Source organism: Bactrocera neohumeralis, chromosome 2, assembly GCF_024586455.1.
Source record: "Bactrocera neohumeralis isolate Rockhampton chromosome 2, APGP_CSIRO_Bneo_wtdbg2-racon-allhic-juicebox.fasta_v2, whole genome shotgun sequence".
Taxonomy (NCBI): domain Eukaryota; kingdom Metazoa; phylum Arthropoda; class Insecta; order Diptera; family Tephritidae; genus Bactrocera; species Bactrocera neohumeralis.
Window position 1 is genome coordinate 90,699,374 of NC_065919.1, and position 72,089 is coordinate 90,771,462.

Sequence of the window (72,089 nt, forward strand, 5' to 3'; positions counted from 1 at the left end):
ACTCTGATATTCTAACTTATTTTTTCCAAAATTCAGAATAGAAGATTATTGATCGTTTTAATGAGTCGTTAGAGCTTTCGAAGTAACTCCATATAAATGCCATCAGAGACGCCCCACCATCGTCACATAAATTATAATGAAAAGAGCTGCAATTGAAGTGTGGAACACAGAGTTAAGTTTTCCAATCTTTACACAAACTATCCTCACCAAGGCATAACCCTCTATTACCAAACTTTCAATCAAGCATCTTAATGCTGAGGGCCAAATGAGGGAGTTCGCTCGAAATTACTGCTCGCCTCGTTGTCTTCTCCATTTTCCTTCCAATAATAACTGAGCTAACAGCAGATCTCCGGTGACGGGAAGCGGCTTATTCACACAAGTGACAGCATCAACAAGCCATGCAAAATCAACAAGAGCGCCCACCGCCTAAATAGAAAAGAAATTACAGCTCATTAGAAAAATGAAAATGCAAATAAAACTTGACAGGGAGACATAACATGTTTATATAAAAAATAAATGGGGTGACATGGGGGGTTGGGCGCTTGATCGCAATGTCGGAGCCACCCCCAATGCCAACAAGACAATTGAGCGAAGTCGAGTGACGAGAATTTAGCGACGGAGCAGCACTTGAGCACGACGTCAGGTGTGACATTGAGCCCCACTCCTCGTACACACATAAGTGCTGCTTACGGTATTATGTGTGCGTGTCATTGTTTTGCACTGTGTGCGGAAGCAGGGATAATGCGGCTGAAGCGCTTGTTGCAGCATGCAAGGTGAACAGAACACCTCTCCTCCGCCCAACAGAAGAGCCCGGGCAGCAGCTCGACGCCGCAGCGCCTCATCATGCAGCGTTTAAATAGCAATAAATCTTGCATACAACGCTGTCAAGCTAATTCTTCCCGTTTTCTTATTTTGCACGCCGCCATCCTTCCACAGGAACCACCACCACGCCGCCTTTTTACACACGCCTTTGTTGCAATCGTCAATGTTGCCTGTCATTGGAAGCAGTTTGTCGGGGCCATAACAGCTTTACGACATTCCGACTTGCTGCCCGCTGCTTCACGTCTTATTTCCATGCATTGCCATTGTTATTGCCTTTGTTGATGTGTTTGCTGCGAATGTTGTTGGCTCGGGTAGCAGCCGCTGGCGAGAGTCATTTTTAATGTAAAGCAGAGGCTAACGACTTTGTGGCAACATATTTGCATCGCTAATTTGGCGTAAGTCATGCTACGACAGCATATTGTGCGGATACAAGATTAAACGCCGGCAATGTAAATATATTTAAACATAAACATGTCCGTGCTTGATTGTATGTTATGCTCACAAAGGACACTCACCGTGATAAGGAATATTTTAAAGAATTTATAGAAGTCCAATAATTTCATGGCTGCCAGATATAAGTATGTATACATATCGCTATGTGTAACGAACCCCATTCTTAGCAGGTCGAATATCTGCCACTTGTTTCCGATGAAGTTCGATTCCCGCTAGTTAATTTATTTCATTTTTTTACTCGCTTGCTACGGATCTAAACCAAAATGGCCTTTTGTATATTCAGTGAGTGTCCTTATTGGTCTCATTGCTCGTTTTCCGGAAGGAATTCAGATGAATTGCCTCAACTGCTTATACGACAGTATTTAACTATCGCAGTTATCGTCGTTGACCGAAGTAAGAAGATAGCCCACATGAGGGAAATTTCCTGCAAACTTCCGAACACAACTGAATGATTTATACCTCAAATACCGAGAGCCTTAGAGAGACAAGTAGATTTCCCAAATGTGAGGCATAGACTAATATTTAGATTTCGGGATTTGGTAGACTTCATCTATACGTAATTTTGTTTTTTCTGCTTTTATGGCGAAAATCGCTTCATTCAAAAATCCGAAGTCGCTAGATAACAGGCGCAGTCTGCTTTTTCACCGATGGTTGGAAGCTTTCTCTGTCAATCTTAGCTTCACTAACTGTGCTCTGGTCAAGGAGTGTCTGCCCTCAATAGAAACACCACCAGCTACTTCAGCATAAGACGCGTTTGGATGCATGTTCACAGTAGAATCACTGGCACTGTCGTTTCTTTTTTTCGCTATTTGTCACCAATTCGAGATACTACGTGCAGCCATGTTTTTCTCCATCTGGTCTCTCCAACGGAGTGGACGTTTTCCTCTTCTCTGATTTCATTGACTATTTGTTTGATGGCAGGATATATTCGTCTAATCCTCGTGCCAACCAGACCCATACTCTTTGCTTGTTTATCCAGTCTGGAAAAAGCAGAACTAACGGCGCAGTTGGTATGACCAATAATATCGATGTCATCGGCGTAAGCCAGCAGTTGTAAACTCTTGCAGAAGATTGTACCTTCTCTATTTAGCTCTGCGGCTCGTATTATTTTTTCTAACAACAAGTTGAAGAAGACACAAAATAGGGAGTATCCTTGTCTGAAATCTCGTTTGGTATCGAACGACTCGGAAAGGTCTTTCCAGATCCTGATGGAGCTTTTGGTCTTGTTCAACTTCAGCTACACAGACGTATTAGCTTTGCGGGGATACCAAGTTCAGACATAGCAGCATAGAGGCAGAGCTGGTGTGTGACGATCTTTTCCAAGATTTGGCGCACGGCGAAAACCTGTTCGATTATAGATTTTCCAGGTCTAAAGCCATACTGATAAGGTCCAGTCTGTTTGTTGACGATGGGATTTAGTCTTCCAGACTTTCAAGGTAATTGGCGCAGATTGTGGCATTCTAAAACTTCATCTTCAAAACAATGTAATTAGTACTCCTTTCAATAATAAACTTAAAATTGTGCTCTTTTCCATTTTTGCTCAAACCTCGAGAGATATTCATTTTTAATGCTTCACTTGCATGTCAGCCTATGGTGCCGTATGTATGTATATGTGTGAAATACATACATATGTGTTAGTGCGTCCAAAATGCACCTCAACTCATTTGTGGTAAGTGAGAAGGACCAGACCGTGCATGGTGGGTTATAATCTCCATCCAATTCTGGCACAATGTCAGCAGACAATACCGAAAATGAAGAATCACAAAGAACAAAGGACATTATCAATATTCGGTGCTACAAGTACAACCAATCATTCCTTCTTGCAAAAATATACATATGTATACACATATTTTGTCTCCAGATAAAATGCACACCACAAGTGTTAATACATGTCCGTCCACAAGCAAACGCACACACTATTGTGACATTCGTGCGCGGAAGAGTGTATCTGCTGATGAAGATTGCAGCCGAAGCTAGCACATAATAACCCAGTGATCAGTAGCAAAAACGACTTTGCGGTAATATGCTTTCCCAAGCTTCAAGTTTTCACTCGTTGTACCCAATATATACATACTTCTTTATGTAGACAGATATATGTGTATACACTTAAGCATCTCCCACTGATTCTGACCTTCTCCCCTCATTGAATGTGAGCCATCAAACAGACTATCAACCATCAAGCTATCAACTGAAGGGAATGACCACTATTAGCGGCCAGAAACGAAAGTTGGAGTCCGAGTGAATTGGCTTCATTCGCTGCAAAAAGTGCTCTTACATTCTTTAGAAAAGATGTCGTTGCACACAAACACACGCACACATTGACTTATATACACACAAAAATGATGTGTAATGGCTGCAGCGAAACAGCATGACTGGTCAATGGCTTCTACATCATAATCACCCCCATTGGAGAATAAGCTTTTATCATCTGCTGCGCTATCAGGCCATTCTGTGACCACATTGGAGTTGGCTCTTTCACTTTATAGTATTTTGCGGCAAAATTGCTTTGACAGTCTTCGGGGTGTTAAGTGTTTCTACTATATTTAATGATGCCTGAAAAAATTTCGCAGTCTTACTTATTTTTTCCGTTGGCTGAGGTTTTGTCTTTTTTCTCACAGCATCCTTAAAGAATAATTACGAAAAGTCTTGTGGTGCATTTTAGAAAGGAATGATGTGATGTGACGTTTTCCCTCTGATGTAAAATGTTTATCAGTTTAAATTAATAAGAATTGGTCTGTCTTTTCTTTTGGAAAGCATAGCGCTACAGTAATCTAAACACATACTGGAACAAATGTACAGATAAAAAATTAGTTTTTAGACATCGATATTCCCTACCCATAAATTCAATATTTTTTCAACATTTTCATAGTTTCAAAAAATTAAATTCTATCAGCAGAAAAGTATCAAAATAGACCGTTTGTGAACAAAAAAGTATCAAATCACAAAATTTAGAAAAAAAAGTATTAAAAAAGATACAATTGTATCAAAACGGCAACGCTGTTAGTGACTAATGTATTCATTTATTTTTACATATTCATACATCGTCGGCAGAAAGATTGCTTTGAAAACAACAAATTACAATTTTTCAAATGACTATGTAGAATTAAATTCTATTATTTAAAAATTCAATTACTTTGGGGGGGGGGGGTTTAACACCCCCCCCCCTGCGTTCGCCCCTGAACGGAGGTCAAGAGAAATACGTTAACAAATATTGTATGGACTCTTTTCCGTAAGGTTATCACCATTTGAGTTTCCAGCGACCAAAAGTTTTCTGTTCTGATCATTCAAGGTAAGTGAGGAGGCATCGTTTGAGCACAATAATTGCATTAAGCCCTGCCATAGAGACGGAAGTGTTAATGATGTGTTCACTAGTTGGGATTATCAAAGCAAGGACCATTCCCAGTGAGTATAAAGTCAATAGCAGATCTTAATATGACGTCATCCATTCAACTCTCACAACAGCCGGTCCTACGTTACCTCAGTTCACCCAGATTTCATCCGGCCAAGGTCTGTTACTTCGACAACCTAACCCTGATTGGATCGATAAGTAATTACGCCATCCATGAATAAATATTTATTGTTTTGAATAGAATGCTTAGTATATAATTGCGATGCATTTGAGTGTGGTTTCATTTATGACGTTACGAATCTCAATCCTATCTTTATCGTTCTGGTTTATCGTTTGGGTCTTTAAAAATCGAATTCGATACGGAAGGAATCTTCGAACGAAATTTTTCATGCTATCATTGATACCGTCGATAACCTGTTTTACCATAAGTAAACTGTTTTATCAACTTCGATACGGATACATCAGTATTGGCACTAGTTTCAATTGCTTGGCCAGGCGTTAAATACATATAATGTTAAATTTTGTATTTGGGGCTGAGAAGCAATTGCATCAATCGGTCTCTTATAGCTGGTACTTTTAGCAGTGATCTTATCCGAAATATCCTCTGAGGTACTGGAGAAAATCCAGAATTTCGAATGACTTCTAATTTTAAAGATGTACAAGGTGTGTTCCAAAGTAAACAGGACTTTTTGAATCTAGCGCCACCTGGTGGCCCCATCTATATGACTGGTGCGTTAGAATCTGTTATCTTTATCGATTGTCCAGTGAGAATTTTATGACATTTCATCGATTAGAAGTGTAGTTATTGCGTTTTAAGTGTCAGTATGTTTGTGTTATCGGTGCGAAAATGAACTTCGAACAAAGCGCCAACATTAAATTTTGTTTTAAAATTGGTAAAACTTTTACCGAAACGTTTCAATTGATGAAATAAGTCTATGGCGCTGATTGCCTATCCCGTAGCACAAGGCACGAGTGGTTTCAACATTTTCAAAGTGGTCGTGAGGACATATACATAAGTATAACGGTCAACTTGTGGACCAATCAAAATCCGTGATCACCCGAAATTCCATCGAAACTGTGGGTGAATTCATCGAAAATCAGCCGAAATTATCATTAAAATTGATGGAAATGGAATTGAACATCTCCAAAGCATCGATTTATGGCATTTTGACTCAACATTTGGGCTTACGAAAAGTGTGTGAACGGTTTGTTCCGCACAAATTGACTGCCGATCAAAAATCCAACATTCGAAGGACGATTATTTGACCAAAAATCACATTTTAACCATTAACTACTCCCCACATTCACCTTATATGGCACTGTGCGACTTCTTCCTTTCGGAAAAATGCATTTGCCAATGAAAGGAAAGCGTTATGCAGACATAGAGGCTATTCAAAAGGCTTGCACCGGCATACTGGCGGCCATTCCGCCCAACGAGCTAAAACACTCGTTCGACATGCTTTTGGACCGTGTAAAAAGTTGTATTGAAGCAGGAGACTATTTTGAATAAAATAAATTGATTTTGCCGAAAAAAACCAATTGTTCAGTTTCTTTGAAGTCCTGTTTACTTTGGAAAGGACCTTGTATGTATGTATAATCCTGTAGGACCCATCCCCTGCTCCAGAAATATGATTTGAATTGCAAACTTTATTTTTCGTAACTTTTTCCAACTTGATGAAAATCCCATTATTTTGTCTCTAGCTTCTAAAATATGTATTTTAAACATAATTTAGGTTATCAGCAATAAATACATAAACACTTAAATACATATATTCACCGCTTGTTGCCGATACAGGAACTTAAAGCCAATAAATTTACTGTTGTTTTCGAGTTTTTAGCCTCGGCATAGGAAATGTCGCTATTGCCTCTGTGGCCTGTCTAAACTTAATTGCGCAATAATAAAACAACACCAAATGGATTTCACACCAATTTTTAATGTATTTATTTTCTGTTATTTTTCTTCAAACTATATGTATTGTTTTAAATCATTTTAAATTCACTTAAGCCTCATTTGATTATGAGAACTTGTTCATTATTTTTTCCTGCATATATTTTTTTACATTTTCTTGTAAATGTCAATTGAAGTCTGGACGCACAGATTATAAAAATGTGCTGTTGTTGTTATTGTATTAAAGAGATACTGATAGTTTGCGCCAGTCGCATTGTTGGGCGCATGGATAGATGAAGCTAACTTAGGACTACACATACAATAGACGCTATGTATGACGATATTTAGGCTACATTTGGAGTGCAAATACGCGTTTTATACAGGGCAAAATTAGTATAAATATAAATAAGTTTTTTTGATCACAAATTCCTTTTGCAAAAGCACATACTCAATTAATTGATGGGCAAACAGAAAATATCAATGGAAAATTGAAGAGCATTTACTTTTGATTTCAAATAATTTAAGCTTGTTTGTTATTTAGAGAAATGCAGATTTAGATTTGTAAAACATATAAAACGTAAACTGACTTAAATCTCACTATTTATTATTGGCTAGGTTTAGCGTAATTTGTGTTCAAACCAGAAACTCCAACACAGCAAGCACTTTCACGTGATTGTAGAATTGGCTTTTGGTTTAACGTTAATTGTTATATTTAAGTAAAACTGCATTTAAATGAGAAATTAATATTAATAACTTATAACCTAGCATTATTTGTAAATTTAATCAAAACGCGTATGCTGTCTGCCGCCGCCACTACTACTGCTGGCTGCGTTGCGGTTACCGTAACTGTTTTCGCCGCTGTTGCCATTGTTATTGCTGTAACCGTTGCTGCGACCGCCGGCAAATCCTCCGCCGCTGTTGCCGCCATAACCGCCACCGTAGCCGCGGCCACCGCCATTACCGCCGCCTCCGATAGCACCCTTTCGGAAGGTGCCATTGAAGCGAGAGTTGCCGCCACCACCACCATAACGGGAACGGCCGCCATCAAATCCACGGTTATTACGTGCCATACCTTCTAGCGCAGGATTAATTTCCTTTAAAGAGAATATACACGGTCACATTAGAAAGATGTAATTAGGTGTAATTTCGGAGGATTAGTAGAATTATAGTATTTTGGTTTTTATCTGAATCTAACTAAAAATAATGTTTACCTGATTAGCCTCTCGTAAAACATCAACCAGCGCTCTCGACTGTTTGGCATTATTTTTGGTGAAGAATGCATATGAAGTGCCTTTTGTGTTGGAACGTCCTGTACGTCCGATTCTATGAATATAATCCTCTGACGATTGCGGGTAATCGAAGTTAATCACATATTTGATACCGTCCACATCTATAGTACACATTAGTGAAGTGTATTTGTGGTGGAATGCAAAAAATCGAAAGTTAGTCAAATGTTGTTTGAAACAAAAGTTAAATAGCAGTAGATAATAACAAATAGAGGTCGGGTACACCAAAGGATTTTCGACATTTGCAAAGTAGAGCACTGTTTTTCATTCAATTTAAATTCACTTTTAAAGGATTATTTTTTTTTGCTGTTATATATTACAATGTTATTTTTTTACTTTTCATCAATTATGATCATTTAAATAAATTAAACTAAAAAATACAGTGGACTTAAAATGTACTTTACCTTCAAATAGTCGATTTATATTCACACTCTTCTCTCGTCCCGTTCAGCGAAACGAGTGGAAGAGCATGTGGTAAAACTTTAAATATAGTTAGGGCATTTTCCCTCTAATCTGTCTCCCTTTTTCTCTCAATCAACATTAAATGGACACAGGATGGACGAACGATGCAGCTCGATTCCGCACGAGTTTCGAGTTAAATGCGTCTCGAGTGGAGTTCAGCGCACATCCAACTATTTGGTGGTAGAGTTTGTGCGCCGCTCGCCGACGTCGTGCATCCATCACCCAATGTTCAGGTAAAACCACTACCGCAGGCATGTTGACAAAGAGTAGTTTTCTTCATTTAACTATGACGGCCAGTAAATGTCCGTCGTTTTCTCCAAATAACTGTGTTTACTTTCACACTTCACCATTATATTATTATATGCATATCCTCCAAATTTTATACAAACAAATCCACGTTGCAAATGTGTCCTTTGTCGGCGGTATTGCGAAGTGTTTGTGGCACTTTCTAAACTACGTTTTGCCTTTCACGAACTTTCGGGATTTCATGGAATGTGAATGTGTTGTTCAAGAATCCGTAGACGACGACGACGCTTTTTTCTGGACGTGCAGCAAATGATGAACTGGTGTTCTGTGATGTCCATGGTTGGGTTAGAACAACAGCAACAGCTTCTCAACATTTGTTTATTGTCCAAAAGAAGGTCGCCACCAGCTCGTTTGATACAACCTTTCCTTTTATCGAATGAGTAAGGCAAAACATTTTCGATGCCGTGCCACGTTACAACAACCGATCTTTTTACCGCGAATACGCGTTGAACAGGATCAAAGATTGACAGCAAAAATGATATCGGATCACTTTAAATATAATTATAAAATTTAATCGTAAATGTTTTTATTTTCTTTTCCCTTTAATTACGCGCAATGACCCTGTTCCTTGCGAATGGAATTAATTTTTACAAATTCGATACGATTCAGCCAAAGAACACATGCGATAATTATAGCGATTGTAGGATGGACATGCATTTAGTTGTATGAAGTTTCTCTTAATTGCCTGCGTGTGATTTAACGCGATTCCTTATAACGTATCAGCCAAGGAAATTCACATAAAGTACTAACGAAACAATTTATTGAATTTACATAATCTGCCCTTTCGATTGGCGTTTGTTTAATACTGTGAAAATTCCTATATTTATTTTCCATTTTCGAAATTGGTACTGTTTAGTTTCGAAAAATACTATCACTTTGAATAAAAGATAGCAGAGGCCACATTTGATGCATGATGATAGGGATATTGTGTACCGCAGAACTCTTTATGCACATTGCCGAATTAGGAGGAAACCCATGTTTTATTTTTTCTTGTAAGGCAATTTTTATACAAAACACAAAATGAATAAAAAATTACACGACGACGCGACATACATTTCGCGTATTAGTGACGAATGTTTCCGCCTTTTATTTTTTTGTAGTCTGGAGTATTTGTGTATACGCTAAGTTGCACTGAAACGCTTTTTCGCACAGGTTGTACGTGTTATATAAGCGTGTCCATCTGCTGTTGCGTATTATATCTCTCCTCAAATGTGCAATGACGATGCGTGCAAACGTGTGGCAGCAGGTGGTTCGACGACATCCCTCTTTTGCATCGGAATGTGTAGACAAAGTGCTGCCGCCACAGTCGCACATTTCATTCAGCTTTTTTGGAAATGCTCCGTTCAAAGAGCTTTTCGGCGGATACTTTTGCGAAAAAATTCAAGAGTTCACTTATCAACGCAATCCTAGTGAATTGCGTCATTTCAAAAGATGATCATTTTATCCCCACCATACTACAATAATCGGCCTCTGTAAACGAAAAGAATTAGGAGAATAGATTTGGGGGAAAAAAAGGGAAAAAATTCCAAATTGATTAATATGTCTTTTATCAGAGTTATGATGACTTATTTGTCGCTAAAGCTAAAGTGAATTTTGGACAACTGGTTCGAGTAAATTTAGGATCTATCGTTCAAGCATTTCCAGATGCCTAGGGGCATTAGATGTAATGGAGTAGCTACTTACAATTGTTATTACTGGAATACGTGATTGCAAATGTTCAGATCATTTTTTATTCTTGTCAAAACAATTTAAAATATTTTGCAATCACGATTCTCAAGTAAATTTTGTAAATGTAAATAATAATAATAAAATAAATATGAAAATGATTTCCAAATAAAATGATATTGATAGCGAGTGCAACTGGTAAAACTTACCCAAACCACGCGCAGCGACATCAGTTGCTACCAGAATGTTCGACTTTCCAGATCGGAATTCACGTAAGACGTAATCACGTTCCGACTGTGACTTGTCACCGTGAATGGCGCCGCAGCGCACACCGAAGCTACGAATGAAGCGAACTAAGTTGTCTACGCGACGTTTGGTCTCCACAAAGATTATGATCTTGCCTGGGTTTTCGCTGGTATCATAAATTTCCGAAAGCAAAGACTTTAATCTGAAAATTAAAGAAATAATGATGTTCATTAGTAATTAATGAAAGTTAATTAATATATAATCAAACATTTTAAAAATTTCTGTAAATTGATCTCACGACATGCATTATATTCTAGTTGCCGCACTTACTTGTCTTCCTTGTCATGTTCTTCACAAACGTCAACGACTTGGCGGATATTGTGATTTGCCGATAATTCCAGAGAACCAATGTTTATTTGAATGTAGTTGCCGAGAAAATCTTCAGCCAACTGCTTAACTTCTTTAGGCCAAGTGGCAGACCACATAAGTGTCTGGCGATCAGGGCGAATCTGTGACAGAATCTTGCGTATTTGGGGCTCAAAACCCATATCTAACATACGATCAGCCTCATCCAATACCAAATATGTACAACGCTTCAAGTTGGTGGCATTCATTGCAAGAAAATCAATTAAACGACCTGGGGTGGCAATGACGATTTCACAGCCACGCTGCAAGTCGCGCATTTGACCTCCTTTTGGAGCCCCACCAAAAACGCATGTGTTTCGAACGTACGATGCAGAGCCAAATTCAGTGGCAACTTGTTGAATCTGTTGAGCCAATTCTCGTGTAGGCGCCAAGACCAAAGCTATGGGTCCATCTCCCCGCTCTAATGGTTTCTGGTTGTTAATATGTACGATCGCTGGTAAGATGTACCCTAGGGTTTTGCCGGATCCAGTTTGTGCAATACCGACAAAATTGGAACCACTCATAGCAATTGGCCAACCTTGTGCCTGTATAGCTGTTGGCGCCTTATAACCCTGACGACGTACTTCCTTCATTACATAGTCAGGAAAATAAGCTTCGCTGAAGTCTTGAATTGGGTTAGGGGCATTTCCACGGATAGTAATTTCATGTTCGTCCCTATAACGTTGTACTTCATATGGGGAACGGTTCGCAACAATGGGGTGTTCCTCATAAAAATTCTTCTTGAATGGTGTGAGATTTGAGAAGTCGACATTTCCGAGGGTAAGATCTTGGGTACCCCCACGATTGCCTCCTCCATATCCACCACCGAAACCACTTCCGCCACCATAGCCTCCGCTACCTCCACGTCCGCCACCACCACCTCCACGATTCTTGTCAACACGACCGTTCCGCACACCGTGGAAATCACCTCCACCACCGCCAGCGCCTCCATTGCGCATGCCACCACCTCCCTGTCTGGCATGACGATCATCTCCACCACGTGCACCACGACCGCCAAAGTTCCTATCATGAGGTGCCCTAAAATAAATAGTATACTTGAAAAAATCGACTATATATTTTCATAACTTTAATGCCAATATAACGGGTGATATAATTCACTGGTCGGAGAAGCTACTGCCAGCAACCTTTTACGTTTGTTCTGTGTTTTCGAATGATTCATTTCAGAAGTTTACAAATCACAATTGTAAATATTACTTCGACGTAACAATTAATTTTGAAATTTTTAACCTCTCTCACGAAAGCGAATTATAAAAATGTGAATCAACATGGAAAAATTTTGCTTTTTGGAATGTCAATTATTGAGTGTACGTTAAGCGCTAAAACTACTCAATTAAATCCAACATCCGAAATTTCACTGATTCTAATATTTGAAAAATCTACCGTTTTATAGTAAAATTCTTGAAGACTATTTTACCGTTTCGTGACCAATAATTGTTTGGTAATATAACACTAAATGTGCAATCAAACAGCAATCTTGAACAATCGCGGCTAATCAATAAGAATGGTAATTTGATTGCAATGTTCTTTTTGTCGTAAATTATATTATATCCGTACCTACCACTAAACAATAAATTACAACTGCTCGCTGCTAATCTGCACGCAAGCCAAATATGGAAATAAAGCATGTTACTACACTTTTTACTGCTTACCGAAATTACAATTTATTTACTTTAACTGAGAATGATGAAAACGCAAACAGAAAACTGAAAGTCTTAAAACATTGGGTAGCAACAGCACAAACTTCAAAAAGAGGAAAAGAGAAAAAAAAAGAAAGGTGGGTAATTACCAAAATAAGTTGAAGCTTCGTATGAAGTTAGAAAATATAGATACATATAAACGAAGCAGAATATGCGCAGTTGTAATGAAAAAATCCGCAAATATTTGTATTTACAAATTTTAGCATTTTTTCCCTTTTTACTGCAACTACAGCAATACACATAAATCTTTTTGTGCACTAATTTATTTCGATAAACCATCGCAAAACTTTTTTCTCAAATAGGTGCCTCCTTTCACCTTTCGTACTTCAACACGACGGTTCTCTACAGCTACTTATATATACACACACACACGCTATGCTATTGAATTTATGTATACGCCATTATAGAGAAATGAGAAACTAAAAATCAAAATGGACGACGTGCTAACAGGAAAGCCTCGACCACGAATTGACCACATGATACATTAACACTTATCTAAATGTATTAAAAAATATTTGAAAATTTACTCACATTTCGTCTGGATCTATATACAAAGATGAATTTGTAAACGAGTGTTTGTTGCTGGATTTTAACGAAAACTTTTGCTTTTCTGCAGGCGACGCTTCCCCTTCTACTAAATTTTCGCTCGACTTGTGAAAATACCTGTAGAAGCCACCGGAGTTAGTTATTCCACTTGAATTTGTTAAGAATGTTTTCTTAATCTGCTTATACTCCGCGAATACGTCCTTTCTGCTGCCTGCCGTTAGATCTTGATGATGAAAAGCAAAGCTCACTGGTTTTCTGTTGGTTAGAAAAAGAAAATGGCGACTTGCTATAGTACTCGTGGCAATTGTATGATTCTTGGCCGCTGGTAAAATCAATGAATTTTTTACACACGTCACGGCGGCAATTTGTGACGGTGCTCGGCTTTCACACGAGTTTTTCGCCAAACTTTGAACCAATATTTTAAACATTTTAACTGCACTAAATTTTTTTTCACAAGCACATTTATTGGTTACAAAGCAGCAACACCCGTGGAATTGCACAGATTATAAAATGCGTTCTTACCTAACCTCGTCCAAAAGTGGAATGACGCATTGCGCGATGGTAGCGGAAAATTTTACCGAAGCATTCCACAGGGTTGTAATTTATTCCATAACAGGGTTGCTCATTCTTTCTATTGTGAATGAGCAAGAATACTGAACAAAAAGCAGAACTCTCAAAGATTTAAATACTAATATTTTTATGAAATAGTCAATTTTCAAATGTTTTTTTTAAAGAGTTATTTGTTCTTTCACTAAAATCAAACAAATCTTGCCCTGTCCTGAAAAACTTCGCAATATATGTATGTATTGTTAAATATTCACAATTTGGTCGTTTCCACTGAATGCATAAGGGCCGATTCACATACAACTTTCCTCGCTATGTTAGGGAATTTATACTTTGCAACAAAACGAAGAAAGCAAAGGATGTATGATAGAACGATCGTATTGCTCTGCGTGCTACTCATTTATAAAAGATGAGTGTTTAGCTGGGCAAAGCGTAAAAAGATGATAGGTGTCCAACATTTTGTCTCGTTCTGCAATGCGTGCTCTACCGAAGAAGAATCCGTTAGATCAACTCTCAATTATATTATAACCGTCTTGTATGACAAAAGTTTAATGGAATACCAAAATCGATTAGAGAGGGAAAAATCTTGTAAAATGTGCCGAACCTTACGTACGCCTCTTTATTTGCATACTTATACGTCGTTGTAGTAGAAGTACTCGCGCCGGAAAACCGTAACAACTCAGAATGTCATGGTTACTGAAAGTCGAATAATGAACGGGACATCTCTTACCTCCAACCATACCTACCCATTCCGAGAATGATTATTTCATGATAGCAAATGACCACACAAGAACATTGCCAACCCCAAAAGTCATGTATTTGGTTAGTTAACTGGTGACCTAACCAATAGGACGATTGTTTGGAAGGACCCTACTCGAAAAACTAATGGTAAAAAAAATGTATTACTCATTAAAAATATTTTAAAATAAATAATAACAAAAAGAAGAAAAAAGTATACGTGATGGAAAATATTTAATGTTCCTGAAATCTTAAAAATTACTGAACCATTAAAAACTTAAACTTTTTTCGGTTAGTATATTTGTAAATCAATATGATTTAATACTTTCGATAAATGTCTGGGAGAAACAGAATGATAACTATTCAGATATTATCCGGATAAATACTATAATAATAACTATTGGAGAGTATTTTCATAGACCCAATAAATTGCAGAAACTTCTGTACATTCTCGCATGTCTGCCGTTCAAGCAGCCATACAAATCGTTGATCTTCAGACAATCTGTTTTACTGATGGTCTTCCGCTGTCCTATACGAACTCCGGGCTGCAGTGGTGTCATGGTGGGTTTCTCTCCCTTCTTTTTGCTAAAGTAGAATTCGCCGTAATGCATTACAGAATTATAATCATAATCAAATGCGTGTTTGCCCTTCTTTTTTGAAATTAACTTGAAATTTTTACGATATTTAGGCACAATATTTTCCCAATGGATTTTTACAAAATTATCTCGATCCGCTCTCGACTGCTCGTGATAAATTCCGATCGCATGCATGAGCTCGTGCATGATGCGGCCTTCGCTGCTGAAGCAATGCGCGCTAGTCTCGTCAGGTTGTTGTAGGGATACGACTTGTTCTCCACCACGTTTTCCTACATACGACCAGCACCCTGCCGGCGCGTCATCTACTGGCGGCGTAATAAGTACGTAGTCCTCTTCCTCCCCATCGTATGGTACGAAATTAATACAAGTCAAAGCATTGAACGTTTGTAAGGCACGTTCTATAGACATTCGTTCGTTGTTCGTATATAAATGGCTGATCTCGACGGGGATGGTAGCGTTCGGCCACAGACGTTTTGGATGCTTCATGGGGTTAACACCTAGTCTAAGCGATATGTAAGTGTACGGGTCTATAGCAATATCACCTTGAAAGAGGCGTGGTATTGTTTCCGGATCATCCATTCCTGTCTCACTTTCATCCCAATCTTCTATATTGGAACCCAAGGGATCTGAAATATATGCAAATTAAAATGTGTATATTTTCGTTAGATTTTATACGACTTTAAGAATATTTCAGTTAAATTTTCTAATCATTTTGTATGTAATTAATATGACTGTGAACGGTTTGTTTGTTATGACTTTTTGAATCGTATAAAATATAGGCAGCGAAGAATTGTTCGCGAATAAATATTCGTTCGTTGTAAGAGATCGCGCGAACGGAAATAGCAAAAACATGCCAACACACGATTCGCCGCGAACAGGAGGACAATTCACAATGACACTACTGTTTCCTGCTTGGTTACTTTTTTCCAGGAAATATTTATTTGTGACAGTATATACAATATGTATAAAATGTGTAGATATTTTATTAAATTTTGTCGTAAGTTCATAAGTTTATGGCATAGGTGTTTTTTATTTGAAATTGCCATGATTCTCGACATAGTCTTATGCGCAAATTCTCTTTTGGTAAATGTTACAGAGATCATAAAACATATTTCAAAATTGGAGTTAGTTAATAAACGCTCGCTTATTCATTTCTATTCCTACATAAAGAATAGTGCTAAAAAGCAAAGTCAGCGATATTTAGTGACTTTCGTCAATTTATTACAACTTGGCTGATTTCGGTTATTTATGTTCTTTATTTGCAGTCCCTCATTTACATATTTTCCAACACTAAAATACATATATAGTTTCAAAATAATAATGTTAATATTAAAAGGAGAAAAATAAATTAAAGGTAAATGTTCATAATAGCGGCTTTTCTGAACAAATTGTTTAATTTTGTTGGAAAATATCTTAAAATGAGTTAGGCTGTTCACGGTAAGGTGGTTATCGGGTTATGTGATTATTAGATTAAAAATAACCTCTATGCTCCATGAACATCCTATGTATGGTTATTTGCTTACTTTTACACAAAAAGCTGTTCACTGTTTACAATTTTAGTTCAATGAAATTCCTACTTATATAATGCCTAAACAAGGTTTAAAAAGCAAATTCGCTCATCTCCTATTTTTTGATGCTTTGTGATGCTTTTTATTTCGGTTTTAATTTGCTGATTGTAAACAAAAAACAGCTGTTAATAGCAGATTTTCCAATAAGAAAATCTAAATGGAAATGTCATTCGCTTAGTTTTATTTATTTTTTGTGCTGCCATTTAGTAAAATTCCAACGACTTTTTAACACCGGAAATAAGCAAACAACCACATAATCTGTAATCAAGGGCCTAGGTTGGTCAAAGTTGGTTATTTTGTCATACCGCATTTTGTTGTTGTTTACTTAAACACATAACCCGATAACCACCTTATCGTGAACAGCCTAAGTGTTTCTAAATGTACTTAAACCGTCGACTGGTCGGCAGAAATTAAAAAAAAATACGATAGCGGTGCTTCGAAATTCGTTTTTGGCATCAGGGCAGGAGATGAATGGTGGATTTACCCGTATATGCCGAAAGGTTGGGAAAAATGTAAAAAAATACGATAGCGGTGCTTTGAAACACGTTTATGACATCGTGAGAGATGATGAAACGTAGATTTACGCCTTTATGCCCAAAAGTAGAGACTCAAACAACTGCATTTTGAGTACTGACAGTGTATACTATATGCTGTATAGTATAGCAGTGAGTATGGTACTGACTTGGGACCTTGTGATTTCTTTTTATTTCCGTACGTAAAGGATATACTAATAGGTCAACATTTTTCTATGCCTAAAGAGGCGGTTCATGGGTTCAGAACGCATGTTTTGGAGACACCTCAATGAAATACTTTGAAAATTGGTTCAAACACATGCAACGGTATATACCATAGATCTTCTGAACATTTACCAAATTGATTATATTCTCTCGACAAACTTAACTGCCATTTCGTAGACATGGCAACTATTTCATAACTCGACAAAACTTTTTGTTTCCGAAAGAGTAAATCACTGTGGACCCAAACGGGCAAAAATATCCGGGACCTGAATAGCCTTCACATATGTCAAAGTTATGAATAATATATTACTGACATTAATAAGTTTACCTGGAGCACTAATAAACTCGTGGTCGAACAAATCCACACCCATTGGCTTGTATGTGCCGCTGATGTAAGAACCTCCTGCGCTTTGACACACGACACCGCAAGCGAATAACAAGCAACACAAAAGCCAAAAGTTATTTGCATTCTCACTTTTAGTCAACATACTGACGCTTATCACAAACACTTCAAACTTTTGTAAATGCTCTTGAAGTTGTATGAAAGTTGTTGTATTTTGGCATAAAATTCGCAGTTTATGCAAATAGATATGTTATGTGGTAACAAATGTTTGGACACTTGGTTAATAGCGACTTTTTTCCGGCACTTCAAATGATGTTACAGTATAAGCTGTTAGCTCAGCGGCACAGCGCGATGGCTTAAGCGCAGGCGTATTGTCAGCGCAAACAAATGTGAGATGACTGCTTGATATGCCCGTAAATTAGTGCCAATTACTTGCGAACCAGCCGCGAAAGCAAAAAGTCAAATTGCGTAAAGAAAAACAATGATTCGGTATACGAGGCGACGTGCGGCCCGCGTTGAATACTGCACTGAATCACCTGCGATTTACGACTGAGACTGTCACTAGCCAACGATTAAGTTGGAATCACACTCGCATAAAATGCAAAACAGCCGACCAAACAAAGTGACGACTGCGGCTTTTATAGCTTTAATGATGTGTTATATACACAATTGGCCATACATACATACACATATACAGTTACATTGTTATTTATTTGGCCCAAAATTGTTTAGTTTTGTATAAAGCCGCGGTATTGACTCTCATAGGTGAATGTGTAGAGCCTGCGATCAAGTGCGAACCTTCCGAAAAGGAACGCTCAAACTATAAATTGTTGAAATAAAATGTGCGTGAGTTATCAAAAACATAAACAAATAGTTGTGCCAATGACTGCGCAAGCCGTTCGAAGCGAGTTGATTACTGGCGGTCTCTTGAATGAGCGTCTCTGTTTGGGCTTATGGAACGACAGCCACTATTTCAGCAATGCAAACAAAAATAGGTCTTATGGCGGGTATGTATGTAGGTATATGTGCATATGTATGTGTAACTGTGAAATGGTACAACAAAACATTCATTTCATGACTTCTGTGATGCCACAGTTTTGTTGATTTCCTTTCGATATCCCGGATTAGTCTCGGGGTTAGAATCTTATCACTTTTATGTAGGATGATCCATTTCGAGGTCTTCTAATTTTTTTAAAGAAAAAACACAGAAACTTCAAATTAAATGGGAATGTTTGTTATCATTCCAAAGAGCATTTTTTGGCATTTTTTAAAGATTATCAAATGTTGACTGCGGCTACGTTTCTGATGATCTAACCGTTGAGTTCAATTTTTGATGACTCGTTCGAGCATTTCGACTGGTAACTGACGAATGACACGCGTGATGTTTTGCTCTAAGGCCTGCATCGAAGCGGGATTGTCTGCATAGACTTTAGACTTTACATATCCCCACAGGAAAAACGGTGTGATATCACATGATCTTGTTAACCAATCGACTGGCCCAAAACGTGAAATTATCTGCTCACCGAAGTCTTCATTGATTGATGTGACGTGTGGGAAGTGACTCCATCTTGTTGAAACCAAATGTCGCCGAGATCACGAGCTTCAAGTGCAGGCATCAAATAGTCGGTTATCATTCTCACCGACATCACTTTTGAAGAAATATGGTGCGATGATTTCACAGGCTCACAAATTACACCAAACCGTTTTTTCTGGATAAAATGGCAGCTCTTGAAACTCTTCGGGTTGCTCTTCGTCCCAAAATGTGGCAATTTTGCCCATTGAGCTGGTAATGGACCTCATCGTTGAACAAAATTTGACTCGAAATCGTCGCATCTTCTTCTGGACATGGTCTATTCGGTCGAATATCATTCAATAATGAATGCTGGGTCTCATAAGTTGAGCAAAGCCCGAAACACATTCTACAGAATGTGAATTTTCTTAATAAAGTTGAACGATTTGTAAACGTTGTTCAGGCGTAAGTCTTACCATGACGAAATGACAAGCAAAAATAACATGACAGCTTGACACAACTCAAGCGTGATCTGTCAAAAAAAGGCTATTGAAAAAAGTACCTATACTTGGATCACACATTATATAAAAATGTTAAATGCGGTGTTATTAGCAATGGGTAAAGGAAGAGTTAATAATTTATAAGTATAAATCTATTCTCAACAGTAAAGCTATCGAATTAACATATTCTCGAGCATTATTTGGCAAATATTCGTCAACTTAAAATATCTAACAAATGGTCTCGGGATTAACATCTCCAAAACATTCAAATTCGTATGCGTGAATAGCGGAGAAGAGTTAACGTCAAAAAGTCGCACGCGATACACTTGAGCAGCCGTTACAGACTCGTTTGCGGTGTTTAGGTTTATTTTGATAAAACATATTTGGTTAAGCGTCTTGCCTCTTTTAATGGATTTTGCTATGTGGCAAGTTTCCTGCATATTTTGTTCCATTTTGAAATGGTTTTAGTTTTGGGTGTTATTAGTACAGATCGCGAAGTCCTTGATATTAGTTCGATAGGTATGCTACTTTCGATAGAGACTTCCTAAATCCAGTTTCTAATTTTCTATTATAGCATTGAGCACACCATTAGAACTGTGACATCCACCAAATATGAGTTGACGAAGGTCCACACTTTACCTACCTTGAATTTTTGGAAAACAAGCTTGGCTTCATCACATTTTATTGCGAACTGTTTTGATACGCTAAATTTGGTTAATATTACTTTCAGTTTCTTTCGTACTTCTTGCACCTAGACATAGGCTTATGCGAAGCGCTAAGTTATGCATTAAGCCTAAATTGATTTGATTATCTTTACCGGCGCCTTCACTGCGTATGTCAGAGAGATCGCACACCCAAATATACGCACAACCGAGTATGTGTGAGTGGCTCATATGACAATCTGCATTTTGGCGCAATAAATTAAAACGAGTCGCCAAAGCTGTTATGTGACAGTTAGCACCAAGTTCGATCAGTTGTCATGGAAATTCCTCAGCTGAAAGCCTGATTGAGAAATACGCGTGTGCCAACATATCTGCGTTTGATTAATTGCTTTTTCAAAAGACAGCGAGACAATTTCACGTTGCTTAGACGGAAGTTCAGAAATAGGCAAAAGAGAGAGGAAACTTGAAACTGTTATCTGGTTTAAAATTCGCCGGCGTTATTACTTAATACTAAACTGGAGAGCACGGGTTTTATTGACTAGCAATTTCTTTATAAAGACGTCGCAATGTCATTGACTGCATAGACGGCCAAGAGTATTACGAGCAGAGCGGCGGCACGTACACGACTTGTGGAGAGGGGCGTAGCGCCAAAATAAATACGCTTACGCTTGGTATGGCTTGTAGCTGCTTAATTAAGTAAATGGTGAACAGCAATTCCACAAATATAGTTTGTGCATCGAAGAGGGTCAAGGTTATTGCTAAACGGGTTAGAAACGTATTGTGCAGTTAGATAACGTTTAGGGCTTACAAATTTTACACCTTCTTTTAGAGGCATGCGAGCCTTATTTCAGTTTATTTTCTGTCATAGTACATCTATGGAGAGGTATACTCCCAAAAAGAATTGTGTTTTATTATTTATTTGTGAGATGGACATTGCTGTGAACCACCGGCGCCCGAAGTAATCATTCTTATTTAGCTCAGCGGAGAGATTGTACTCTTTGTGGAATCCATGTGCTATCTACATACATATATGTATATATTTTTCTCATTAGGTAATTGTGTTTAAAAAATAAATCAAAACTATAAAAATTAAGAAACTTATCAATATTTGTCTTCATTAGTTTACAAATTCTGTGAAATTTATTGAAACTTAATCAATTTTTCCATTGACAAATACTGACTTTATCAGTCGAGGGTTTTTTGACTAAATTTCAGAGGTTATTGTACTGCTGAAGTTCAGAGCAGGGCGTAGTTCATAGAACACTCTCCAGTCTCCTCTGAGAAAATATTAATCCCCGTGGTATCACAATGGGTCTCCTAAAGGCTTAGGTGAGCGATCAGACAGCCATTCCACCTGCCTACCTACTAATTACAGTCACTGAGGTACTAATAACAATCCATACGATAAATCACCCTCTGCTTGAATACGCCCTCATGTAAATATTACAGAAGAGGGTGATGTAAATAATCAGTAAAATCTAATTAAACCTTTAAAATTAAAGTAAAAAACGTAATATTAAATATTTGAATATCAAACCTAAATGCTTAAGAACTTTCAATTACTGCTGATTATATATTTTTGCTGAAGACAATTGTGGCGAGGAAACATGAAAGTATATGAGTTTGCGTGCGGGTTTTTTATTAACTTCTGTTAAAGTTTAAGCTTTTCATGTACTTAACAGACTGTTCTTACAGAGCACCCATTACCCCATCACCTGTTTCCTCCCTACTCTTTCGCTTGCAAAGCTGGGTATCTCATTACACAAATGTGGTCTGTTCGCCAGCATTTGCCGCAAAATCGACACCTCACTTCAAGTGCTGAACACAATGAGCGCGATACGACATGGCAGCACGACAGTGAACTGTAAATGGCGTCGCGAATCCTTTGCCATGAACATTTGTAAGAAGGCAGCGACATAACAATGGCCTACATGTACACAAGACAACACAGTTGTCCATTTTGCATTTACACAATTTCGTTATGGCCATATTTTAATATTTTGTTCAAAGTGAAATTTTTTATGCAAAAATAAGTAAATAGGTAAATATTTTTGTTTTAAATTATCAATTGTTATTACAAATGATATAATAGAGCTATTTTATGCTTTTATTTGTAAAATAACGTCAGGTTTGTTAGAGCTTTGAATAATTTTACATTTTACATATTAGTGGCATCATCACTCTACCTCATTTCTCTACTTACAACTCTACTGTCGTCCTACCGTCGTTGCCAAATATAAAAATATATTGAAGTTAGCGAGAGCGACCACTGTCGGCCTGCGGTCGTGTAGTCGTGCAGCTGTCAAAATAACTGTGTCCAATAGAACGTGTGTATTTTAATATTTGACAGATGTGGTTTGTAGTCTGTCGCGCTCAATGTGTTCAGCACTTCACACTCTCCATCAAACTATTAACCGTTTTGCTCATTTATTTTAATTTTTTCTCACTCCTTTCGAAGTGTTCTCTCTTGCTCGGCATTTTCGCTGTGTTAATTGCAATTCCTTAAAATGAAACTTTTGTTCTTTGCGCTTAATAAAGCAGAAAGAAGCTGTAAAAGTACTAAAAGTTGCAAAAGAGTAGATTTTTAACGCAGTCAAATTTCTATTTTTTTATTTTTTGAGAAATGTAGATAGAAAATTAAGGCGCAATCAGGCAATGCGATGAAGAGTATTTTTCAACCCATTTTACTGTTAAAAAATTTATTTTCCCTCGTGAAAAGGCGAAAAGTGGTTCAGAAAGGTAGTGGGTATTTATATCTTCGACATTTAATTGTGAGAAGTGAACTTGCATAGTGCGACTGCAACTCTCCAAATGCATTAAATTACTAAAAAAATAAAGAGAAAGCAGAGCTTCAGAGTAATCTGAGGTAAACAAGGCAAAGTTACTGACAGGAAGTTTTAACTCATTTCAAAGATTCAATCATCGTGTTACCAAATGATGCTCTTCCATGTTTTGATATTAAGGCGATCTCTGTGTGAACAACAAAAGCGCTTTCACTAAGGCCACAAAACCCAAGCACCGCTTAGAAAGTAGAAATGCACTTTTGAATGTTACCTGATATGCTAGCTCCTGCTCTTTTCGACATTCTCCACTCGATTTGTACTTTTTTGGATGGGAGAGTTGATGTTACTCCGTTTGTCATGTCCAACGTCACCTTAAAGCATATGCAAAATTCTCCAAGTGCTAGCCTCAACGGTTTTCAAATGCAAGTGGAGGGACGAAAGCGCGTTTAACTGAGAAGCTGTAAGAAATCTTAAAGTTCTCATCTCCTTAAATTTGCGAATGAAACAATAGAAGAAAAAGTATAATTTATGTTATCAGTATTTGAGGCGCCCCTTATCAGCGCATTTAATAATATTCCAGCCGCCAAATTAATATGCACACGCAGAGATAATTCAATGCGTATGTCTAAGCTGTGCGCCGATGCAAATTAAGATAAATTTCAAATATGCAATGTCTCTTGCTCATTAAACGGTGGCATATTTTATGACTTAAACGAGATTACTGCAGAGCTGTACATCAAATAGTGTAAGTGGCTTTATGCTGTCGTTATACACACATACATATTTATATGTAATAAAGTATCAATATATCCCATCTCATGATGCGCTATTTATGTGCATATGTTGATCACATACTTCTATATGCATATGTATGTAAGTTTGTATGTATTTACATATTCGCATAAAACATACATTTCTCTGTCTGGAATACGCGTACAGTGTTGTGCAGAATTATGGCCAGACCAGTAAAAATAACTGATGCGTTGTGAAGTGGCCTCGGCCTAAGCAATAGCAATTTTTGAGCTTTTTCAGACATGAAGAAGCTTCATTAGAAGTTCGACGTCTATTCTCGAAATTCAGGTCTCCTCGTTACTTCAATCTTATCTAGCTGGCAGGAATTCGTGATGGAAGACTTCCTTGTTCTAATTTTCTGAAACTTAACTGAAACTTAACTTAACTCGAATGTGCACAGCACTACGCGGATATTTTACATATAATTGAATATACTTAGTACGTGCAACATACGCACATATAATATTAAATGCAGCAGTTGCTTTTTATGTGGAGTAAATATCCTTCAGATACGATATACCCGGCAGCCACCGTCTCTACCCGCTTGCAGTTTCACTGTGGCGGTCGTTAATGCCTTCGCTGGAACCACTGCGCTGATGTTATTTATCTGGGCGACTGCCATCTTTGCTACTTGATGGCGTAATGAGATGCGCGTAGTTAATGTCAAGTCGACATATCATAAAGTACACGCATCACATGCGCCACACAAACACACACATGCGCGAGCAGAAATACTTTTGCGCTCCATTGACTACCAATGCAGGTCGGATAAGCATTCAGGCACGTGTGTGTGCTGAAACGAGTAGATGCTGATGCATGAGTGCGCCGTTACATCTGCGCCTAACATGACCTCTTCCGCTGAACCCACGACGGATCTGCCATACTGCTCTCGAGTGGGGTGTGGGTTGCAGCTTCGCGAATAAAAGCAATAAATCGAAAAATTCCGCGTATCTTTGACTTGCTATATGTCTTGTATGTTGCATTAACAATGATTTGAGAAGAATTGATGTTATATGAAAATCGATTTTCCATCAACGAAAAAATAATGCTCGGGGAGTGATGGTCTAGAGCGGATTGGCTCACTGCTTAATTGCTCTTTGGCAATGATGGCAGCAATGTCCTAACCGATTTGGCCTTGGCTGGTATTGGAATTCAGTGAATAATTCGAGGGCAATATTTTAGGCATCCAGTAGGCTAATCCTGTTAGCTGCAAGCCTTTCCAAACTACCTATAACAGCAGAACAGATTTATATAAATTCGATCTCGATGGTTATTGAACCTTTAAAGCCCTGCGTGTTTATTACCCTTCTGCCTTTTCGTGTGTTTCCTTAAACGCCGTTTTCTCAGAGCACAATAACATTAATTTTACAGTTTAACTAAAGACCACAACACAATTTGCGACAATGTCTTCAACAAAGAAAACAAATTGCCACAGTCTATCCTGAAAGAGCGCGCACATCCAACCAGACCCTTAAATAATATGCACAGTTATGGCCAGTGATTTCATGCAGTGAACCCCAAAAATTGGTAGCAGCGCTCTAAAACAATAGACAATGGGCGGCATTGTGTGAGCCACCAGAGCGCATACTAAGCGGTGCGCTGTTGAATAAAGCGCCAAATGCCGATGAAACGGGCTCAAGAGTGAAGGCGGTTGTGTGCACGCGCCGTCGTGAATACACCCATAAAACATCCGTCTGACAAGCCGGCACGTGGTCCAGTTAACTTGACGGCTTGTTAAAAGTTCGAACAGCGGCAGGGAAAGGAAATTACCGCAAACCAGTCAAGCTATTGATGACGAGTCAAGCGACGGCGCAGCCACACAAGAAAGCCTCTCCGCCCTTCCTCACGCACTCCCGCTTTGCATTTGCCGCCGCGCTACAATTGTTATGTGCGAAATTACGAAATAATGCAGCGGAAATGGGTCCGCAGTGTTATCCTTTTTATGCTTGACTTGCCGTCGTTGCAATCGCAAAAAGTTCCTTTGAATAAACTCCGCACTCGCACACATAAATGCCGTGCAATTGTTTCTGCTCATCGAAAAGGGTTAAATGCCGGTTTGTGGACTCACTCCTTCGGCGCGCCAGATTGACTTTGAGTATCAGGAAAAGACTTGGTGCATCAGCAGCACCGGCTTTCTGCGGCATTCAATGCTGAAATTATTCAAATTCGCCATTGCTGCGTTCATTCACCTTTGTTGTCTTTGTTGCTGTGCAAAATAAATGAATGAGATAAACGGGGCACGACTTCGGTACTGACACCCTTGTCAAGTGTCTTAACATTAGCGTTCGGTAGCTGTCGTACGGCACACGCGAAGTACATTTAGATGCATGCGAACCGATAAAATGTACGCACTGAAATGAACTTGATTTGTGGCTTTGACTTCGGCGACGGACTGTGCAAAATGGGCTTTCTTAAGTACTGCGAATATTTGCCAAGATAAAATGCCTGATATAATTAGAACTTTGAGTAGGCGAGTAGGCGAAGGCGCTTAGATCTTTATATAAGGCTTAGAGGCGGACAGGGGCTCGATACAAGTTTTAATAAGGAGTTACACTTCTACATGGAATACAAACACTCGGCGATTTCTACCATGAGAAAATCGTTGAAAAACCCATTGAACATTCGGAGTCTGCTCAAAAATGTTTGGTCCTTCCCATTGTCGAATAACATTAGGGGCATAACACACACTTAGGGGTGTGCACTTGGCCACATACATATGTAGCCATATCCAATATATTATTGGAACTACGAACAACGAGTTCCGAAATAGAAGTTGTATGTAACCAAACACGCCAATAAATTCCTTAACTTCGGCTAAAATTGTACCCACTGTAAATAAATGCTTTATAAATTAATTTTTGCCATAAATCTCGGAGAGCACTTTACCACAAAGCAAGTCACCTTGATTCGCATGTTCTCAAGCCTATTTGTCTTCTGTGCGTTTTGCGCTTATCTTCTTTGTCTATCGTAATGGTGGCATTTCCGCTTACGGTCGCATGCGATTGCCTCACTCACACTCGCATAAACACGAGGCGAACTGCCCCGACCACAAAAACAAATCGGAAGCAAAATGGTGGAGTGGGAGTCGGGTTAAAGGGTTGCGGCAATGATGGCTCAAAATAGTGAAATGAGAAAGTTCATAAAATGCAAATGATTTAAATATAAAAATATGTGAGTATGTATGTGTGTGTATTTATAAACAAGCGTCGGTGACTAGAAAATTAATGACTTTTTGAAATTTTAGTAATCTATAATTACAATCGCATCTTGACAGTTGTCGCGCGGATACGAGATTACCATGCGAGCAGCACAACGGGCTCCAACGCGCTCCGGTGGCCGACGATGACCGCATCGGGTGAGCAACCACAGCCCAGTAACATAAATTCTGCTGGCCAAAGCAATCGCTGTTACGGCATTCAAACGCACGCCAACCCGATTCTGCCATCGTTCTGGTATTGTTGTGCCGAGCTGTGAGTTGGGGACATTCATTGAGTTATGATTGTGGTAAAAATGTAATTTGTCTTTTGCAAACACTCACCTACAACTACAATACAACAATATGAGCTGCCGCATCGCTATGACACCTTCGGCACCCACTAACCGACAAAGAGCTTGCCACGCCGCCTTTGCTGCCGCTTTTGGCGCGGTTGCCGTTGTGCGAGCGGCGATAAGGGCGATATGTGAGCACTTATTCATGCAATGACTGACGCTAAACGCTCTTTTGCGCGTAACTATATTTATACATACACACACATATAGAGTATATAGTATATTAATTGGAATTCGCATTACGTGTTGGCGGTTGTGTTTGCCTATTCACTTGCTCGTGGCCCTTAGCATACTTAGCTTTGTAAATATGATATTGCAATTTATATTGCTAAGGCTTGGGTGCTTCGTAAATATCGTAATATTCTTCTTGGCCGCCAATTCTTGAGCCGTCGACTCAGCTGCTAATGGGTAAACGTTTATCATTGGCAAATAACTTAACCTCTCGGAAGCGATGCAGTGTTGGGAATGTCCAATTTCCTGCGTTTACAAGGGAACATTTCGGGTGTGTGAAGATAAGTGCAAGTTAAATATTTTTACAATAATCCAAGCATGTTTTATCTCTAATGTAGTGTGATGAAACAGATTCATATATGCCATTTGTATATAAGCAACCTCATTTCCTCACTACCCAGTTATAACAGACACTTATCTTAAGTTTGTCTATAGTCGAAACAATGCAACTAAGAGTAACCAAGTATAAAATATTGGTAGTCGAAAAAGTCTTTTCGTATTTTGTCCATAGATGTCGTTGTAGTCGTATATTTCCAGTGCTACCAATCAGATTGTGTCATACCATATAGTGTTTTAAAAGTTACAGCTCTTCAAAAATGAATGAAAATAATGAAAAAATTCGCTATATTTTGAAATATTTATATAAAAATGGGAAGAATACCACGCAAGCCACCAATGAAATTTTGCAAAGTTTATGGAGACGATGCTTTATCAGTTCGTGTAGCACAACAATGGTTCGCTAGCTTCCGTTCTGAAAACTTCGATGTGAAAGATGCACCTTGCTCTGGTCGACCTATCGTTGAAAAAGTCAATTAAATTATGGAAAACATTGACCAGGACCGTCATCAAACTGCTTTGACCCATTTAAAAAGGATGGCTACAAAAAGAAGCTCGATGCTTGGGTACCACATGAATTGTCTGTGAAAAAATTGTATGGACCGAATTAACATCTGCGATTCTTTGCTGAAACGAAACGAAATCGAACCATTTCTGAAGCGAATGGTAACAGGAGACAAAAAGTGGATCAAATACCACAATAATGTGCGAAAAAGATCATGGTCCAAGCGTGGTGAAGTTCAACAAATGGTCGCAAAGTCAGGATTGACGCCTCGAAAGGTTGTGCTGAGTGTTTGGCGGGATTAGAAAGGAATCATGCACCATGATACTTGTCGCAGTTTTTCGCCGAGAAACCAGAAAAGTTTGACACTGATGGAATAATGTCTCTAGCGGGAAAATGGCAAAAAGTGGTCGACCAAAATGGTACATATTTGGTTCATTAAAGTTCATAATAAATATAAAAAATAAGTTGAAATTTGATTAAAAATACGAAAAGACTTTTTGGACTACCTTTTATTTCATAGAAAGCAGGTTAAACTACCATTATTCTATTATATGCTTCGCATAAAATGCCGTTTTTCTCGGCGTCGCTCTGCTTACAGAATAAATAATACCGAGACTCCACAGTATCGTAAATTATTGGTCAACTCCATTATCTTGAACCGCTTAAAAACATATCAAGCTCTTCAATCGTTCTCATAGCCATAACTATACCGTAACTGCTTTTATATTTCTCTCTAATAATGCCTTTATTCGCTTTCTGTCATTTTATTGCCCAACAACAGGACACATTGTTATTTATTATTTACCTTGAACATTCGGTATTTATTAATATGTTTGGCAAATTGATTTCACTGAGCATTTCGAAGCAACTGCGGCACTCTCCACCCGGGTATGCCCTGAAGCGAAGAAAGTGTGGCAACTGTTTTACAGCCACCGGAACGTTGCGCCCTTACGATTCCACTTCGTCATGCATTTTCGTCCAGTGAGGCATAGACACGAACTCAAATAAGCGAGCGTGTTTGTGCAGAAATTTCAGCAAAGAAGTCTATACGCTGCTGCCACCTTATTATTTGCCGCCACGTCTCGGCCGTTTTTATCTAGGCACTACACATCATTGAATTATTGTTTTCCTTTGGCATCGCCAATAGTGGGCAAGCGAATGCTTTATTTGCTGTTTTGTTTTATTATTGACTACGCTGTCGCATTATTTTGACAAATGGCACTTTCATTTATCACGTTTTGGAGGGCAGGCACTTGGCGAGCGGCAGCTCCAGCACACAGGTATAATTCATACGGTGCAAACAGAAGTGATGAGGCTTCTATACGCTACGTAGCAAAGTGTCGAACGAGTGCTGTCCGTATCTCCTTCGAAGTGTCGCAGGTGTATTAATGATGTCTACTTTACGTGCAACGCCCTTCTAAGCTAGTTATAAGTTACTGTCGATTTCGAGGACGCCGGAGCGCTGCAAGGAGGTACGTGCGCCCTCTGCAAAGTGTGATGAACCGCTTTTGAAACGGAAAATGTTGAATGCTTTGTGGCAGATGTGTGATTTTTTGATTCTTTGTCCCATTAATTTTTGCAAAAGGTGCGAATATATTGAAACATTTACCGTTATCGTGATGGCAAATATAATTGCAATTTCGTAAATGCTCTTAAAAGATTTCAATATTGTGATCTATGACTTTTAGAAGAAGCGATGCAAGTGAGCGGTCTCGCAAATAGTACATACATATCTATTCAATACTCTGGCATGTTCTCACATCACTCTTTGACGTATTCTTACAACTCTTAGGTGAAAGTGCACTTAGAATATTCTGAAAACATATTTTCAAAATAAGAGCTAAAATCATTGTGAACATAATTGATACCTATGTACATCTCTGGCGGCTCCTTCTCTGCTCTTATACCGTCGAGGGAGTTGTGGGTTGGAGGAGAGGGGAATGAGCTTCTTTACGAATGGGTCACACCTTGGAGGGAAGGTTGGTGGAGTGGTTTACTATCTGGAGGTCCCTATCAACTCCAGCTTCAGATTTCCAGACTATTGCAGTGTCTTCTAAGCCAAGGTTACAGCCATTAAGGTAGCAGTAGATTTACTGTTCCGGAGTGCGATACTAGCCTTAAACTCATTAACAGTGCGTTCAGGAATGGTCAACGAGTGCTTAACCTCCCTATCAATAGCATCGATTGTGTTTATGATAAGACTGGTATGGTTGCCAGGCCATAGCGGAATCGCAGGAAACTGTAAAGCTGATGAGCTAGTAAGGGAAGGCACCCTATAACCGTGATCGGTAGAATGGGAGCGAGTCGGTTCTTCCGTATCCTCTTGTGTTCTATTACTAGATTGCTGCGCTTCGCGGATGCTTGTCCAGCGCTGGGCCACCATCGTTACATCACAACAGCCTTTTGGCTCAAGATCGATGGATATAGGGAGTGATATCTTTACCTTTGAACTGATTTCTGTCAAATTAGTGATGTAATTCCGAAGGCTCATTCGTTATGGACAAATAAATTAGCAACGGAACTTTCCTAAACTTCAATGCAACTGTAAAAATAATAATCAATTGGGATTATACTATTCTTAAACGAAAATAGTTGAAATTGGTTTGTCCGCATTCTCTGAAAACAAGTCCACTGGTTTGACCTTCAGTACGAAGATGTATCTGTTAACTGCCTGTGAGACTAAGTTCCAAGTCCAACTTCGTATTTTGGTTTTACAATTTGGTTTTCAGACAACAAAATAAGTAAACTATGTAGGAAGTGTAGAAAGTCTCTGCCGAAAAGTGTTACTGTAAATATTCACTCGTCGCGGGAGAAAAGCAGTTGCGTCATGAACTCGGCTTTACCTGTTTTAAGTTTCACATTTGTATTCGCTTTCCTTTGGCGAGGGCGAATTCAAAGCCTTGCAATTTATCTCGAACTGTCATGGATTTGTTACTCTAACCTAGTTTTAGCATCTTTGTTCACACGATGTTGTGTAACTGTACACCGATGCATACTAATCTGAGTGCGAGCACAAGTGCAACATTAACCCTGCAGAGAAAGCGCTGGCTGTGGAAACGAGAGTAAGCTGGAGGAACTACAGTTTGCCGTGAATTTCAAACCTCTCTCAACGGGTGGTGCGCGGTCAATTTAAATTTATTTTATGGCTCCAATGGTCCTATGGTCCAAACGTAAATAACAGTCTTTTAAAGAACTTTCTCAATTCAAGACATGAGACTTTTCTTTAGTCGGAATTGTTAGATGCATATTGATAAGGAAGCGGATAAAAGGAGTGCGGAACTCGATATATGTCCATAGACTATCTGCATATACTATATACTTTTCACATTTCTACCAACTCTTTAGCTCCAAATTTTCCACAAGGGTCGTAGCTGCCCCTTGTACGAGCGTAAACACACGTACACACGCTCAAATGCATCTGCGTTTTCCTTCAGTTTTTTCGTGCCTCGCTCCAATTTGCTGTTGGTTGTGTTTTTTGTGAATTACTTTTACTCTTATTTGTCGCACGTTGGTTATTAGAGTTGCGACTTGCTACCCTGTCACTCGACCCTGTTTTTACTCACCCCGGTTGTTGTTGTTGTCGTGTTATGCTCGTGTGTTGCCGCTGTTTTACACAGTCGACATTTTTCTCGATGCCGATTTCGGATACATTTTGCATTTGTGTCTTGGTGTTTGTTGAGTTCGCGTTGGCGCTTTTATTGCTCGCCTCTTCGAAGTATGGTAACTAACGATGATTGAACGCTTGCGGTTGACTGCAGCCACATTCGTTAGACCTAGCGGGCGCAAACAAATACCGGCACACATTCGTCGATATTAATATGCGCTCAAACAAACACTCACACACACACTCACTCAGGTTGTACGCCCCTCCATGGGGCGGCAGCCAACGTTGCGTGTCAATGCGCACTGGTGCAGCGGCAAAACCAATAACATCCTCGCGGCTCTGAGGCTTACCAGCGCACATCCAACACTCACACAACACACACACCGCCACACACAAACACAGATCTGTGTGTACATTTGCATATATGCATGTGTGCTTACAGCGCATATTTGCAGCATTTAAAGGATTAAAGCTCATAAGCTTACACGACATCAGCGTTGACAGATGAATTTGCACATTCGCATATCCGCGACAAATATTGCTACAGACGTTGCTAGGTGTGTGTTTGTGCCTGTCCACAAGAGTGTGGATTATGCGGGCGAGCGTGTACATAATGTGGCACATAGGAGGAGATACGCTGGCAGGCGTCTTCCTGGTGCAAGGGTGCTCGTCTGCCAAGTGTGCCTGTCGGCTGGCAATATTTCTCGCTGGCTACCTTTCCGGCAAGGCGGTGAACCCTGCTGCATCTTGGCAGGCAAAATTAATGTGCACCCACATTACATTCTAGCTGGCAGCTTTGAGTGAGTGAAGTCAACGTGCTCGTTCAATCTGCTCTGCAATCTCGTTTCGGCTTTGAAGTGCGAAATACTTAGCGGAATTTTGTTTGTACGCCAAATCAATCAATATGGATTTGTGCTTACTTCACTTGCTCATAGTCGCACCTTTGGATTATGCTAACAACTCGGTGAAGCGCCTGAAATGTGGGCCACAACGGTGAATATGCGCCGCCGCCTGGAATTCAAAATGATTTCGTTTGAGCTTTAAATATGAATCGGAACCATATTTTAAAGGAAATATCGTTTGGAACAATAAATAGAAGAATGTTTTTCAAAATTGGGTGTCTTCCAAAAACATCGATGATATTGCAGTTGTTACATAATGAGAGCAAGAGCAATCCCTAACGTGCTAAGCATCACTAAGTGGAGTGAAAAAGTGTTTGCCCGAGTTCGCTCCATTAAGAAAAGGCGCTTTTAGAGAATTCTACAAAATCGCCTCTAATCAAATAAGTCTACACATGTCACCAATTTGATTGATCAAGTGTCTAAATTACACAAATCTCTGATGTTGTTGTTGCTGCTTCAGCAGAAAATATGAAAAACAAGGAAAGATTATGGAGAATTTGGAAATTATTGGGAATAGGATGATGAGCGTCTAACACGAAGTATCAGTAAGATAAGTTGATAGATCACTCCTTTATATGCATAATAAAGTCAAGTCAAGCTTTTCAAACACCCCACTCATCGAATTACTATTATTTAGATATTTTTTAAAATTTTGGTGCATTAATAGCTCCATCAAAAGGAACTGTGTTTGTATATGCAAAGTTCAAAAGAAGCTGAAGATACCCCCTACAAATGTGTGAGCTGACAACAACACCGACCAAACGCCATTTATAGTCGCAAATATCTCGGTTATGGGTTCGGTGCGCTACATTTCTTCATATGTTCCACCCCGCGCACACATTCACACCACCATTTGCAATCAATTGTATATAACAGCACAGATACTCCGCCAAAAGCTCAGAACTAATTCATACATCGTTAGTCAAAGTCCGCAATGACAGTTCAAGTGAAAGCAGTGAAATGCCAAGTGTACGTCCAGTTGCGCAATTCTCCCCAGCACACTCGCTGCAGCCACTTGAAAATGGACTGGATAGCGGGCATGCAGTTGTTCGCTGTTCGGACAGCTGCACAGATGAACAGCTGCGGTAGCAATGCAGCAGCGACCGTAACAGCATTACGAGCAGTCAGACCCACATTGCTGGCTCCAGCAGCAGCCGTTGCAGCGGCGCGGGCGGGCGAGGCAGAGCAAAGCAGTGGCGGTTGCAGCGAAATTTTTCAAATTCCGCAGAGATTTTCTGCTGCAGACCCTCAGATCCTAACGCTAACCGACCCATATGCATGCATGTGTTTGTACATCACCGAACACACACACACACTTGAACACATGTGAGCGCATACGCACGGCAGCGCATTCCTTTTGCGATGCTTGCTCACAAAGCTATACACTGTTGACTGTAGTGTTGCTAGTGGCTTTTATTGTTGTTATTGTTGCTTGCTGCCAGTTTCGGTTAACGTCAGCACAAACGATGTTCGACAAGATAAAAAATGAAATTTCGCTCGAATCACTCCACTTTAACCTCTTTTCCACTTAATGTTTGTTCGTTTTTCTTCTCTTCACTTTTCGTTCGGATGTTGGTGTTGCTCCTCGTTTTGTGTAATTCGTGCACTGCAGTAAGGTGCAATGAAATTGAAAAGCATGGAAATGGAAAAACGTTATTTTCGTGATATTTTGTTGTGCATCGGAGGTATAACTTGGTTGTAAACTTGCTGGATTATGTGGGCTCGCTTATTCCACGTAACCGAAATTCAACTTTCTCCAATGAAAGTTAAAAGCTACCACTGCAGGTCTATAGGCGGTTGCGTATACGCAGTGGAGCACTCGTCATTACATTAACTACGAAGTTATCGGCATACATTTTATATATCAACGACTTTTTACCAACTAAAGTACATATTATTGTAATAATAAATAATATCGAAGCTTGCGATTTTGAAAAATTGTCTTAAAAATATATTATTTGCTTCCGGGTAAAATAAGGGAAGAATTCAAGAAATAAAAGAGACACTTATACACTTATACACATATATACTATATATACACTTTCCTGCATATTATATTCTCGTTACTGCTTGAAGAATTATTTTTTCCTTTGTGGAAATGGTTCACCGCAATGCAGCATCAAAATGCATTTGTAACTCATCTCCACACCCGAAGTAATTCCAATCACACAGCAATTTATCACATCTCAAATGGCAAATCTGCAAACCAATTTATAAGTGAAAATACATTTAAGCGCGTTGCAAATCCGCATATCAAAAGTAGTATTAACCGGCGACTGCTGAGCGGTGAATGGACAACAGACAATGCTTGCCACAGTGTTGAGCAGCGTATTTGCTTCATCGCGACTATAAAATATGTGCCAATTTGCCAGCACAATATGTACACATTGCTAAATGTGTGTGTGTTTATAAGTCGGAGTAGTAATTTAACCTTTATGGGGTTCAGCTCGCAAAACAGAATTTGGACTGTTGCTTGCTGGGGTTGCGGAAAATTGCAGCAATAATCGCACATCCCGCCAATGATTTGCCGTTTCCACATCACTCGTTCCATTGTATTGAAGCAATGCCATTGGTGTTTGAGCAATTGATCGATGATGTGATTTTGAAGAGAATGTCATGGCGAAGAATGAAATATAAAGTGTGAGAGCTGAGCTTTGATTGTGTAGTGGATGAGTTGGGGGCTACTCTGCAATTATCCCTCAATTTTGTATGGATGTGTGCACTTGTCATCCCTCAAGGACCACAGAATCATGCCATTGTTGCAACAGGTCTCTTAAAGGAACTTGCAACTGCTTTACAAAGCTTTGTAGAGCTTCATTTCATATTCATATTTTCGCAAAGGAAAGGAGAGGAAGTTTGAAGCTATTAAATAAGTCATAATTATAAAATAATTAAAGTAGTTGCGAAGTGGAAGCGATAAGTGCAATTTGCTTTATGTTTTTTATATTATTATGTATCTGCTGGTATTCAGGGCAATTAGACTAGCTTTTAGCTCTACCTGACGACACAGCAATACATAAAATATTTTAAGATCCACAACACCCAAAAAATTTGGAAAATTTCTTGATTTGTTGCTCTAATCAATATCCATTTTTGAATTTAAAAAAATCGGTTTTTTGCTAATAAAGGGTCTACCAAGAAGAGCACTCAAATTTGGTCAAAATGTGTAAATACACTCCAAAAACTTTAAGTAGATCCGTCAAAGGTATTTGTAAGAATTGTTTAATCTACACTGGTTGGGCTCCAGATTCTCCGCAAAACTAATAAGGCTGTAGAAACTGACGTTGAGCAATACCAAAAGCTCCGTCAGGATCAGGAACCGTTTGATACCAAACGAGGTTTCAGACAAGGCGACTCTTTATCCTGCGACTTCTTCAATCTTTCTCTGAAAAAAAAAATTCGAGCTGCAGATCTGGATACGAAGGGTACGATCTTCTACAAGAGTTGGCGTACGCCGATGACATCGATATTATTGGCCATAACAACCGCGTAGTTAGCTCTGTTTTCTCCAGACTGGATAAGGAAGCGAAAAAAATATGTCTGGTAGTGAACGAAGCAAGAGAAAATATCTCCTGTCATCAAACAAACAGTCGTTGTACTTGTGACAAGGCTCCCACGTCACTGTTACAGTTATAACTTCGAAGTTATGATTTATCCATCTGGGCACCACCATTAACACCAATAACAACGTCAGCCTCGAAATCCAACCCAGAATAGCTCTTCCTAACTTCGGACTGAGTGGACAAATGAGAGGTAAAGTCCTCTCTCGACGAACAAAAACCAAGCTCTATAAGTCACTCATTATTTCAGTCCTGCTTTATGGTGCAGAAGCATGGACGATGACAACATCTGATAAGTCGACCTTACGAGTTTTCGAGAGAAAGGTTCTGCGGAAGATTTATGGTCACGCATTGGCAACAGCGAATATCGCATTCTATGGAACGATGAGCTGTACGAGATATACAACGACATTGACATAGTGCAGTGAATTAAGAAATTGCGGCTACGCTGGCTAGGTCATGCCATCCAAATGCAAGAAAACAGAGTATTCGTCGCAAAACTCGCCGACGTAATCAGATGAAGACCTCCACTCCGTTGAAGAGACCTGGCTACACTTGGAATCTCCAATTGGGTTCAAATAGCGAAAAGAAAGAACGGCAGGCGCGTTGTTGTAAACTCGGCTATAACCTGTAAGCGGTGTCAACGCCAATAAAGAATAAGAAGAACCGGCCCCGAGAGCTTTAAAAGCGTTTTTTCGAAACGGCTTCACCCTTTGATTTGAAACACATATATTGCTTGGATATATTTGTGAGGTAATGATCTAAGAAATAAGATTTTGACATGCATTTCAATTATTTAAGCCATTCCATTAAACCATTTTTTTTCAAAAACGTTGTGAGAAGCCGCTTTTTTGTCAAAAATCACAACATTCCTTCCATGATCTTTCGATCATTAGCTGTATTCATCTGTTGTGATTAATTTTCTGCATTTGGTTTTGAATAATTTAAAGCAACGAAATCTTTTTCACTACTATGCATCTTTTACTGAGGTTTTTCGGGATCGACTAGAGGGTCAAGGGAATCAAATTGTTTTCAAAATGACTCGTCGATATTTTAAATATTTAAAATAAATTTTTTTTTAAATAAAATTCATTTCAATAAATTTTTATTACATTTCGTATTTTAAGCTTGTGTTTGGTTGAAGTTTCAACAATTTTGAAAGCGGTCATATAACAATGAAAGCTAACTTAGAGAAGCTTTATTTTTTTCGCTTTTTGCCATAAATTTGTAATGTTAAGAGCTCAATGGTTTTTGTATGCATTACAATACTGCAAAATCATCACTCAACTGAACTTGTGCGTCCCTTCAAGTATCAGAAATATAACTGTAATGCTTGTATTTATGAGTAATTTGCACTGCTTTCGAAATCAATCCGAAATGCTTTATTGCTGCAAATTTATTTCATTTGCTCCCATTTGCACTTTCCTCTGATGTAGTACAAGTTCACATTAAAAGCTTTTAGCTTCCTTCAAATTATCCAATATTGCGCTTCATTGCTTGTCCACAGCGCCATCCGGTTGGTCGCGACTACTTAAGGCAACACATTAGACCAATTTCTATTATTATTATTATTGTGGCATATTTTCGACATATTTCTCGTGCGAAAGCGACCTGTGCGCCGCTATTTATTGCTTTTTGGTGTTCATTCATTTCCTTTATTTTATTACGCGACCTTCCACCCACAGTATTTTGGCCGGGAGTGTTTCCTACAGTTAATAAATGGTACGTGAGAGAAATGTGTCGATATTTCGTAACAATTACAACTACACATACGTACACACATGGTCGAAGGAACAGCAGAACCACACCAATTGACACCTACATTTGCTTCATTTGACTTTTATTGCCGGCTATTAGAGGGTTTTCTCCTCATTGCAGGACGGTGGGTGTGGCTGCAGATGTGTGAACATATGGTTCTAATCGCAGTTACAAATTTGGCGATAAAAGTTATAGAAGAGCTCTGGGCATTTCATGATTGAGTTATGTTAAGAAAAAAATCTCTCTGTGACGTCGTACTAAATTTAAGTGTTATTTATGTGCAGGTATAGATCGATTCTAGTAGATCTGTAAGCAGACGAATTTACAACATAATTCAAAAAATTTCTGTTTCTGTTAGTAAATAGTTTCAATTTGACTTCCAGAGCGGCGAGCGGTCTTCAGTGATGTTCTACTGCTTCTAAGTAGTATCAAGTGCATTTTTACGATTCCATTAATGATCGAAACATGAATAAATTAAAAGAATTGATTTTTGGAAATCGGTTATTAATAGCCAGAGATCTTACTGGCATCGTTGGAATATCGGAAGGATCAGTGGAAGCCATTTTGAGAAATCATTTGGGCCTAAGAAAAGTGAACGCACGATTGGTTTCACAATCTTAATTTTTTCGAAAAACGGCGTCTCGTCAGCATCAAAAAACATTGCTTTCTTACTACCTGGATGTCATAAAATGTGTTATAACTGGCGATGAGTCTTGGATCTATGCTTACGACCCGGAAAAGGACGACCAAGGGTGAGCCGAAGTCGATAAAACTACGTCAAAGCAGGTCAAAATTCAAAGTCTTCTACGATTATCGTGGCGTGTTGCACTCCGAATTCCAAATAAACATTGAAAATTCTAAAATTTCGCATAAGAGATTCCACAGCCGATTTAACAGAACGTGGCCGAGTCAATCGACGAAATCAATTATTACGGGTGCTAACTTGTAAACTGAAGCCGCAGATTCTTCTCAGTTGCGCCTTGCCCTCAGATGTTCAACGAATTTAAAACGAAGCTCGCTGTCCGCCGCCCATTTGTTAACGAAAATATGCGCGTATTTAGAAAATAGCGCTCCTATTTGGCCACGGCAGCATTGTGATCAATATGTAGTCAAATATTCCGCTTCTATTGCAGCGAATGCCGTTTGCCAAAGACCATAATCATTGAACAATGGTCACTCGCCACACTGATTATCCTTTGTTCGGTTGGCACAACAGCCACGCTGCTCATTTGCTCATCGCGACCACGAAGCCACTCCAAATGCGGAAGCATCGAACTGAAGTAATGACCACGCGATTTTAGCTTCGCAGAGTGAATGAGCAAGTGGCAGTGCGGCTATTTTCAATTAAAATTAGCAAAGTCTGTAGGCCTCTATCTGCCAGCACACAAACACTCCAATATAGTAGGTGCGTAATACCCACTTATTTATCGAGGCTTCTCGATACAGTACGGTAGTTTTAATTAGAGCGAAGTTAAAGTGTAATTGCAACAATGCTGCAGCTCTTTGAAGAGCGCTGCCGAATATGCAATGCGAAATGAGCTTTTAAGACGGCATTTTCTTTAATGCAACGCACCATTTTAAGGGCTCGCAATTTATCGGATCGCTGCAGATTTTAAATGCACTTCAATGTAATTGACGATTGCAATCAAGAAATTTGCTTCTCAGATAGACCTAGAGATAGGCACAGAGATATAAAAAGGCTGCTGTAGGACTCCTTACTAACTGCCACCATTCTGTTCTGCCTGCGATTATGGAAACTAGGTTGGCTATATTTTTGAATACACATAATCTATTAGTGACGGAACATCTGATGAAATGGTCTCTAAGCGACGGTTCTAATCCAGGAACTGTAGTAATGAATAAAATCTGTTTTCAATATCAGCAATATATTATTGTGAAGAATCGCTCTCGGTTCTCTTGCAATTCCTTTAACCCAGTTTTGCCGAAATTTTGAAACTATATTTTTCCAAAACAACATCGGGGGCTCGCCCTTATACACAGCGGCGCTTGGTTAATTAAGGATTAAGATGACGCGAAACGAACCCAGATTGTGTGAAATGGCAGAGCGCTAAGGCGCTTTAGACTCCAAGTATATTTATCTATGTGAGCCGTAGAATTAGGCACATGGCTGCTAGCAAATGAATGGCGCCGTCGCTGAATCGTGAAACAATACAACGCCATTTGGGCAAATCGCTGATTATCCCGTCGTCACATGAACACGCTTGCCCCCCTGCAGCTGCCAATGCTGGACAATGGTAACGCCACCCTGTGCCACACAGTGAAGTCGTGCGATATTTCGGCTGCGATGTGCAAATTCAGCTGCTGCTCGCCAATGTGGCTGGGAACTACCATTAGCGCTAACGGTATTGCTTAAATAGGTGGGTGTGTGTACAAGGCCTGTGTTCGCTGCGGGACACCGGAAAGGCGCATTTTTGGTCGCTCACCGGTGAGTTTCTGTTGCAGAAGTTACATTGCAATTTACTATTTGCAAATCTGTGTGTGTGCGTGTGTGTGAAAATATACATGGACGAGTATATAATCGCCGAATTATTTTGAAAATCAAGCGCGGACTTGTGTGTGTGTGCGTGTGTGTGTACCATTTGCGGAAGCAAATCGTGTGTGAAAGCACATATTGAAATTTTCACTTAAAAATTCAAAGCGTTCAAATTAATAAAATTGCACATTTCAGTGCTGCACAATCACACACACACACACAATGTAAGTGCACTTGTGAATGTGGGCGGCTCGTGTATTTAGAAATAAATATTCGTTTAGCCAGTCGAGGCCGACTTGCGCTTGGCAGGTCCATGCGCCATGTCAAATAATAATTTATGAATTTGCGTGAAAGCTAAACGATTTGCTTTGAAAATATTTGTTCAAAATATGTTGTTTAATTGCTTGCCCCATCTGCTGGTTAAAATATTTCAATTAATAACGCTTAAAAGCTGCCACAAGGAAACAAATATTTGCATTTTAGTTAAATAAATTTAAATTTCTCAGAGTTTATAAATGCAGAGCAAATAAAGTAATTTCACTGCTAATTGAACATATCTACAATCACATGTGTATGTCCCGTTAGGCTTGTCTGCAAGGAAAAACCAACCATTTAAGTCTGTCGGATAATAAAGATATTATTGGCAGAAGATTTCATTTAATAATAGTAAATGTCACACCTTCCAGAGTGTTCCTCAATTAGGTAAACGATATAATTTCGAAACAAACAGAAACAAAAAAAGATGCAGACACTTGAAGGGAGAATATAGTATAACTAATCATTTGGTTTATAATCCAGTAAAAATTATAAATTTGAGCCATTTCCGCTCCATACAAGGTGCCGAATGTACAAAACTCATATAGAAGGCACTAAAGGCATTACTTAAAGGATATTCTAGCCTAGAAGCCTGGGTTTCGAACGTTTTTTGGCAATTGATAAAAAGAAGCATTTTATATTTTTACTATCTAATTTGAAATCATTTGTTTCTTTGCACACAAAATTATTTAAATTTTTAAGTTTTTTTATTGAGTTATGCATTCTTGAAGAAGAGGGGGAAAAAGGTAGTATTCTCGACTTCGTGGTTTCTACCCTTGTGATCATTTGAAAGACAAAATAATGATGAACTCTTATGCCGTAAACTGAAAAAATGTGTTCTTTCATTAAATAGCGGCTCCTCAAAATTAGTGATTTTTTTTAATAATTTTTTAACTTTGTCGATTTTTTTTCAAAATATTACAAATGTAATTTTTTATTGCTTCATGTGATAGAGGGCTATTTCAAAATATTTATGTCATATTTCAAGTAAACGGGTCATTAGATCTTGAGATATTAAGGCTACTGCATCGAAATTAGTAGTTTTGAGTTTCGTCCACAGCTCAAATCGGTCCAGTTCTAAGACACTAAAATGGTTATAACTTCGGAAATAATTTGTGTGTTTGAGTGATGTTTTTAGGGAGATATTTTTAAACATCTAAACTATCGAATTATGGAAAAACAAATTTAGAATTTTTTTTCAAATTTCTAGACTAGATATAACTATCATAACTACCATTACTACAATTAAACTATGAGCCTTTAAAGCTTTTTGTATGAACTGAGCTCTTCTCTTTTATTCTGGAATGTCTGTTGAAGGGACTAAATAGTACTGAATGTGAATTGGTCTGTATTCATGTGCACTTAAGCTAAGTACTAAAACTGTATTTAGGCTAAATTTAAAGCAGCAAATTTATAAAGATTTATGGGCATACGCGGTATGACAATTAAGTAATGAGACTGATTCCATAAAACAGTATATGAAAGTTGAAAATTATTCTACAACTCTGCCATCCCCTTCGAAGTAGTCCCCTTGGGCAGCTATATAGCGATTCCAGCGCGTTTTCCATGCTTCCTAACATTTCTGGAACGCTTCGACTGGGATGTCCGCGAGTACCCTCGTCACGGCCGCCTGGATGTCCGTAATCCACTCAAAATGGGTTCCTTTGACCAACGATTTTGTTTTAAGAAATAAAAAAGTCACTGGGTGACATTTCGGGCGAATAAGGCGGCTGTTGCAACACGGCCTTTAGAGGCCAAATACTGGGACACGCTAAAGGCGGTGTGGCACGGCGCGTTGTCGTGATGAAGGATCCAGTTACGAGCGATGTCTGGGCACACCCTGTTGAGTCGTTCTCGCAATCTTTCAAGTACTTGGCAATAGTAGACTTGATTCACAGTTTTCCCCGGTGGAACGAATTCTTTGTGGACGATTCCACGGCTATCAAAAAAGGCAATAATCATCGAGCACTATCACCATACACTCTTACAATTTTAGCATACGTTTCCGGCGCAATCTGGCGCAAAATTTTATCGCGACGCGTTGCTCTTGATTTCGTTTTTCCATTTTCGTGACGAGCACTACAAACACACGTCTACTCAACTTGACGCAGCAGGCGAACTAAACAAGCTAGAGCGATGGTACATATATCAATGGAGAGGGGAGGGATGCCGGAAAAAGAGAAAGGGAATTTCAAGGTCACAGGTTTACCACAAGCGCGGAAATAAAATCAGTCTCATTACTTAATTGTCAAACCTCGTATATGTATATGTATTCAACCTCGATAGGGACAAACTCGTCGCATTCTACAATCGCCACTGTAAGCTCAAGAATCACTTACATAACATGGGCCCAGCTTCTTGTGCAAATTGCCGGCACTGCGACAGGGAGCCTGAAACTCCAGAATACCTGCTAATTGACAGTACAAGTATGACAATGCTTAATGCATATTCCATGTACTTGCAATAGAAATAAATACAAATAAATAAATAATCAGCTAAATACTTGAGTCTATAGTAAAAATATTTAACAGCTAAAAAGGTTATTAAACAAATGAATTCAAAATTTATATTTTTTGAATATGAATATTATTATTCGTGTTGGTAAAATTTTAAAGACATCCAACCACTTTTTATAATCGTTAATTTCGTTAGTCCAGAAATGAGAAACTTTGCCCAGCTAATGATCATTGTGAACATGTATAAAAATTACCGTTATAATTGCTGTACTTTATTTGTTGGAAAATACTTGCCATTTTTATTTCAAATCTTTGGTAGAGATACCGCTCCAAATGTGGCCTCTGATTTCGAAAACGCTTGGTGTATCTTTCTGATCCTGTACTTTTTATGCTTTTGATTTTAGCCGCCTCGGGTCAACCTTTGTTAGAAAGAGTGATTTGCTTTGTTGTTTTGGGAAGTGTGCCAAACGAGCAATAGATAAAACTAACAAATAAAAACGGAACTAAAAACAAAAAATTTCAAATGTGATTATTTACATAAAAGTTGTGAAAATGCAGAGAAATTAGAATGAAACACAAAAATCAAAAGTGTAAATAAAAACCAACAAAAGTAAAAGGTAAAAGCGCAATAAACGTAATCAACTGCAGTGAATGCAATTTGAAATCATTTCCATATATAAAAGACAAAACGGTTGTTTTTATTACACACATACATATTGTATACATATGTATATACTTATCTGGTCATATTTCCAAAGCCACTGCGTTGTTGTTGCCTTGGCAGGTCGACTCTTGGATAGCTATTTAAGAGGGTTTATTTGGTGTATCCGAAAGCTTCAGGGGGATTGCGAGGTTGAGCTGTGGGTTTAAACTTACCAATGACCAATTGTACTTTTATACGCTCAACCCCAACCAACAGCAGTAAAATCTCGGCAAATATGGCACATAACGCTTATGGACATATTCATATGCCCATCCTACATACGTAACTGTACTCGACTGCGCTATCACACATGCACACACGAATCCTCCTCGTACTCCTCGTACACACATGCGGATCCGCTAGTTTGCATTTTAATGCCCCGCGGCCCTGTGCTCAACCGAATTTTAGTATTGCCACTCGCAGCTATTTTTATGCAGCCATCGCTGATATTTGTGTTAAAAAGCAACAGTGAGAATAAAAAGCGGTGCGCTTATGCATATTTAACTTTAACTGTAAAAAGTGTGCTGATGTCCAGAGAGGCGAGGGAATTGCGAAAAATTACACAGCAATTAAGTTTGAATGTGGCTCACTGTTCGGCAGCGCTGGGTCTGTGTGAGTGCGCACTAGACAAATAATGCAACAACAACATTAGATATATTCTCTATGCTTCCTGTGTGTGTGTGTTTGCGCGATTTAGTGTGAATGATGTCAGCGGTCAGTGGTTAGCGGTGCAGTTAGTCGCCCCTGGTCAATGCGAAAGCGACGTCACCCGTGTCAGCGGATGCCAATGAAGGCGGTAGAGGTTCTGATTGCGCCAGAAGTGTGTTGCAGACCAAACTATGCTAGTAGCAAACAATGGTAGTGGTTTAGTCGGCGGTCTCTTCTAACAGTGAAAATCGCTTATAGAAGATTTCATTTTGCAGAAAGCAGATAGTTGCTTTCAAAGCTCCGTCGAGTCAGATTTAAGTAATTTAAAGGCATTGCATCCAAAATACTCTTTATGTCCACAGAAGCAATGGATTTACTCTTAAAAGAAAAGTTAGACATGCGTTGGTACGTCTGTTGGGCTTGAAATAAGTCTAGCTGTTTCAGAGTCTCAGGTCCGAATGAAACATTTATTTCATTCATATACTAAATTAAGATTAAGAATTAAGAGTGCCGTTTTCTTGAAATTTTTTCCAACAAAGCTTTCAATATTTATCTTCGAAATAAAAGAAAGTTATTAGCTTTGTGCCTAATTAGAACAATAATAAAGTTAGAAATATCTATCTCTTGTTTATCTGACAGCAACAATTAGTTTTCTCTTAGAGACTTGTAAGTACCGTTCGTCTCTGTGAGCACCTCATCATGGTTGAAGAAACAGAGCCTGAAAATTTTTCTTTTTTTTCATTTCTTGGTATCAACTTATTTATGTGTTACCATAAACTTGCAAGTTGGCGACATTACTAGAGAATGAATGAAGAGTAAGCTGTACTCTTAATATCCAAAGCAATATCCCGTAACAGATTCGACTCAGTACTAAAATTTTTACATGAAAATGATTATTCGAAAATCCCGGAAAACAACAAAGATCGGCTATTCAAAATACGCCTTACAATTTACGCTCTGAACAAGCGCTTTCAGCAGGTCTATCACGGAATCAAGGAATTATCAGTTGACGAATCTATGATTCTTTTCAAGGACAGAAGCTCCATCAAACAATATTGCCATATGAAACCAATTAAGCGTGGTTATAAATTGTGGTGTTTGTCGCATTAATATGGCTATATTAAAAAGTACCAAATATATTAAGGAAAAGATGAAACTGTGGAAGCAAAGTACGAAGGATTTGGTTTCAGGGAGAGAGTGGTTTTGTTCCTCACAGAAGATGAGTGGGGCAAGAACAAGAAAAGACTTACTTCAAAAATGAAGCCAGACAAGCAAATGAAAAGAGGCGAGTTTGATTCACGATCGACAACGAATGGAGTAATTATTTATAAATGGGTAGATAATAAACCAAAATTATTGGTGTCTAATGTATATGGCACTTAGCAAACTACAGTCAAGAAAAGTGATCGAAAAGGCCAGGAAATACATGTTCAATGTCCAACTGTCCTTAAAGATTACAACTCATTCATGGGTGGGGTAGACCATGCAGATCAACTGCGAAGTACCTACGGGATAGGCAATATAAACAACGTTCGTTAATTCTTATGTCGTATATTGTTAAACACATGAAAAAGTCACTCTTCTGGAATATAGACGGTCCGTTATTCAAGGCCTAATGAAGCAGAGTGATCTTGGTGCCAATAAACGAAGCTTGAGTCAGACGCCAACACTGTCAAGCAAAAAACGTCGGTTGCAACTGATGTTCGATTAGGTAACTTGAAAGTACATTGGGCAACATTTGTTGAAAGCCGAGAAGTGCAGCATAAAACTTGGAACTTTTCAAGAGCCCACAGAACAAAGCGAGGCCGCTTGGGAAGGTCGGCCAGCTTCAGTTCTTGCAGAAGCTGTATTTTGTACGTTTTCAATTTAAGATCTCGACGTTAAGTGCGCCAAGTCGTTCCATACGTTAGTGTGAGTTGTTGCAAACGGCGCCGAGTCGACTCTTCACAGCCTTCGTGTGCACTCACAGCTACTATATTTTCCACTGCGTGCTGGCCGTGGTCTATGCGATCGAATATTATCCAATAATGAATGCTGGGTCTAAAGATGGATGATGGTGTTGCGAATAGTACGCTCAGTAGGCCGATTGTGTTATCCTTAAGTTGAGCGAAGCGCGCGAATCTTTACAGAACGTGATTTTTCGTAATAAAGACCATCGATTTGTAAACGTTGCTCAGGCTTAAGTCTTTCCATGATGAAATTCCAAACAATACTGAATAAAAATAACATGACAGCTTGACACGATTCACTAAGAATCTACTAAAAAAGCCTATTGAAAAAAGTACTTCTACTTGAATGATCCGTTAAAACAGAAAAAAAAAATTCCAGGTAGTTTCACTTTTTTTGTAAAAACGTCAGTCAAAGAATTTTTTTTTGGGTTTCTTTCAGCAATACCTAGTGTATAGTTTTAATTAAAACAGGATTTTTTTCTTTTTACTTGAGATGATCCTGTAAGAAGTTCTGCTGTCAACGCGGACACACCTTTTTTCGAGCAGCCGGAAATGACGTCATATTGGCCAAATTTCGAATATTTTTCTTAGAAAATTTCGCAAAGCCTAGAAAATAAGTACAAATCATTGGAATAATAAAAAGTTTGAATAAAATACTTTGTTATATGAAACAAATCTTGAAACTAGGTCGTTTTCTGCTCGAGGAAATCCATGACACCTCTTAAAGCCTCGAACCTGATCAATTCACAGTACTTAGGTGACACTACCAAATTGTACTATACACATGTTATGAGAGCACAATAAAACCTCATGTTGTACACCATTTTTCATACACTTCATGCGCTCCCTATTTGATTAAGGTTTTCCGTCGATCGCGTTATTCACAATCGAACATTTTTATTCGCTTCGTTTATTTTAAATCTATGCATATTTATTCCAATGATTGCTGGTTTGGCATTTGGAATCGAATGTATATTTTTTTGATTTCGGTAGCATCACCGCTGTGCATGTGTGTGTGTGCAAGGCAGCAGCGCTAAACAATGTAGCGCTAGTTTTGCATTCGCATGTAAATTATGCAAAATCTAATTGTGTATTGAGTGACAAAACGCGTTAACTGCTAAATATGCAAATGAATGTAATTCCAAAAATGACCGGTTTCACTGCCATTTCGTTTGGCTGCCATTTATCGCTCTACACGGCCAAATATGTGCGGCATCGGGGCTGAGCGGCAGCAACTTTTGCTTGTCGCATTTTTGACATCGCGAATTTGCATGGCTGATTGTTGCTGGAAATTCGAAAAAGCGAAAAAAATTTACAAAAATACAACACTGAGTTTTTTACCGTTTTGCTTTATTTTTTCACATTCATATTTATATTTTTATTCGATTTCATGCAACTAATGAATAATTGCAACGAAGAGAGTAATTTCGTTTAAACTACTTCATGGAAGTTATTTTAATTGGCCTTTAATCACCTGCTGCTAATTGGTTAGAACGTGAGGGCGCGCTTAAAATATTCATAACTTAATTTGAGGGATTACTGGCATTTTAAATTTTCGCTTTAAAAGTATATGTGCCAGGAATGGAAACGGCGGAAATATTGCGCACTCTTGTAAAGAAATACTTTGGCATTGCAATGTGAGCATCGTTAAAGTTGAGGTAAATTGCGAAAGAAGAAGTTGCTCGCATGAAATATTCTCTCGAATTATCTGGCCTTTCTGTTTTCTCGACCATTTGACTTTCCTTCCCTCTCTCACTACTTAATTAAGATATTAAAAGTTTTAAATTTCTGTTTTAATATTCACTTTCAATGCCTTTGCCAGCCTTTCGGAGTTAAATATACGACTTTTCTTTGGCATGCGCCACAGCAAAACAACAACTACAAGCATATGCGACCGGCTGGATGAAGTTGCAAAAATATGCATATTCATGTAACCAACATGCATGTGTGTGTGTGTGCGAGCGCACACATGCAAATGAATGCAAACAACTGATAATCTCGCTGAAAATTAATTTAAAGTCGAGCGAAATAACATTAACTCATCGCGAGTGAACGCGCAGCGCCAGCCAAAGGCGCGGATTTTTGCAACACGCCGCTGCAACAACAACAGCGCACATGCAACGCCCCATTTGGGCACACACACAGGCAGCCGAGTGGCGCTGCGTTTAAATGTTAAATTGCATTCTGCTTGTTGCTTCGACGCCGCAGCCATCCGATAGGCGCGAAAGTCGCTTGAAGCCAGGATCTCTGGAGATCGCCTCGGCGTACGGAGACAAATTAGCATATTTCACCGACACATACACGCACACGCCCGTGTGCGTTTATCACTCTCAAAGGGATAAGTGCATTCAAACATATGCAGCTAGGCGATTGTGTGCGATTGTGTGCCTGTGTGCGAGTGTAAATATATATATAGTCACATATATAAATGCATGGATTGTGGATTGCGAGTGTAAGTCTATGTGATGTTAAGTGACAGTTGGACATGACATAAGTGACGGTAGGAAGTTGATGTTGTGAGTGGCTGGCTCATCTGGGCTGAACGGCGCACAAACACATACAAAACTGCGATACGTCCGTATGTGTGGCAATGTTTGCACTTACATCTGTGTAGGTAGTATATACTTATAATAAATACATATATATGTGTGTGTGTGTGTGAGCTACTTTGGCTGACACCAGCTTCATTCATGAATATTGATGGAGCAGTGGCCGCTGAGTGAAAAGCTGCCCGAGTACGGATAAACGTGCCGGCTGACCCGGCCACTTGCGTGTCGCTGATGCGCGACAATGCACACACGGCTTTTAAGGACTGATTATGGGTGTCTAACTAATTGGGTTCCACGATTTATACTCGCACATAACAGCTCGTACACTGTCAACTTCAAGAGTTATATGCACACACACACGAGCGCCTGGACACTTTGTAACACATTTTCGGGCTTTAATGCAAGTTTGCTGAGGATGCAGCAGAATTCAATAAACAGAAATGCATTTAGTGAGAAATATACATATATTGTCATGCATGGACTAAAGGGCTGACAACATTAAACTTATGTATTATTATTTATTTATTTAAGCGAGAGGGCGTGCAAAGAACGTGCTTTGGCTGACCTTTTCTCCCGTGCTAATTTGGCAGCACTAAAAGAGTGAGAAATTGGTTTTACTTTAGGAAAATTATATTAAAATATATACAATATATGATATATACATATAAATATATATATATATATCAAACGTATTTGGGGATTTTATTACATGTAAAGTTCATTTGATTACCACTTTAAGCATAGTTAAAGTGGAACAACGTTCAAAAAGCAATAGAAGTTCAACAACTTGGTTCAGGGAAGTGCTTCTTTGCCAGGCAAACTGTCATAAAACCCACATGAAGTCGCTTAATAATTATCCTTTGTAAAGGCACAACCATAAATGACAAGAAGAAGAGGCTTCCGCTCGGCACAAAACGCTATTGAAACTTTATGTACACACACACACACACATCACATTCACACAACTGGCCAAATTACAAAAAGCATCAAAGAAGGTCGAAAAAGTTTGCTTGCAATTTATTGTAAATATTTAAGCCGAGCCAGATTTCAACTCCAAAGCAGAGTCAATCAACGCAGTTGCAAAGGCAGCAACATTTTGGGCACAATAAAGAAATAAATTTGGACTATGCATGACAGAGTTGTTGAAAAGTCGAACCGGACAACTTTATTGACTTCGTGCAGAGCTCAAAAATGGAACCGCTCGAGGGTTGGTCGACAAAGGCATGATTTTCCTACCGTATGAACATTGGCTCTAAAAGTGTCTGAAATAGGCTGCATGCCGTTGAAGACCGCAAGATAAAGGGCTTTGTGTTTTGACTTTTGGGAAACTAAATATGAAACTACAAATATATACATACATATATGTGTGTATGTACTTATATAACGGTATTTGTGTGCGTGTTTGTTTTAGGTTTTTACTCGCTATGTTGGCAATCAACGTATGTTAGTGACGTGTTTGAAATTTTCTACGCCAGTTTTGACATCCGCCCTCTTTGGCTGGGTCAACATCCGCCCCAGTTTGCCGAAAATTCCAACATTGTGTGAGTGTATACGTATAAAGGGTTCATATTAATGTGAAAATGTTAGCGTATTCACGCGCATGGATTGACATAAAACTATTAAAATAGTGAATACATACATATATCAAGTAGAGATTTACTTTTTCCTATAAATTGAGTAGTAAATGTTAAAATAAATAGAGCACACTCGGGGCCCAATCCGAAAATGGTCACGGGCTGCGTGTACCTAAGGTAACATCGGGCGTAATTTCTTAATTTGGGAGCACCAAACATTAATTTCAGAGTAGCCAACAATAGCAGGAAGACGTTACGCTCACTGGCAAGTCAAAATCACTCGACCATAATCTGGGTTCCCTGCATATTTCGGTAACGAAAACGTAGACGAGTTGGCTAAGTCAGGAGCTTCTCCAAAGGAATCCGGAGTAGAGTTCCAGAGGAAGTATATGTACAGCAGTTCGAACAAATAGCTTAGAACAGATGGAAATTTATAATCAAATAATCAAATGCAAGTATGGTCTATGTATGAAAGTATACTACTGTGATCAAATTGAAAGGTGAATTTTGTCCATTTCATCTCCTTCAAAGTAATCCCCTCTCGCTGCAATACAATTATGCCAACGAATTTTCCAGTCACCATAGCACTTGGAAAAATCCTCCGTCGTGATGGCCATCAGAGCCTTCTTCGTTTCCTCAATTTAATTGAATTTGCTTTTTTATCCAAATCAATTTAATTGAATTTAACCAACGCTATGAGATGGTGAATTATCGCACTTCCTTCTACAATAAATTCAGATATAGTAAAAATCGAAGAATTCACTTTTGAGCCCCACAAAACGACGCGTTTCTTAAATACTAATGAATATTTTGATATGAAATTTTGCATAGATGTCACTAACAGTACTACCAACTTATAGAAGAAAAATTTACCGATTTGAAATACACGCGAAGTATAAATTCACCTTTCAATTTGACCACAGTAGTATACAGACTTACAGCTACTAATAATAATAAGGAAAGAGTTTTCCAGTTCCTCTGTAAATTCTCAGTTCTATCACAAATGCGCATGGAACTCTTGGAATAAGCCTGAATGGTTATCTACAAAACGCATAAAGGATATAAGAAATTTTATTTATTGAATTTTTTATAAGAAGCACCAAACAGGTTTGAACGTAGTGATGAAACCAGATAGCAAGAATATAACAGATTTACGATAGAGCATCGATATATACATGGTCCATGTAGGTTTAATTGAGACCGGGCAGCCGTGTACACGAAGACCGTGGAGAGTCGATTCGGCGCCGTTCGCAGCAACTCGGACTGACGAATGGAACGATTTGGTGCATTTTACGTCGAAATCCTAAATTCTAAGCGTACCAAAAACAGCTTTTGGAGGAACTGAAACCGAAATCGCTTCGCTCTATGGGCTTTTGAAAAGTTCCAAGAGATCTGACGTTTTCGAGCCAAATTTTGTTCAGCGATAAGGCTCATTTCTGGCTCAATGGGTGTTTAAACAAGCAAAATTTCCTTTTGGGACGAGGAGCAACCAGAAGAGATTCAAGAGCTGCCATTTTATTCAGAAAAATAAAGGTTTGGTGTGGTTTGTGGGCCGGTGAAATAATGGGCCCATATGGGCCCAATGGGACTCCACGGATAGGCCATCTGAGACGAAGCTGCGACAAACATTTAAAAGGGATAATCTTGAAAAAGTAAATGCCGAAAGATGTTGTTTCGAATGATAATAAACATTCCCCATTAAATTTGGGGTCTCTTTGTTTTTTTTCCCCCTAAAAAAGTAGCGAAATGGGTGATCCATTTGGTCTTGACACAAGGTTAAAAAAGTTAGCTTGTTGTCTTATGCTGGAAATGACCCGTTAATATGGCGATTTTCTATGCCTTTTCGTTCTCTGTTCATACTAAGGGCTGATTTATTTCGGCAAATTTCTTCTCGATAAGTTCAAACCTTCGGTTTGAGAAATTTTCTCTGAAGATTCTATTCAAATTCATAATCTATACTGATTTCGTTACTTTTAAGTATCCCAGAGACTCATTGCTAATTATTGGCAAAGTGTAGAAATCTTTTAGTTTCAGCCAGAAATTTTAAACAATTGTTGACGAAGATTGTAAGTTAATTAGAGTAGTTAGAGAAAGTTAACTGCTTGAATTATAAGGCTACCTCCGTTACCCATGATAGGTTATTACAGACGATTTAGTTTTGATCTTAGTTTTAATAGGTTCAGAGACCGATTATTCTAAATAATGAAATTTGATGAATTAATTCCTCTGTTTTTTTTTTTTTTTAAATTTCACTCAGTAATCTCTTTTAATCTCTCAGTTACATTGTACGATGTTCGTATTTGTATGTATGCACGTATATCTGTAAAAATTAATAACTGCAATGAAAATTATGTCAAAACTTTATGCAAGCGTTGGAAGCATTTGCTGCAATAGAGCGAAACTGGAGCGTGCTGAGGTCAGAAGCCACAAATTATTGTTCAAATCTTATGTGAGAAATTCTCCAACAACCACAAAGCAAACACATTACAAATGACGCACCAGCAGGGAAACGGCATTAGATTGCAAACTCCCAATAAGAGATAGTGGTAAAAAGTGGCACAAGAAATTGGGAAGGCCAAATGTCACCAACAAACGATTGCAGCACTTACAACTTGCTGGTTGCCACTTGCCATTTGAAACTTGCGCCAGCGCCAACGCCAGCGCCACCGCCGCTGCGACAATGAGTCAAAAACTAATGAAGTCATACTGCAAGAAAGCAAAATCGGGCACACACACATACCCGCACACATGAAGCCTTTGTCATTTGGGGCACCACAGCTGGCTGCCGACACGGTCAAATATCTCAGCAGGCTCCTTCTGCGGACGGAGGACGGCGAAGGGGCTAGACGCGTGCTGTGATATTGTCAAGGAAATTTTGTAAGATTTGAATAAAATTTATTGAACTAATTTGTCCAAAAGCACGTGCCCGTGCTGCGGCGTGGCGCTGTGGAGCGCCGAGCGGACAATGGCAGCAGAACAAATGAAAGACTACAACAAAAGTGCACTGGAAGATGGATAGAGTCGGGTGCGTTGTTGTTGTTGGTAAACTTTTACTCCTCGTCCGCTTGCATATGATTAGCAGTGAGGAATGCGAACAGCAACTGTGTTCTTCTGTGCAAGTGGAAATTAAATTATGTATGTATGCGAGCGCATGTGTGTGTGTGTGTTTGTGTGCTGGCGGCTGTACAGCAGCAGCATTATGGCTCATTAAAAGTGCATAATATTGCAATGTGCTTTTGTCCCGCATTGTAGGGGTATTTGTCGAAAAGTTTTAACTGTTACGCAGCCACTGCAGCTCGCCCGCACGCGCGCTCGCCTCTTCATCTGCAGCTTGCTAAATCTTTGCGCTCGCAGTAGTCAAGGCAGTAAGCCGCAATCTGCCGCAGAACGCAAAAGAGAGTCTGTGTGTGTGTGTGTGGCGCACTTTGTGAAGCCGCAAAACCGCAACAGAAGAGCGCAACGCGACACGAGCAACGCCGCACATAGAAAATTCCAAAATCAACGAGCTTATCTCATTAAAAAGTTATTTTCCGCGTACAAACCTAAGCGCTTTTGTCGCCACACACGGCCGCGCATGTGTGTGTTCCTTTATGCAGCCGGCCCGCTAGCTCCACCCCCGTGCCAAAGCTGGCAAGCTGGCAATAACTAGCAGCGCATAGTTCATTTAATTTCGCATTTAGCCAAACTGCTAACAGCAAATGACAAATATTCCAAAAGCATAAATAGTTAGCGCCGCCATTTCCGGTCGCACGCCGCCATTGCCATTTGCGTATGTGTGGGTTGGCTCATGTGAATGTGTGTGGGCGTATTTGGCGCTGTGCCAACGTAGCGTAGCATCAATGCTGCTGGCAGTTTTTAGTGGCACCCGAAGTGATGCCGACAAACCAGCCTCGCCTTTGCCTATTGAGTTGTCAGCTAAGCGGTTGGGGGGAGAGGGAAGAACTTATACAAAGTACGATTTCACTAATAATATTTGTCGCCACTGATCACAACCGTTATTGCGCATACTTGCCTACACATTCCCCACATACAATGGGTATTCGATACTTGGTTGCTGTTTAAGTTATTATTTACAAGGACACGGATGGTTGGTATTCAGCTATGGCTAAGTGAATTTGTGCCGTTGTGGGAATTTCTTTAAAGGATATTGAAGAACTCTAACTTTAAAAACCCCTAAAATATTTGACTGCCTATGAGTGTACTTCTTAGTATTCGGGAACCAAATAAAGTAAAGTGAAATTCATTTTCAAATGGCAAAAGATCATCGCTTGTATAGGAACTGAGATAGTCCTAGCAACTATAACGGCTTATGGTAGGTGCAAGAGCAGCGAAGCAATATCGGCACCGGCTTCTATTTACTTCGCTGAGATAATTTGAGAGACCTCTATGTCAAAAGTGAGCAAACACAACATTAACACGTTACTAGTTTTGAGGAATATATTGATTAGTCGAAAAAGTATTGTCGTATTTTGTCTATAGATGTCGTTGCAGTCGTATAACTCCAGTGCTACAAATCACATTGTGTCGTACTATATGGTGTTCGAAAGGTGAGACCAATGTCCAAGATCTGCGTGCAAGAGTGGTGAAGCTCAACAAGTGGTCGCAAAGTCAGGATTGACGCCTCGAAAGGTTATGATGAGTGTTTGGTGGGATTGGAAAGGAATCATTCACTATGAGCTGCTCCAGCCCAATCGAGCGAATGATTCTACATTTTACTGTCAACAACTGATAATATTGAAGTAAGCAATCAAAAAAAAAAACGGCCAGCACTGACCAACATAAAGGACTTCGCCTGCCATCAGGACAACGCTAGACCACACACATCTGTGATGACACGGCAAAAGCCGTGAGAGCTTGGCTGAGAACTTTTGGTGCATCCACCATATAGCCCTGACCTTGCACCATCGGACTACCATTTGTTTCGGTCAGTTTGTTACTTAATGGAGTAAAGTTAGCTTCAATAGAAGCCTGTAAAAACTACTTGCCGCAGTTTTTCGACGAGAAACCAGAAAAGTTCTACACTTATGGAATAATGTCTCTAGTGGAAAAATGGCAAAAAGTGGTCGACCAAAATGGTACATATTTGGTTCATTCATCAAAAAACTTTTTCGACTACCACTAAATTTGATGTTAAACAGCCCAAAATTGTTGTCTATCGAACGATATTCTTTAAACTTTGAGGGGGATGATGGTATATTGTATACCTGCTGAGCACTGAGAAATATATAAGTGTTTATAAAATATAATGTATATCCCGCCGCTCTGCATTTAAGTAATTGACTCAAGTGCGTCGAAGCAGATTTCGGAAGTGCATACACACACATGCACGATGTGCGCTCTGCACCTTGTTCACTTTTCCATATTAACTGTTGGCCGATAATCGCATACGTAATGCGCTTACAACTGCGTCTATATAAATATTTATGCGCTTTATTCTTCACATTTTACAGTTGAAGTAAATCTAAAGTGTAGAGCACACCTGATGAAAGACGAACCTCACAAACACTCACACACACATACACACCAGCTCGGGGAAGTGAGCTGCAGAGGCATTGAAAAAGTTCTCTGTAAGATGTGAGCAGCACTTGCAACGATGTGTGTGTGTGTGTGCGTGTCGGTTTGCCTGTGTGCGAACACATTCGACTGCCAAAGTAGATCGAGAGGGCGGCACGCCATAATCGCATAGAGCACTCATGCTAAGCGCATAACAAAGCCAAGATGTGGAAAACATGAGGCAAACTGCTGTGTGCGAGTGTGTGTGTGCGCTTTCTAGCCACTTTTCATTTAAGCAAACACATGCAAGTGTACAAACAAATAAGCCACTTACGAATAAATGTGTGTGTGTGTGTGCGAGACTTTGAATGTAAGTATTTGCTCAGAACTCTTTCTTAAACCGAACTTTGGCCATTTTTTCTGCGAAGCCTTTAGGTGCTCGCGCACTTTACCCGAAGGGAAATAAATGCAATTTGATGGAGCATTTTTATCAAAATATGGTATAACCAGTGATCAACCACTTGAGCAACAAAATATTTTTACATCAATAAAATAACGGTTATTCGATAGTAAGCAAAGTCCTAAGTATTTTACTATAAAATTTTAGAAGACCGCTTGAAAGTTTCTAAGACCGATTTAGCGTGTTTCAGGAATTGAAGCCATAGTTCTTCGGTAACCGTAAATATCATATATACATATATGTATGCTTTCATATTGGTAAAGATTTGGGAGAGTTTTGATTTTTAGCTAGGGTTTGTATTCATCGCACTTCTCTTCGAAGAAATCTTCGAACTTTCTTGTAAACAAAAAAGCACAGTAAGTCTTTTGACTTGAACGTCCCATCAGCTTAGTTCAAATGAGCCCGTTTTCCTGCAGGATACTTTTTGAAATTTCTCTATGAGTTTCTTGCGCTTTACATTTCCACCATGTACCGTTATGGCAGTGTGTTACGCATCCATCAAGTGGTCAGTCAGCAGTTTGCCAAGTGGCAATCGTTGAATCAAACAAGTTTGTTCAAAGGATAATGCATTTGAGCGTGAGAACTGCAACTGGACAAACATATACCGCAACCATCGAAACCGCACATATACATATATGTAATACGTATACGCTTCCCTACTGGAAGTGTTGCTGCTTCTTGCCCAATAAGAATTTTATATTGAAATATGGTTATTTTCCGATCAATTGGACAGGAAAAAATTTAACAAAGTTATACAACAAAACTTTCTTAATGAACCCACCAATTTTCATAAAAACTGCAAAAGTGGCAACATCGCACAAGCTAAACGTCTGTTGTGTGAACATTCTACGCGCTTCCACTAGCTGAAATCCCCAAACGTGCCTTAGTGACGCTCTCTTTGTATGACAGAGTTCGATCTAACCTATTTCTAACTTACTCCAAATATGTTTGGCATATATTGGGAAAAAGGCTTTTTGTATTTCTAATCAAACTTCAACTTATTTTTTTATATTTTTAATGAACTTTATTGAACCAAATATGTCCAATTTTGGTCGACCACTTTTTGCCATTTTTCCGCTAGAGACATTATTCCGTTAGTGTTAAAATTTTCTGGTTTCTCGGCGCAAAACTGCGACAAGTAATTTTCACAGGCTTCTCTTGAAGCCAACTTTACTCCATTAAGGGAGTTCCGCATCGACCGAAACAAATGATAGTACGATGGTGTAAGGTCAGGGCTATATGGTGGATGCATCTGAACTTCTCAGCCAAGCTCTCCCAGTTTTTGCTGAGTCATCAAAGATGTGTGTGGTCTAGCGTTGTCTTGATGAAAGACGAAGCCCTTTCTGTTGATCAGTTCTGGTCGTTTTTTTCGATTGCTTGCTTCAATCCTATCAGTTGTTGACAGTAAAATGTAAAGTCAATTGTTCAACAAGCCTGGAACATCTGTATGATTCCTTTCCAATCCCCCCAAACACTCATCCTGACTATGCGACCATTTGTTGAGCTTCACTACGATTGGACCATTATCTTTTTCGCACATTATTGTCGTATTTGATCCACTTTTCGTCTTCTGTTACCATTCGTTTCAGAAATGGTTCGATTTCATTTCGTTTCAGCAAAGAATCGCAGATGTTAATTCGGTCTATTATTATACATTTTTCACAGAAAATGCATGTGGTACCCAAACATCGAGCTTCTTTTTGCAACAAGCCTTTTTTAAGTCGCTTAAAACCGTTTGCTGATGAATGATAAGTTCCTTAGCGATGTCATGGCTGCTTATGTGACGATCCTGGTAATCTTTTCTATAATTTCATCGACTTTTTCAAAGATTTTCTTACACATCGAAATTTCCAGAACGGAAGCGAGCGAACCGTTATTGTCCCACACGAAGTCATGTGATTAAAGAGAGCAGTTCGAAACTCCCACAAACAGCTTGCTGGGCACTGGTCAACATTAACCCCATCAGCGTATTCATCTCTATCCATATGTCCATGCATGAGTACGTTCGAGCTAGTCGCATGTTTGGTTCCCTTACTCCTGTGCCTCGCCGCCAGCGCGCACGATTACGGGAACGCAACGTTGTCTGGTTGTTCAGCTAGTTGGCTGGCTGGCTAACCGTTCGCTGCTCGAGTTACTTGCTCCTTGTTGACTTAAAACGCTTTTAGAACTTCACTTTTTGTACAGACCAAAACCAAAAAAGAGCTATTACTATTCTGCACTTCACATCTGTGTTGTTCTTTATTTTTTAGCTTTCTCGCTACTCTATGTACATTTTCGAAATCCGTATGTGGAAAATTTCCAAATGTGTTGGTGCCCGCTGCTTGGTTTGGTACATGTAGAGTATTTGAAGAGCGTTTGCTGCTTTCCAGCTGGAAGTATTTTTTCAACTTTTTCCTGTCAAGTGCCACTAGACTATGCAGAATGGTTGTGTATTTTTCATTAAAAATGTTGGCAAAATGGCATTAAAAGTGCTTCTATTTAAATATTTAGACAAGCAAGTAATTAAATAAAACTTGCCGTTTTGGCTTCGCTCTTCAAGTACAAAGTGTTTAAAAGGTCACTCGAATGTTCTTAAAAACTGGTTTTGACCAAAACGTCTATTATTTAAATTAACGAAAAATAAGACCCATTTAAAACCCTGTGAAATAATAAGTGAAAAATTACTCCTAACGGGACTTCAACAACCATCTCGCATAGTTTAGACCTTCTCATTTTAACTGTTAATTTTCCGCTCCAAAAACTTGTTTGTTTGGTGAATCGCAAGATCGTCATAACTAGAAGTAGGTACTATAAGTTTCAAAGTTTAACGTTAGTCTTTGACAGCAAACTGTTGTGAAAACACAACATGGAAGAAAGAGAGCAATGCTCTATATTCGTGTAGACAGATGGCTCTCTCCTTCTCTCATGCACTGGTGCTACACAGCTAATTTTAAACCAATTCTGCTGTAGTATGGTGGACAGGCGTACGGAAATCCACCTACAGGACGCCAATGGAAAGGGTTGAGAGGCTCGCTGCGCTGCATACCGGAAGCTTTAAGAACAACTACAACGGCCGTTCTTGAACTGGCACTAAACCTGCCACCTATAGACGTCTGCGCTGAAAACGTCGCAGCAAAATCGGCGGGACGACTATTGGCTGCAGGGAAATTTACATATAAAACCTTCGGGCATAGCTCAATGGGTAATGGCGGTTGGGCAAACATCGACTACATGACCCTATTTTTCAACTGGGCTGGCGTAAAGGTATGTTAGCTACGCGCAACACTCTAAACATTTATACTTATGGCTCGAAAATGGAGGATGGAGTTGGTGCTGCAAGCAATTCCAGAATTAACATCTACGTAGACAGTCAAGCAGCAATCAAAGCAGTAACCTCGTACCGCATATCGGCCAGAAAAGTCTTTGGAAACAGGGCAGCAGTGGAAAATATTGCCAGAAGTAAACAACTTCACTTCTACAGGGTGCCAGGCTACAAAGGCATCGAGGGTAACGAAATAGTGGACGAGATTACCAAGAATTGAGTACAGCCAGTACCTGAAAACATGATAACTAATTACTCATTTTCTGGTGGCGATACACGTCCGCAGAACGGGGCTGCCAGATCGAGAAGACTGCAGGAAATGTCCAGAGCCAGGCACCAGGGAAACAATGGAGCATCTCTTGTGCACTTGTCCCCCGCTTTGTCAAGACTACGCTGTAATCATATGTGGTCCCCACGGTGTGATACAGTGGTGGAGGTATCGATAGTGAGGCCGCAGAGTCTGTTAAAATTCGAGTAAAGCGCAGGCATCCTAAAATATGACTACTTCTCTTGAACCTAGGACCAACTGGTTTCGCAAAGGGCCAAATGTGGTGTATGCGAGGCTTATTGCCTACAAGTTTAAAGCAACCTAACCTAGCATTTTATTGTTCTGCTATTGTGTATAGCACGAAGTCGAAAGAGGCAATGTTGAACATCCTGTGGCTTATCGAAACGGCTAAAATATTTCTGGCTCATTAACTGGCGGCTGTAAAAAGTATCAACTTTAATTAATTGCTCTTGCTTGCTTGGATATTGTTTGAATATATTTTATGCCCAGCCGAATACTCCAGAATGATTTGCTACATCCCGTTTCATCAGATTAGCGCATCACTTGTTAATATCGGTTCGCGGCATCGGATTCCATGAATATCATTGAACTTGGTCGCAGAATATGTAAGGCGATACGTTTCATAAATAAATCATTTCATAATGCAAAACTATCAGCAAAAGCAATTAAGCCCTACTATGGACCAGCTAAAATGTACATTTGCCTCCTCATCGCCTTTATGTCATTCGCCACCACTTGGACTCCTCATTTATACGTCTTCCTTGGGTTGCTTGTATTCTTTGGCAACTACGGGCCTCCTTGTACTCGCGCTTGTTGCTTTATTACTTGTACTTTGCTGTTGTGTACGTAAAAGTTGAGTTTCTAATTGCTTTGTCCTTTCTCGACGCGTATTTAATTATTTATTGAGCCGCGGCGTACAGCAAACACCACATGATTGAACTGAGGCTGTCGAGCTTCAACGTGGAAGTCTGTGTTCAGAAGCCACACAACCGCGAGTCCCTCGACAAGCACACACATACACACAGTGGCTTCTTCGTGGAACAGCGCGCTACATATTGACATCTGCGCGCGGCAGAAGTTTCATTGTTTTTTTGAAGTTTAAAAATTTTATTTTTAATTTCGAACTTTTATGCTCAACTTGCGAGTCTTCAATATTACTTTGCTGTCACTTCATGCTTCCGATGGCTAACAAGCTTTATTTATATGTATATTTACATGCAAGTACCGAAATATTTATTAGTAAATATTTCGCTTAATTAGCGAACGAAAGAGTTGCTATTACTCTTAGTGTTGTATTTGTTGCAGCGATTTACGTAGACCAAGTTGCTTTTCCGGAGGTCTGGCGCGAAATTTACATTAATTTTGCTTCATTTAGAAAGTGTCGTCGGCAATGCCCACGAGCGGCGCAAAGCCAGCAACTTTGGCAGCAAATACTCATTGACAAAAGCTTTTTGCTTTTATTTCTTGTTAATTTTTAATACTAACGAGTTGTGTTCTTTCTGCCGGCCAAGTTTTAATATCACACTTATCGTCCCGCCCACACTGCTTAACAAGGAGAGGGGAGACACGTGTTTGAAAGTCTATTCACTCCAATTCTTTTTAGAGCAAAGCCATCTCGAGTTTTTTGAAAAGTCATATACCTAGGCATGGACTGACCTTATAAGGCTTTTGGATTCATATCAGCGGGTCGAGCAGTTAAATTATTATTATATTATATAAAAACTTATCAAATGATTATTTGTAGCGGGGGATCTAAGTATGTGAGTGGTGACAAGCTGAACTGCCGATATCGGACCACTATAACAGATAGCTGCCATACAAACTGAACGATCGGAAAAAAGTTCTTGCATGGAAAACTTTCACATTTGACAATGTGTCTTCACAAAAGTTGGCACAAGTTATTTTCTAAGATAATAATGTAATCTCCGAAGAAATTGTTCAGATCGGTTAACTAAAGCGTATACATACATACCGAACGATCGGAATCAAATACTTGCATGGGAAACTTCCTCATTTGACGATATATCTTCACAGAATTCGGTATGAGTTATTGTTTATAGAAATAATATTATAGCATATACATACATACATACCGAACGATCGGAATCAAGGGCTTGTATGGAAAACTTTCGCAATTGACGTGGTATCTTCACGAAATTTGACATGGATTACTGCTTAAGGTAAGAACATAATCTCCGAAAAAATTGTTCAGATCGGATTACTATAGCATATAGCTTCCGTACAAACTGGACACATAGTTACTAAAAGAAATGCACCTGTGAAGGGTATATTAGCTTCGGTGCAGCCGACAGATTATATTATTTGTTTAGGTTTGTTTACATATATATTGTTTGCTTAGATACATTTGCTTTGTTTTAAGATAAGGTTGTTGTGGTATTCAAACTCAATGTTGTTTTGATACTTGTTTGTTTAGGATTGTTTGTTGTAGTGATAGTGCATTTCAATTGTTCCAACTCTAAGTTGTTTTGATGCATTCTGTTTACTGAAACAAACGGTTGTTTTAATGTTTGTTACTATTATAAGAAATACGTTCCTTAACTCGCGCTTCCCTCAACTTATGGTCAACATAATCGGCCTACTGAGCTTACTATTTGCAACTGCATCACCAATCTGGAGGCTCAACTTTAATGTAATAATTTAACTTTAATTTTTGGATAACAAAGCAGCCGTAGCTGAGAGGCTACACGAAGACCGTGGAGAGTCGCTTTTACGTCGAGATCTTAAATTAAAAGCGTACAAAATATAGCTCATGCAAGAACTGAAACCGCTCGACTTTCCCAAACGACATCGCTTTGCGCTATAGGCTCTTGAAAAGTTCCAAGAATAACCAAGATGTTTTCGAGCAAAATTTTGTTCAGCGATGAGGCCTATTTCTGGCTGAATGAGTATGTAAACAAGCAAAATTGCCACATTGGGAACGAAGATTAACCTGGTGAGATGCAAGAGCTGTCATTTCATCCAAAAAACACAACGGTATGATGTGGATTGTGAGCCGGTGGAATGCCAGTACATATTTTTTCAAAAATTATGCCTGTGAGAACGTAACCGTCACTGGCGACCGTTATCGCGCCATGATAACCGACTATTCAATGAATGAAATTGAATCTCGTAATCTCGGCGACATATGTTTTCAACAAGACTTCCCATATATCGCATCAATCAATGGATTTATTGAGAGAACAATTCGGTAAACAGATAATCTCTCCTTTTTGGGCCGTCGATTGGCCACAAAGATCGTATAATATCACACTGTTGGACTTTTTAGTGTAAGGATATATGTATAAATTCCGTTTCGATTCTGGCCTTGAAGCAAAACACCACTTGTGTCATTCGCCAGTTAACAGTGGAAATGCTCGAACGAGTTATTGAAAATTGGACTCAACGGATGAATCATCTGAGATGTAGCCGCAGGCAACATTTGATGGAGATAATCTTCAAAAAATATATGCCAAAGAATGTTCTTTCGATTGATATTAAACATTCCCCATTAAATTCGAACTTTCTGTGGTTTTTCTTTAAAAAAGTAGGAAACCTCGAAATAGATCAGCCTTTATTATATTTGGTGTTTTAGAACACTAAACATGTGGGTATATGGGAGACATTGGAAGAAGTATATTATGTCTACGAGGGATTAAAAGAGACACTGATAATTTGGTTGAGAAAAAAAAAATTTTGATATATTTTCAAGTCCAAATTACTAGTTATTAGAATTTGCTTAAATTTAATGCAAAAAACGAAAGTTCTATCTTCTATTGGCAACTATTTTTCTGATACGTCAACAAGTTAAATTGACAACAAAAGAAGTCGATAACATATTTGCGAAATCCTCTTTGGCTTTTATGCATTGAAATGTAATTATCCGGCTTGTATGGACCACAGTTATTCCAGTGATAATAAATATCAATTAAACCGAATTTGCACTGACCAAGTCTAACGTTGCTTCCACACATGAATACTCGTATAAGCATGTACATATGTATGTGTGTCAGTGCATAGCTTCAAGGCTCTGAGTTGGTGAATTAAGGCCCTGTCTACGAGTAACTAAGTATTATTCAAAATGTTGATGGCATCTATCCAGGGATTTCAATGGGCGTGCATAGACCTATAAACGCTAGTGGAATGTAAATGTGTACATATACTTCCAAACACACACACATATACATACATACATAAGCACTATTTAATACACTCATATGCCTATGCGGCCTGTAAACTGCTACCGGGGCTTATTTGGAACATTTGTGGTCGGTAAATATAATATTTCTGTTTTCAAGTGTAGAAGTCTATGGACATTTCACGCAAGCTTATTTATGGACTTATTTGCAAATATACATATACAGATGTGTATGTGTATGTGTGTACATTTTGTATGTGAGAAGACTTAGCATATGAATTCTTTTGCTCTCACTCATACCTTCACTTTATTATCTTTGTTGCTTTCCTAAGCAATCAAGCGTGCAACCTTATGTATGCACATTGCACATTCATATTGCAGAAATTATACGCAAATAGATTCAAATAAATTTCAATGGGAATATTTGCTCGTTGAATAATTTTCTATGGTCTTACTGGTGTTTACGCATCGGTGAAATCAATTTTTCTGGGTGCATGTGAGATTAAATTTTACACTCCAAGTGCATTTAAATAAATGCGCATAAATACGTATGCATGTGTGACTCTCGAGAAGCATGTTCGTTAGAGCGCTGGTTTGGGACTAATGACCAAGCGGTTTACAGTTGAAATGGTCAATCAATGAATCACCAGCATTTTGCCAATGTAAGGACATTCAAAAACCAATTATTTTCTTGCAGTTCTGCTGAATGTTTGCCTGAGCTTTTCTTTTTCATGTGGTCTAAACTTTAAATTTTAAGCAACAAAGTAACTCCGACGTTTATTATATTTTAGAAGCACTTTTAACATGGAGAAATGAAGAATAAGGCATTCCTGCGGAGCTTTAGCATCCCTTTTACCAGTAGAACACTGCGGCTGCCTAGAACAGTTCTTCTCATATATACCGGCTGTGTATAACCATCAGCAGAATATTATTATGTTCGATAATCAAGTCCTGAGGGCTGTATATTTGCCTTTTCGAATTTGATCAGCATGATTTAATAATAATGGGAGTGAATCAGACTTCATTTAAGCCTTTTCAGTATGTACTTGATGTTTATTAAATAATTCTGAGATATTTAAAATCAGTTTACTTTAGATGTTTGCAATAACTTTAATTGAAGCTTATTTAAAAGGCTTTAATGCATTGGAATTCGATCTGATGTAAGTAATAAATATAAATATCCAGTTTTGAAGGAAACAGTGAAAGAAAACAGGCATATTGACTTTTAAAGGAGACAAGTACAGTAAAGTTTATTCCTATCCCAGTTGGTTCATTACCGATAGCTCTTTCAAGCTTAGATATAGTAAATAGTTCTCTTTCTTTCGTCATAGAATCTTGAACCAAACTTTTATTGTAACAACTTCATGAAGCCGATTTCAGTTGCGAAACCTCCGAAAACACCCCTCAGATCTGCATTGATATTTTGATTTTTGGAAATGATTACTAAATAAAGTTAACCACGTACTACTTGTACCTTTTTCTCTCATTTTTATACCCTGAACAGGGTATATAAAGTTTGTCACGATGTTTGTAACACCCAGAAAGAAGCGTCGGAGACCCTGTAAAGTATATATGTAAATTATCAGTATGTTGAGCTGAGTCGATTTAACCATGTCCGTCAGTCTGTCTGTCCGTCCGTCTGTATATATACGAACTAGTCCCTCAGTTTTTAAGATATCGTTTTGAAATTTTGCAAACGTCATTTTCTCTTCAAGAAGCTGCTCATTTGTCGGAACGGTAATATATATCGATATCGGACCACTATAACATATAGCTGCCATATAAACTGAACGATCGGAATCAAGTTCTTGTATGGAAAACTTTCACATTTGACAATGTATCTTCACCAAATTTGGTATAGATTATTTTCGAAGGCAAAAATGTAATCTCCGAAAAATTGTTCAGATCGGATTACTATAGCATATAGCTTCCATACAAACTGAACACATAGTTACTAAAAGAAATGCACCTGTGAAGGGTATATTAGCTTCGGTGCAGCCGAAGTTAACGTTTTTTCTTGTTTCTTCTACTTTTTACCCAAACTTATTCATAATTTATAAATCATTTCTCGCAGATATTGATTTAATGCCTTTTCCGGAAGAATGGAAAGCACACATTTACTTAAGTAAAAGGAAATATCAGGCAAAATCTGTCTGTGAGTGCACTTTGCTAAAACACACATACCTCGCAATGCTGAACAAGGTAAGAACCGAAAAAATGAAGCAAATCTTTGCAGACTACAGCACCAAGTTGAATAAAACAAAGGCAATAATATCAAACAGGGGATAAGGCAAAGGTGGAGAAAAGGTGAATGCCATTTTGTCTGCCGTAATATTTATTTTCAATTATCGACAGCCAGCAGGAGGGGTGAGCGTGCGGACCAAAGCCGAGTGATGGACAGGCTTTGCAATATTTCGCTTTCGGCTTCGCCATGCAACCAATAAGAAATATTCGCAAGGAGAAATGCGAACGATATCAATATTTATATAATATGTGGTGTGCGGTTGGACTCTATGAATGTTTACCATAAGTGCACGAATTGTTAAGTTTACTAAATTGTATATGACATTTTCTCAAAGCGTCTTTTTATTTTTCAAGTACTTTCTTACTTTCATTTAGAACCTGCTCAGCTTTTGTTTTCGTTACTTCCAACTAATATCGCTGCTCCGTCTGCTCGTTACCAAATCGACCAAGGTACTTGGCATGAATTTTTAAACGGAATAGCCTAATAAAGTTGGTCCTCCACACTGACGGCCATTAATTTTCTATTAAGTCTATTTCGGGCGGCCACAAAGCACAGGCACAGTTACAAACGAACACAACAAAGACAAAAGGGAGGGGAGTCAGAGTGGGATACCCTTAAGATGATGGTGATGGCGGCGTGGGCAGAGACATACGAAAGTTTTGGAAGCAGTAAAATGCTGGAAAACATGTATAGCAAATGCAAAGAGGTACAGTAGCTAGAAATGGTACGCAGACTGCCAAAAAGCACAAGAAGTCTAAGTGTAAGAACCCAGAAGAAAAGTTGACGCAGTTGGACATATTTTGCATATGTTGCGCCTAAAAAATGTTTTAATAGCTCAAGTACGAGTAAGCAATAAACAATTACCTTGACCGCTTTAAAGTTTCGGTTTATATATACATACATATAAGTATATGTGTACTTAATATTTCAGCAAGTAATTTAAGTATGTAATCGCTTTGTGCGTGTGAGAGTGATATAAGTGGGCTAATTTAATGGGGATATTTTGGGGCTTCATTTTTGCCTGTTTCGTGAAATTATTTTCTTTCGTTAAAAGCAAAGTTGGAAAATTCGCTATGCATTATACCAAATGCTAAGCCTGCAGCCTGCGGAGAGGCAAGGGAGCGATGAGAGAGAGGGTCACGACGACAAGGCGGCGCATAAACCGTTGTGGTTAATTGTGCATGTTTCTCCTCTTCATTGACGCTTTTATACAACTACATCATCGGTCATTCTTTTTCCATCTGCTTTTTGCAGGGCGAATATTCGCATTGAAGTTCATTTTTAGGTTTAAAAAGTAAATGTGTTAGTGCCTTTACTAACAGCCAGCGCCAATGGACCATAAATATTTGATTCTTTGCAGAAAGAAAGCAATCTGTAAACACCAAAGGCACTAAAATAAGCCTTGGACATGCAAGTGTGAACTGAATTCACCATAAGTCTTTGGTAAATGCGTTTTCCATTTTGTCCATCACTGCTAATCTAACTGAAAGATTCATGAAGGAATGGGAGAAAAGCGCATGCAGGTGAAGGTGACAACAATAACAACTTCATACAGCATCGTATACATGTGTATATGGGCAAAAAAAAACACAAAGAAGAAAAAGAAGTGAGATAAAACTCAGAGAAGAAAAATCAATAGATTTAGGATTATATGTGTTATATAAAAAGATCCTTTGATAAACACATTTCGTGAGTGTGATAAATAAAGATTTGGTTTTATTAATTAAGGATAATTATTCGTAAATCTGCGATCCGAATATCAGAAATCATATAAACAACATTAGGGGTTTCAACACAAATTTTCTATCGTACAGTACACTCTGTTATACGATTAGTGCTTAAATTTTAGACGAATTCGTCTCGTCGCTTTGGTGTGATCACGGGCAGCTGCTGGGTGTCCGCGGAAGTTAGAAAAATGGAAAAGTTTTAAGCTGTGAAATCGAAGAACGCGTGGATGCGCAATATGATGACCTTCTACTTTGATTGGTTTAATGGATTTCAAAGTGGTCGCATATTGTTTTGTGTTGAGGTACGTCTAGGTGCCATAGAGGATAAAAAAGTCCATGACCTAGTTTCGGGAGTAATACCACTTCGATTACAATTTGCATGAAAGAAGCTGTAGGCCAGTTCCCGGCCTCCGTTTTCAGGTATTGACAAGGTGTGACAAGGCCAAAACTCTAACGGAGCTCTATTATGTCGATAAATATAAATGTACTTATTGGGTATATTAATCAAATCTCTTTGTGTAAAATCTCAATCGCCAGCCACGAACTTACGTCAATTGAATAGGTTTTCGTCGCCACGTTAGATGTCTTTAAAACGAGTTCGAAATAAATTCGAAGATTACAAGTGCATCGGGAAAAAAAGATTATGTTGTCATTTTCCAAACTATTCGTTTTTATTCTGCAGGCTAAGTACTTATTGCAGCGCCGAAGTTGTTGTTTTACTTATTCATGATAGTAGTTGCTTACTTGTTATACCCTGAACAGAATATATTAAATTTGTCACGAAGTTTGTAACACCCAGAAGGAAGCGTCGGAGTCCCTATAAAGTATATAAGTATATAAATGATCAGTATGTTGAGCTGAGTCGATTTAGCCATGTCCGTCTGTCCGTCCGTCCGTCCGTCTGTCTGTAAATATACGAACTAGTCTCTCAGTTTTTAAGATATCGTTTTGAAATTTTGCAAACGTTATTTTCTCTTCAAGAAGCTGCTCATTTGTCGAAACTGTCGATATCGGACCACTATAACATATAGCTGCCATACAAACTGAACGATCGGAAAAAGTTCTTGTATGAGAAACTTTTGCATTGACAAGATATATTCACGAAATTTGACATGGATTACTGCTTAAGGTAAGAACATAATCTCCGAAAAAATTCTTCAGATCGGATTACTATAGCATATAGCTTCCGTATAAACTGAACACATAGTTACTAAAAGAAACGATATTTGAAGGGTATATTAGCTACGAAGTTAACGTTTTTTCTTGTTTTTTGACTCAAATGTATCCTTTAGTAGATATTTGAATAACAATTGTTTAGAGTACTACAATTTTTCCCTTTTGAGTTTCCTGAATTGGTGTATATTTCCATTTTGAAATCCTTCAGTAACTTGAACTTAGATTTATTTCTAATCAAATTTAAACCTATTTTTTTATATTTATAATAATAAATAAATAAACAATAAAGTTACATTTTGGTCGATCACTTTTGGCCATTTTTTCCGTTAAAAACATTATTTCATCAGTGTAAAAATGTCATCAGTTTAAACCCAAATTTCGAAATTTCCAGAACGGAAGCGAGCGAACCATTGTTGAGCTACACTAACTGATAGAGCATCGTCTCCGTAAACTTAACAAATTTTATTAGTGGCTTGCGTGGAATGCTTTCCTTTTTTATATAAAAATTTTTTAAAATATAACGAATTTCTTCATTATTTTTACTCATTATTGAACAGCTGTAACTTTTTTTTAACTTCCCCGAATTTAATCTCATCTTTCCAACACTAAGTAATTGGTAGCTCTGGAGATATACGACTGCAACGACATCTTATATAGTGAGTTCTGGATCCACCAAATGATATTGATTTTATTTAAAGTTTTCTAAAAAAGCAAATTTATTTAATAAATTTATTGTTTGCAACCAAAATCGAATGCTGGAAATGGTGTAAGGCGCCGTTATCAACCGCAAATACTTTCTATTTGAATGCAGATTTGCCCCTAAATCATCCTCACGTCTACCATTTTCACTACAATTGTTTTTTATTACTATCAATTTCCTAATTTTTGATAGCGCCTATTTTGCGAATATTTTTTATTATTTCCAAGCGTTACGACCGATATCGAAGTATTAAATTGCAGTAAATTCGAAAATTTTCATCTGTAAAATGAAAGCAAATAATGAAAATGGAGCTGACACTTTACTCCTTACGTCTACCTAATATTTTCCCTTATACACCTGCATGCATATCAATTTAATTATAATCCAATAAATTTCTTAACAATTGTGACAAATTGAGTAAACAATGTCACACTGCCGAGTGACCGGCAAAGTGCAAGGCGACTGGAGATTATTATTATTATTATTGGAAAACGCAAATTAATAGATGCACGAGCATTCATAACTATACAAGGCAACTCATTTCATATGCTCACATATGTATGAAAGAGTTGCGTAACTACGTATATATATAACGGTATAGTTGCACTTGACGCAAGCGCAAATTTTAGATTGTCTGGACTCTGGACTTAATGCACACACGCCACATTTATTTGCCTAAATACCAGGCATCATTCACACATATATGTTTAACCATTGTTAATTCTTCGTATTTACCGTTATGCCATTTTAATTATAGCAGCATTAATATTACATTTAAATTGTTACGAGTGCTACAGTTTGCACTCTGACTGCAAGGGCTGCCAGTGCGTATGAGTGACCACAAGTGTGCATTCACTATGTAAGATCTGCATTATATGCTTGTCAGTTTGACTGTGGGACAGGGCAACTTGCGCCCATATACGTGACAATAATGCATGCACATACACACCTCCTCCCTCCGACGCTGTGTGTGCGGAGGTGTGCAGCAATGAGCAACGAGCTCCGGCTTGTGAGCTTGCTTTCAATCGTATTATCAACTCTACCAAACACTTGATTGCAAGCGCAAATATTTAATGAAAACATTTGCCATGGTTTATGTCAAAACAATAAATTGTTGTAATTTTTATTGGATGTATTTGCTAAGCCTCTGCATATAAGTGTATTTGCCGCAAATATTTGAATGTAAACACATTAAAGTAATTATATTCTGAGTAAACTCTAAGCTCGTTTATGCCATTTAAGAAGCTTGCTCAAATGCTTGCGATAATAATAAATTATGTTTACAGTAAATCGAAATCAGCTCAGATATTGATAGCTGAAAAATTACTTATTGTATAAAGCGATAGCAATTTGCAGTTATTCAATATTTTAAGCTCCTTCAAGCAAAATTATTTTGAGCTGTCTGTCTCTAAACATGCGACATGGCAAGGGAACAAAATAAATTTATTTCATTTCTTTATATTTTCATATTTTAGATATTGTGGAGAACTA

General features: G+C 38.7%; 2 protein-coding genes and 1 long non-coding RNA gene across 5 annotated transcripts; 1 reads left to right on the forward strand and 2 right to left on the reverse strand.

Moving 5' to 3' along the window:
• The first annotated feature begins 4,329 nt into the window (after positions 1-4,329).
• Positions 4,330-4,880, forward strand: LOC126751628 (uncharacterized). Its single transcript, XR_007665907.1, has 3 exons — positions 4,330-4,504; positions 4,565-4,677; positions 4,738-4,880. It is a non-coding gene; the product is annotated as an uncharacterized LOC126751628 (long non-coding RNA).
• A 1,658-nt stretch (positions 4,881-6,538) lies between these two features.
• On the reverse strand, positions 6,539-13,635 carry LOC126751627 (ATP-dependent RNA helicase p62). 3 transcript variants are annotated; one of them, XM_050462030.1, is made up of 5 exons: positions 13,132-13,629; positions 10,808-11,905; positions 10,441-10,679; positions 7,724-7,902; positions 6,539-7,606 (listed from the first exon to the last, which is right to left on the reverse strand). In XM_050462030.1, exons 1-5 carry the CDS (start codon positions 13,572-13,574, stop codon positions 7,292-7,294), a joined length of 2,274 nt encoding a protein of 757 aa, XP_050317987.1. In that variant the 5' UTR covers positions 13,575-13,629; the 3' UTR covers positions 6,539-7,291. The 3 variants fall into 3 exon arrangements, 2 of the variants coding, with proteins under 2 accessions (XP_050317987.1, XP_050317986.1); XM_050462029.1 differs by having other exon boundaries at positions 10,808-11,920; positions 13,132-13,628; XR_007665906.1 differs by lacking the exon at positions 6,539-7,606 and adding an exon at positions 8,203-10,036 and having other exon boundaries at positions 7,745-7,902; positions 10,808-11,920; positions 13,132-13,635.
• A 1,102-nt stretch (positions 13,636-14,737) lies between these two features.
• On the reverse strand, positions 14,738-18,289 carry LOC126754494 (hatching enzyme 1.2). Its single transcript, XM_050466513.1, has 2 exons — positions 17,678-18,289; positions 14,738-15,670 (listed from the first exon to the last, which is right to left on the reverse strand). Exons 1-2 carry the CDS (start codon positions 17,835-17,837, stop codon positions 14,862-14,864), a joined length of 969 nt encoding a protein of 322 aa, XP_050322470.1. The 5' UTR covers positions 17,838-18,289; the 3' UTR covers positions 14,738-14,861.
• Between the last annotated feature and the right edge of the window lie 53,800 nt (positions 18,290-72,089).

Bases quoted from the DNA above. Each gene is read 5' to 3' on its own strand.
- LOC126751627 (XM_050462029.1), bottom strand. From the start codon at position 13,574: ATGTTTAAAATATTGGTTCAAAGTTTGGCGAAAAACTCGTGTGAAAGC. The intron at 11,921-13,131 runs GTGAGTAAATTT...TATTTATTTTAG, and splicing joins TATATAGATCCAGACGAAAT to GGCACCTCATGATAGGAACT. The intron at 10,680-10,807 runs GTAAGTGCGGCA...TTTAATTTTCAG, and splicing joins GAACATGACAAGGAAGACAA to ATTAAAGTCTTTGCTTTCGG.
- LOC126754494 (XM_050466513.1), bottom strand. From the start codon at position 17,837: ATGTTGACTAAAAGTGAGAATGCAAATAACTTTTGGCTTTTGTGTTGC. The intron at 15,671-17,677 runs GTAAACTTATTA...CATATATTTCAG, and splicing joins CGAGTTTATTAGTGCTCCAG to ATCCCTTGGGTTCCAATATA.